We start from the raw sequence: 72,089 nt of genomic DNA on the forward strand, positions 1-72,089 counted from the left end.
ATATGCCAGGCATAGACCCGGAGCTGATTACTCACAAGTTAAACGTGGATCCAAGTAGGAAGACAGTGAAACAAAAGAAAAGAAACTTTGCCCCAGAAAGACAAGAAGCTATAAAGCAGGAAGTAGAGAAGCTCTTAGAGGCTGGTTTCATTGAGGAGATTCAATTTCCGGAATGGTTAGCAAACCCTGTAATGGTGAAGAAGGCTAATGGAAAGTGGATGATGTGTATAGACTTTACTGATCTGAATGATGCATGCCCTAAAGACTATTTCCCGTTGCCAAGGATTGATACTTTGATTGATGCCACTGCTGGGTATGAGATGCTGAGTTTTATGGATGGATTTAGCAGATACAGTCAGATCAAGATGCATAAAGATGACATTCCAAAGGTATCATTCGTCACTGACTTTGGTGTTTATTGTTATCTTGTTATGGCATTTGGTCTTAAGAATGCAGGAGCCACCTATCAAAGGCTGGTAAATAAATTTTTTAAGGATCTTATTGGTAAGACTATGGAAGTCTATGTTGATGACATGTTAGTCAAGAGTCTAGGAAAGACTGATCATATAACCCATTTGAGGGAAGCTTTCGAGGTCCTGAGGTACAACAAGATGATGTTAAATCCTACAAAATGTGCTTTCGGAGTAGGATCTGAAAATTTTTTGGGATTGACGGTCTCCAAGAGAGGGATAGAGGCTAACCCCGACAAAATAAAGGCAATCCTAGACATGGAACCACCAAAAACCGTCAAGGATGTTCAGAAGCTCACAGGAAGGGTTGCTGCGCTAGGACGATTCATCTCCAAGTCAGGAGACAAGTGTTTATCATTCTTCAAGTCACTAAAGAACATGAAGGACTTTGTATGGAATGAGGAAAACCAGAAGGCATTCGAAGAGTTAAAGAAGTATATGGCCCAGGCCCCATTGTTGGCCAAGCCAGTTTTGAGTGAAGTTTTATTCTTGTACTTGGCTCTTTCAGAAAGTGCCTTGAGCGCGGTGTTGGTTAAGGAGGAACTGAAAGTCCAGAAACCCGTATACTATGTCAGCAAAATTCTGCATGGTACTGAGTTGAATTATTCAACTATTGAGAAATTCGCTTTAGCCTTGGTAATGGCTTCGAGAAAGCCGCGTCCTTATTTTCAGGCTCATCAGATTGAGGTGCTAACAAATCAGCCCCTGAGAAATATCATTCACAGTCCCAAGGCAAGTGGGAGATTGATTAAATGGGCAATAGAGCTGGGAGAGTTCGATCTCAAGTATAAGCCAAGTACGACAATAAAAGCCCAGGCACTAGCTGACTTCGTGGTGGAATGTACCATACCCAACCAAAAAGTCGGGGGGCAGGAAGATACCATACCTCAAGATAAGGGAGTCGATAATGGGGACAAAAAGAAGGATGGTAAGGAGAAAGAATATTGGGTTCTCTATTTTGATGGAGCATCAAAAACAAACTCCAGTGGAGCAGGATTGGTTTTACAAAGCCCTGACGGGTTCTTGATTGAGTATGCCATGAAGCTAGACTTCCCAACCACAAACAATGAGGCAGAATATGAGGCTCTGATAGCTGGTCTTGGCCTAGCTGGAACACTTAGAGTCAAAAACTTAAGGGTTCGTGGAGACTCGAAGCTGATCATATCCCAGGTAAAGGGAGAATTTGAGGCAAGGGATGATACAATGGCTAAGTATGTCTGCCTAGTAAGAGCTGTGATGACCCAATTTAATGAATGTCATGTTGAGCACATTCCAAGGGAGGAAAATACTAAGGCAAATGCATTTTCAAAGTTTGCTTCATCCGAGATAGAAGAAAGTTCAGGAAGTGTGTACTTCCGTGTTTTGAAGACACGAAGCATAGATGTTAAGCTTGTGGCTCCTATAGGCCTGGGGACGTCATGGATTGATCCCATTAAGGCTCACATTCAAACCGGTTGGTTGCCAAGCGATGCAACTGAAGCACGGAAGTTAACTGTTCGGGCACTAAGGTACTCTTTGATAGATGGGATTCTGTACAAAAGATCTTTCGTGGTTCCTTATTTAAGGTGTCTCAGGCCCGATGAGGCCCGCTTGGCTCTTGAAGAAGTGCATGGAGGTATTTGTGGACAACACTTGGGGGGCAGGGCTTTGGCTCATAAGATAACTCGTTTAGGCTTTTACTGGCCAGAAATGATGGCTGATGCCAAAGAATATGTGAAGAAGTGTGACCGCTGACAGAAGCATGCACCTGTTGTTAGACAACTCCCCGAGATGCTGACCTCTATCAACTCGCCCATTCCCTTTGCTATGTGGGGAATGGATATTTTAGGGCCTTTCCCCATGGCCACGGCACAAAGGAAGTTTTTGATTGTAGCGATTGATTATTTCACCAAGTGGATTGAAGCCAAACCCTTGGCGAAGATCACAACTAAGCAGGTTGCACAATTCCTGTGGGAAAATATTATGTGCCGATATGGAATTCCCCGTATCCTAGTCACCGACAATGGAACACAATTCAACAACGAGGAATTCAAGAAGTACTGTGAAGAATATGAGATTCAGTTACGGTTCACCTCTGTGGCTCACCCACAAGCCAATGGGCAAGCTGAGGTAGCAAATCGAATAATCCTGGATGGACTAAAAAAGAGGATCGAGAAGTCAAGAAATAATTGGGTGGATGAGATACTTCCAATATTATGGGCCTATAGGACTACTTGTAGGGTCACGACCGGAGCAACTCCCTTCATGTTGGCATATGGGGCAGAGGCAGTAGTTCCCATGGAGATATCACATTCCTCTCCAATGAGGAAAATGAGGAAGGACAAAGGTTAGCTCTGGACTTAATCGACGAAGTGCGAGATGGGGCACATGCAAAGATAGTAGAGTATCAGAAGAAGGCTTCATTCTACTACAACCTAAGGGTTAAAGAAAGATTTTTCAAACAAGGTGACCTGGTCTTGAGGAAGATAGAAGCTTCTGGTGTAGGAAAAAAAAAGGAAGCTTTCCCCGAATTGGGAAGGGCCGTACAGAGTCAAGAGTGTTCAAGGTAGAGGAACCTACAAGCTAGAGACTATGGATGGTTTTGAAGTCCCAAGAACTTGGCATGCACAAAACCTGAAGGTTTACTATGTGTAGGGCAGTTGGATACGATTCTCACTTGCCAAGATGGCGAGTAGGTTGAAAAGCACCTTGAAGCTTTGCTTGCTTAGGATTTATATGTTCTAGTTTTATTTTGAAGTTTATTAAGACTTGTGTAAGGGACTAATCCCAGACAATGTATGGAAATTCATTAGTTCTTCAAAGTATGTTTATGGCCTAACAAGTAAAAACCAAATACATGGATGCAAGCATAAAAGGTGATAAATAAAATAGATCGGATAAATATTACAAGAAGTTCGATAAATAAAGTCTCGAAAATAAGACAAGCCACGCAGGGCTGAAAAAGCTCTAAGGAGCTGAGGTACCCTCGGCATCCATATCATCGTCCTCTCCGCTCTCGCTGGATGTCTCTGTCGTCTCAGAGGAGGAGGAAGAGCTATCGTCCTCAGCAGGTCTGGAAGAAGACTCGGGAGGAGGAAGGAGTGGATCCTGAGGAACATGATCCGAGACAACTACTCGGGTACGAAACCTCTGTAGCAAAGCCTCGTCATCAGGGCAGACATAGTCCGCCGGGTTAATATCAGGACAAGCCTCGTTCACGGTCCCAAGGGCCGTGTCCCAACCAGTCCTAAAAAACTCGGGAAAGACTGAATCATCCATAATCCTCATGGATTGGGCAAACTCCTCCGAGTCCAGATAGTTGTCTATAGCTTTATCCTTCTCCGCCCGAGGTACCACCAGCTCGGCGTTAGACTCTCCGAGTTCTTCCTCCTTGCGCTTGAGCTTCTTCTCCAGGGTAGCATACTTCTTCTGTTGCCTCCTAAGGGCATTATCGGCCTTATCAGAAGCCCGCTTCCATGACTCAGCTTGCCTCACAGCGCCTTGAAAATAAGCGTTAGACTGAAACAAAGCAATCAGCAAAGTATAAGGCAAGAAAATGCTAAAAGAATGAAAGATAAGTTCAAAAAAGAAGAGGCATACCGAAGCCAGAGACTGAGCTCCCATGAGCTTAATCCTCTCAAGGTCAGGGGTGGCCACCACGTCAGTAAAGTCCTTGGGAGTCACGCTATGGTAGGACCAATCCCAAGCATGCTTCGTGGAACCAACCACGGTATCCCCTCGACGGAATCCCCAGAGAGGCTGAAAGACGCCTGTAGCAGCAGCAGCAGGGGGGCAGCAGCAGTGATAGGAGCATTATGGCCCTCAGCTCCTTCAGTTGAAGCCTCCCCCATAGGCTCCTTGTGCTTTCTCAAGAAGATAGGCTCTGTCGCCTTTCCCCGGGTGTCTAGGCCTGCGAGCCGAGCTTTCTTCATCCTAGCAGTCTCTTCAACAGGAGGAACATTGTCCTCGTTAATCTCCTTAGCAGCTGCAAAACAAGGCAAAAAACAAAATAAGTGATGTTAATAATGCATGAAATGAAATAAAGATGATAAGGGAAGAAAAATACCCTGTTGAGAAACGGAGGATAGTCCCATGTGAATGATGGAGAACTCCTCTAAGAGAGTCCAATTGGTAGTAGTGTCGTTGTCCTGAGTAAGCCCATTATAAATAATAGTTTCCTCAGGAGTTAAGTGAATGGATTTGAGGCTACCATCACTGACCTTCCCAAAGGAAGATCGGAAGAGTGTGCCCTAGTCACCATTCTCCCAACGTAACCCAACGAAACTATTCCTCCAATGGTTGTTGTCGGGAATGGAGGCGCTGTTAAAGATATGTTTACTTTTGGGCCTTTACTTAACATAGACCCAACCACAAATACTGGAAGAGCTATTATAGCACTGAAAGACTTTCCTAAAAACAGCTACGGAAAGGGGAAAACCCTCCCTAAGGCAGCAGACCATAAAACATAAAATGTTCCTCCAAGCGTTTGGAGGAAGCTGACACGGGTTGATTTGTAAATCAGCTAAAAGATGAGGAATAAAAGGGTGGAAAGGAAACCTAAGCCCAGCATTAAGGGCATCTGTGTAAATAAAGAGAGTGTCGGGTCTCCAATGGCAAGTACGGTCACCACCAGAGACTGGAACTAATCTAAGAGGAGGAAGGACATTATAACGTGCATTTAGTTTATCAAAATCTATGTTGTGCCAAGTATTACAATGATTAAAAGAATCGAGATGTGCAGTAGAGGGATATTCATCCCCCTAGTCTTAATCATATCGATTAAAGACATATACAAAGAACGGATCTCGATATCCTTACCTCGTTTTCAAGACGAGGCTATCTTTGCCGCCCTCTCGGAACTCTTGTCAGCCATTAGTAAGCTGGAAAAAGCCTGAAGTTGGAAAACTAAGGGAGGGGATTTGAGAGAGGAAAGGTTAGAAGGAAGGGGGAAGGATGAGGAGAAGTTATGAAATGAGTAGAGAGGTGAAATGAGAGGTGTGGAGAAATCAAACTCTCACCCCACCTTTATATAGCCAAGGAAGGGGGATAATGGGCCTTAAAAAAGCCCATTTGGGCCCAAAAACTAGAAGGTTCTGGAATTATCCAGAGAATTCCAGTAAAAAACAAAAGAAAAACTTAAGTTTTTAGGAGATTCTGGAAGAATCTGGAAGAATCCTAGAAGAGTTTGGAATTTGGGCTCAGAAATGAGGCCCAATTCTAGAAAAACCTTGAAAAAGTCAAGCCCAGTTAAGGGCCCAAGTATTTAAAAAGCCCAGGTAAAAAGGCCTCTGTATTAGGCCCAAGTGATTTTAGGGGTGAAAAAGAAAAACCCATTAGAAGGGTTGGCCCAAGAAAATTTAGCCCAGATTTAAGGGCCCAAATCTAAAGTATATGCAAAAAATCATTATGTAAATATTCCTGACCCATTCGACCAGAAAATATAAAGAAATCCTGGTCGAATGGCTTGAGGTCAAAACCCTGTCGATCAAGGCTAAAACATAGCCTTAATTCGACCAGAAAGAAGATCCATTCGACCAAGAAACACGAAGGAATCCTGATCGAAGCTCCTGAGGTCAAAGTTTTGTCGATCAAGGCTGAAAAATAAGCTTAATTCGACCAGAATTTAGACTCATTCGACTAGAAATCAAGAGAAAATCCTGGTCGAACCAATCCTGCTCGAAATAGCTTCGACCAAGGCAAGAAAGATGGTTAATTCGGTCAGAAACACAAGAATCCTGACCGAAAGGGACAAAAATCCTAGTCGAAAAATTCTTAGTCGACAAAGAAGGGGGAAAAATCGTGGCCGAAATTCGACCAGGATTCTTGATCGAATGCATCCTCCTCGAAAAGCCTTCGACCAAGGCACAGCAGAGGTTAATTCGACCAGGATCCTGGTCGAACAGGATTCCTGGTCGAAATCTATATAAAAAAAAGAGAGAAAAAGAAAAAAAGGAAAAAGGGGGAAGAAAAAGAAGGAAAAATTCCTGGAAAATTACAGAAATATAAGGAAATTCCTTAAAATATTTTCTGAAAAATGCTAATATTTTCAGAAATAAGGATAAATCCCAGAAATTAAGGGAAAATCCAGAAAAATAAGGATAAATCCCAGAAATTAAGGGAAAAATCCAGAAAAATAAGGATAAATCCCAAAAATTAAGGGAAAAATCCAGAAAATTAAGGATAAATCCTAGAAATTAAGGGAAAAATCCAGAAAATAAGGGAAAAATCCAGAAAATTAGGAAAAAATCCCGGAATTAAGGGAAAAATTCCTGGAAATTAAGATAATTCCTGAATAAAAGGAACAATCGTTGTAAACGTGTAGGTCGCTCCACACTTTACGCAAAAACGAAACCCTGTAAGGGAATGAATAGACTTAACTTCTGCGAAACCTAATCAATGTTTCCCAAAAGTTTGGGGGAAAATGATAGGGATAAATAAATCCTAATTACATAATTAAATATTACAGTTTGGGCTGCAAGGCCCAATAAGAAGATGTATGACATTCAGACCAGAAAGGTTAACATGTTGATCAGGCCTGATGGACCAGATCAGGCCTGATGGAACAAAGAAGGCCCAAAAACCCTGATTATTTATTAATTTCATAATTAATAAATAAGGGAGAAAAACAACTATTAAGATAAGTCCTAGTGAGGATATAAATCCTTTTAGATTGGCCTCCAAGGGACCTCATGGGATAAGGAATCAGCTTCCTACTCCCTAGGACTCCTAAGTCTATCATAATTCAGAGACTTGACCACCAAGTCTCCTATACCAAGTCCAATTCAAGGACTCCCACATCTATATAAGGGGTCTCACCCCACAAATCAGAACTATATTTTTCGACTTGATCCTTGGCAATCAGCAAGGTACGTAGGCATCTTGTTAAGGCAGATTGAGTCACGAAACACAAGAGCAGTCAAAACGAGCCTTGAAGCTCACGTTCCTCAGTACTAAATACAGCAATTATATATATTAGTTTTTAATCCATAACAATATTCTTGTTTAGATAATTTATAAAAATGATATTTTCTCTTTATAATTATTTTCAGAAAACTTTTTATTTATTTTAAATTTCAAAAATCAATATTTTTAATTATAAAATTATTATTTAATTTGATATAATTATTTCTTTTGATTTAAAATTTCCGAAAATGGTATCGAGCTTTAAAATATTATTTTAAATTATTTTTAAGGCTCGATAATTATTATTAAAAAGTTTTAAAGTCAGATTTGGGTGTTCGAACCCTATTATTTTATTATAAAATAATTCAGAGACTTGTTTTAACTCCGAAAAATGTTCAAAACTTTGTAATAAATATTTGGAAAATCATTTTAACCCCGAATCTTCTTTGAAAAAGTATTTTGATTGAATATATTGCGTGCTATGTGCTGCATTCTATCTGATTGATGTGTTATATGGCTATGTGGTTATTATCTGATGGTTTTTAATGTTACTTTCAATCCGTAAATCAGATTTGGGTAAAACGAAGGGTAGATAAAAGTTTATGACGTCTATGGGACGATTAGAATGATATGAGATTGAGTATTGATAAATATTTATGATGCCTAGCAGAGTACGCGAGGTATAGAAAAGAAAGCCAGTTATCAGTAAATAGAAATCATCTGTGACAAGGTAAGTAGTTCTGAATCTTTCTTCGAGATATATTGAAAATATTCCTGAACTTCTGATAACATGTTGCTAGTATTCAAAATAAATCTTATTTTATATTGCAAGCGCTTTAAACTATTCAACCTTGAACCCTGATCGTATCATTGAACTTGAGCCGTAAGCTTTATTTCTTGTAAATCACCAACGGTTGATTTCCCAAAATTAAACCATACAAATACAATACTACTCCAAAAATAAATACACACCATAAACCAGGTATTTCAACAGAATTTCTTGAGCATGCAGAAACTTATACACCCTGGAATACCCTATCATATCAAAGATCAATACCATATATTATCATTGAACCATTGTTCTTTAGATACTTGATTCTTCATCAGGCTTGAATCCGTTCTTCATATTTACACCTGGATACACCCTGGTGATAGCTGTGAAATGTTTTATGCTTTGAGATAAATATTTTATCAATGTTAATCATGATTCTGTTTTTATTGAATTACAATGGTTATCATATTAAATTGTTTTAGAATTGGATGGTTTTATAAATATGGACCAGATTCATGGTCAGACCAGATTTGTGGTCATATTAGGCCAATGCGTGCCTTGGATCCAGTATATAGAGCAAAGCCGAGAGCCTTGCTCGGGGTTAGTGCGTGACTGATCAGCAGCCTAACCTTGGTTTTTAAAAATGAAAAGAGAATATCCGATTCTATTCATTGCTTTTCCAGAAACTTGATTCTTCTGAATCACTTTAACTGATCATTGTTGAACCTCAGTTACTGCTATTATGACTTGCTGAGCTAGTTAGCTCACTCTTGCAAATCTGTTTATGTTATTTTACAGTTGAAAGAGGAAATTGTTGGTAACGAGGATTCCCAGTCCAGTGTGCAAGTTAGGATTCCAAGATAAGATGGACCGAATTAGCAGGAGCTATATAATGTAGATGAGTTATGTAAGATTGTAAGAATGATATCATTATCAATTATAAGCGGAACTAGTTGGGATTTAGTATGATGTAATAAAATTTAAGTTTATGGCTTGCTTTTATACTTTAACCTGTTGCGATACATGGTTATGGTAAGTAGAGTCTTTACATATATTACTTTCATAAGCAGGTATATATATTGAGAGTGTGTGTGTGTATGTGTTGTGAACTCCAAACTTCTGACCCGGGTTTATAGGGTGTCATAAGTTTGGTATCAGAGCTACTTGTTATAAGTCACTGAAACAAGCCTAGATTGTCGGGAATGGATAGAGGGTTTGGATTAGGATTAGAAAATAGAAAGATAGAATGTCGGGAGGTGGAGTGCGAGTGTATAGTAGGTTTTGGTATGATTCATGATGAGATTCGAGATTCTTATCTAGCGACGCGATTGTCAATTAATGGCGATGGCGGATTCTTTTATCACAGGATCATCTGATCATTCGGAACCTTCAGTCGGAGGACCATCATTTGATTCATGCCTTGCTTTTCCACTGGTGTTAGCTATATCACCTCCTGTTGTAACGGTTGCACCTTTTCAAGCTATTATCCCATACGGATTCTGGTTCTACCGGATATTCAGCTGTGAGTGCATCTTTTCTGTCTCCCCTACACCTTGTTCTATACCATAAGTTTAAAAACCGTCTTATGAAGTAACATCACCTGTGAGGATGGATTCGAGAGCTACAACATATGGTAAGTACACGAGGTATTAAGAAAGGTGAGAAGGAACCTAGAGAGAGGATTTAGGTATTCTGAAGAATAGCTGCTACCAGGTTATATGGAGCTACTAGTGAGTATGCCAGTTATGATTATCATGTGGAATGAGCTAAATGGATTTTAAAGGAGTTTGAGGAGATTGGAGATCGAGAGTTTTCTTGGAATCAGATGATGATGTTATGACCAAACATGATACGTATAGTAGTAATGTGATGTGATATAAGTCGACCTTGTTTTATAAAATAGATCTGTTGACTATTTGATAGACCTGGTGTACTTAGCAATAACAAAAGTGATGATGGGAATATTACCAGGATAGGAGACTAGAAGTGAAATTATGAATAAGATAATATGCAACGATAACTGGAATTTTTGTTGACCAAGAAAGGCAAAATGGACCCAATAAGGAGTAGAGGATATACGGCAATGAATGAGATTTTATCTGATTATTTCCTAATTTGATACTTTATAGTGGTTGAGATGGATGACAACCAAATCATATAGTAATGACGACCATGTGTATGATTTTCAAAATTTTAAACAGTTTTCAAAAGAGATTTTCATAACAATTTTTTTCTAAAAGTCCTTTGAACAAAACAAGTTTTAAAAACTTAATTATCAAACTACTACTTGAGTTTCTTATTTGTTATAAGATTCAGATTATCCAGAAGAATACTTGTTCCAGAAATTAGTACGGTTCATTTAGAAGGCCAAGTAGACCCACTATTATGGAGAAGATTTGATTGTTTCTAACAGAAGAGTATAAATCTTGTTTGATAAGTTTAATGACAAAACCAATATACGGAGAAACTATTCATCCAATTTTTGAGACTATTAGATTTCAAAGAATACGTTGATTTACCAGAAGCCGGGTATGATTAAAGAAGATTGAGAAAATTTCCACACTTTTCTAAAGGAAGAATGTGATTAGAAAATGAATCGATATGTTGAATGATCAGCAGCGTAAGTGAAATTTGAAGTTACGATTGTAAAGCTCGTAAGAGTGCAAATAGGGTCAAATTATAAAAATATTGAACATGAAAGCGCGATGCTAAAGATACAAGACCTAATGAATGGGAATTTATTCTAATGATCGATTTAAGAAGGCATTTCAGAGAACTTTCTAAAGTTAATATATGACTCAGAATGGGATCTATTGATCGAACAAGTGTTGAAGCTATAAACAGATAAAATGTGGATGGTGACCAATGATATCATTCTTTTTTATAATACTATATATACTTATGAATCTTGAATAAAGTATGAACTTCTTTCATGATCAGATCTATCAAGTGATAAGAAAATTATTGTATTCTTTACAAAATCATTTTTCCCCTCAAGTCTTATTTTTTGATTAAGACAAGCAGTGTTATGGTGTGACTCTTTGTCGGAATAACGAAGAGTCTGGTGGGACGCCACCTAATCACGTGCTGTATGTCATATAGTATGAAAGACTGGCCATCTTGAGTACAAATATGGTTGTCTCATTCATATCTAAATCATTATTCATTCTTTCTTCCTCAATTATGATTTATTGATTTATGGATACTTCCGATTATTTCCTTGTACTGTTATCCCTTACAAAAAGTTTCCAACCAGAATCATATACAAATATTCCCTTCTTGTGTAAGGTCTATTCTTTGAATGTTTTAAAAGTAAGTGAAATGAACCCGTGTAGAAGATGGAGTTGTTAGGCCTCAATGATACTATAGAAGGGGGTTGAATATAGTATCTACAATCAATTCGATTATAAACACAAGTATATAACAGAAAACAAGTTTATTCAATATATCAAACTCTGTTACAATAGGTTTAATCTACTCTCTCAGTGATGTATGATATCACTAAGAGCTGCTAGGGTTACAATGAATAATATTCTCGTGAATGATAACATATATAGTGTAAACCCTAATCTGTGTTTATATACTACACAGTTACAAGATATCTCCTAATTGATATGATATGTTCTATTTCCTAAAATACATCAATCAGAGATTATCTACTGTAGTCCTTTAGCTGTACAACTCTCCAAGCATATCTTCTTTTGTTTAATCCAGATCCTCTCCTGTAAATCAGCCGCTTTTCATCCCTGAAGTGTATCCTCACTTAAGTTCTAATGTAAGTCCTGATGGTTTAAGTTCTGATAACTTCCTGTCTTCAGTAAGTTCTGATTTCCAGTTAAGTTCTGATAGTAAGTTCTGAAACTAAACAAATCAGATTAGACATGACATCACAAATATATCTAACAATCTCCCCCAACTTGTAAATTATAAAAATATACAAGTTTATAGATTTGATGATGTCAAAAACATTTAAGTACAAATGCAATGAGAGTTTATATGTACAACTAAATACAACTTATAGTCCATGCAGCTTTTACCAAATTCACTGAATTAGCCTGAATCCATAATGATTCCTTACAAAGTCTGATTCCAGCTTGGTCTCTGCATTTCTTTTAACTTCAAGTAACTAGCTTTGACTTGCTGCAGTTCTTCATTTCCAGTATGACCAATCTGATATATGGCAGCTCTGAGTGCAGAAATTGGATTTCTTTCATGTCCATCTCCCAGTCTGATTACCCTTGGATTTGTAGAATCTTCATTATAGCATAAGCATCTTCCTTTCAGAATTACTTCTACCTTAGCAGAATTCTTTCTCATAGGAATTTCTCTTCCATCATCCTCAGTCATCATTGGAGTATACTCTATCATTCTTGCACCAGAAATTCTGAGTAAATCTCTTATTGTCTTCAGAATATATTCTGACCATTTCCTGGTAACATCAAATTTACCTCCAGTAGATAATGAATATATTGGAGCTCTTTGACAGATTTCTTCAGCATATCAGAGTTAGATAATCTATAAGTTCTGCCATCAATCAGAAATAAGATCAATTTCTCTTTTTTTTCATAATCAATTTCTTTTTTTCTTCATAATCAATTTCTCTCTGTCAGAACCTAATCCAGAAGTGTCTCTAACTTGCTTGGCTTTTAACCCAAATGCTGTAAGTTAATTCAACATCTGATTTGTCTTTGGCTGAACTGGAATAGACTTGTTCCATAGCAGCTTCTTGTCTCCTAATGTTAAGCTGTCTATGTCAACTTGAGCAGTGTCAGAGGTTGATGTCTTGATGAATTTGTCAGGATTTGCAGTTTCATCTATAGCTTGCTGTTCTGAAATATCTTCAGAATTTATTAGATTCTGAACTTCTTCACTCTGAACAACTTGAGCTATGTCAGAGGTTGTCTTAGATTCTTCTGTCATCCTATTTCTCTTCAGAGTTTCAACTGTTTCAACTTCAGCAGCAGCATCATCAAAGACTTGAACCATCTTGCACACATGATCCATCAAAATTTAAGGAATCTTCATCTTCTGTTTCTTGACTGTCTCCCCAACTTTTCCTTTTCCCTTGTCTTTGGGATCAGTAGTAGTTTGAGATCTAGTCCTTGATCTAGGAATCTCTGTGGCCGATCTTTCTCTTATCACAATCCCCTTTTCTTTTGGCCTTGGTGGCTTTTTAGCATCAAAAGCTTTTGACTTGGGTTTGCTCTTCTCAGCATCAAATTTAGCTTCTTCTTCTCTTAATTCCTCTAAATCACCTCCTGGATTATCCTTAAGGAATAGTCTCTTAGCCAATTCTTCATCAACAGATTGAATTTTGGGATCTTTGTAGAAGAATGTTGCTTTCTTTCCTTTAAATTTCAAAGTCTGCAAAAACTTCTGTGACTCTTGGCTTCCAGCTTGGACTATCACATCAGAATTAGTTGTCAGAATTTGATCATCAATATTTGAAGTATCAGCATTTGTGATCAACAAGGGAACATCCTAATATGTTGGCTTCTTTCCTTCCTTATTCCTCCCTTGCATAGCAGATCTATCAGAGTTCTTGCTACCAGACATTCTCTAATGAGAACTTGTCTGTTGAGTGGGAATTCTGCTCAGCTGCTTCCCTTGACTTTGACCTCTACTCTTTTCAGAGTTTCCCTGGTCATCTTCATGATCATCCTTTTTCTTCAGTGTTTGGCTTGGTGAGCATTTGGACTTAACTACCTTCTCCCCCTTTTTTGCATCATCTGTCAGGAGTAGAGAAAGAGGGAGTTCCACGGAAGATTGGATCTCATTTAACTGAGTCTGTTGAGTAGCTTGATTTTGTAATACCTCATCCAGTTGGGTCTGCTGCTTGGATTGAACAAGCTCAATAGCATCCACTTTTTCTTGAATTGGTCTGATAAACCTCTTCTTGTCTAGATCTTGCATCATGGCTAGCTTATCAGCTGTTTCCTGAAGTTTATCAACCTTTGCATGAGTCTTGGAGTGTTGACCTTGTAGAGTTCTTGTACTGAGAGCAGTGACCTTTAGTTAATGCTTGAAGTCAGAATTTGTCAGCAACTCATCAGCTTTTGAAACATATTATGTCAGAACATGTTGGCTGTGAATAAAATCAGTATCATTCCATATATGCATCCATTCAGCCCCTCTAAAGGTTTCCTCCCATGGAACTGGAGCAGCCTCTTCCTCAAACTGGAATAATGCCTCCTTTCCTGTAGTCACTGGAGTGTATACTGGAGCTGACTCTCCAGAACTTTCTAGAATCTCCTCATCCTCAGATAACACCAAGGTGTGTGTGGCTGTAAGAGACTCTGAAGCAGTTGCAGCTTTATCTAAATTCTGATCTTCAGTTCCAAGATCAAGAATTGGTGTTGTTGGTATCACGGCCTGTAAAATTGGAGAAGTAACAGGATTTGGCTGTTTCGTAGTTGTTTGGGACAAACTTAGCTCCATTAAAAATAACTTTCTGTTGAAAAATCAAGTGAAAATTTTGTGTTTGCAAAGTGTTTGATAAAATGCCTGTAAGAGAACGTCAGAAAATAAGAGAGTAAGAAAATAAGAGAGAGAGAGAGAGAATAGAGTAAAAGAGTGGGTAAAAAATTGTATAATCTTTTATCTCTGACATTTATACTCTGCACATGGTAACGTCTCTTTTGAATTAGAACCGACAGTTTTTATACTTTGCAGCGTGTAATAGTCAAAACATAAATAGTGGGCATGGTAATCATGCAGTAATTATTACACACATGCACATACCAAAAACAACACGCAACCCACTAACAAATGATTATGACTATTTATATCTCACCTAATTATTTTTCTGTGAAATATAACCATTACAGTAAATACTAAAAATAAGTCAAGTATATAATTAATGCCACGTAAGCATCGGGATTTGCATCAGAACTTGACTATTATCAGAATTTAACGGTCAGCAGAACATGGCTTGTGTACTCAAAAGGTGAATGATTGTTTCTGTGTTTCTTCACACAAATACTGACTAGTTTCTTCAGAGTGTAGTCATTAGAACATAATCAGAACTTGTCCTCAGAAATTATGCAAATGATACTTAACTGTTTATCAGAAACAACTTAACACCACAGTAATTTTCATCATTCATATGAAGTGAGAGTGTATGTATTTGCAAATGATCAGATAAAGATTAAAGTCTGATAAACTTCAGTATATCTTAGAAATAAAGCATAAGAAAAATGCTTAAAATTAGTCTTTAATTGTGAAGTCTACTGTAGAATAAAGTTATGCAAGAATCCACCTCAACTGTTTGTGCTTATTTTATGCATCTTTTGAAATTCTTTTGACAAGGGCTTCTCAGTGTAAATGAGTTACAACTGCCATCATAATTAGTGTTGTTATCAGAATATTTCTCCAGTAATCAGAGAATGTGAAAAGTCACCAAGAAAAATTAATTTGCTTTTCTAATGCATATTACTTAATACCAACAATGCACTTGGATCTTCCCTTTCACATATTTACTCTAGATCTCAAAGGAGTACCTGATTTCAAATTTTCTTTTCTTTTATTTTCTTCAGATAAGTGAGGCTTATCAAACATGTAGTTCATCCTTAAGATTTACTGACATCAGAATTTGACAGATAAGAAGCAATAATCTAGTTTGTGACTTAGTAATAAGATACAGGAAGTAAGTTTGACTAAGATCAAAATCAGAATTTGCTTGTGTTAGTGATTTCCACATAAATAACTAATTCAAACATGGGATACATAGTTTGTTAAAGATTACTAAGTCAGCATCTAACAAAATAATCCTCATTAGATTGAACAGTCACAGAACATTCAAAACACTTTGAGAGTTTATAAAATCACATCAGATAATAAGCAGTGTTTAATATGTTACAATTTAAGCACAAATTACATTGAGATAAGAAAATCTGTAAACACTGATCATAAAGTCTGATGTATGAGAACAAAAACTAAACAGATTTTGATAAAGAACAAGAAACCATTCCAAGTTCATTTACCAGTCTTGTAAAAGTAGCTTCACATAGTGGTTTTGTGAAGATATCTGCTAGTTGTTGATCTGTTGGAACAAAATACAATTCCACTGTACCTTCCATCACATGTTCCCTTATGAAATGGTACCTTATGCTGATGTGCTTTGTCATTGAGTATTGAACTGGATTTCCTGTCATAGCAATAGCACTTTGATTATCACAATAAATAGGTATTTTAGAAAATTCTAACCCATAGTTTAGTAACTGATTCTTCATCCAAAGAATCTGTGTATAACAGCTTCCTGCAATAATATATTCTGCTTCTGCAGTTGATGTGGAAATTGATTTATGTTTCTTGCTAAACCAAGAAACCAATCTGTCTCCAAGAAATTGGCAGATTCCACTAGTGTTTTTCCTGTTTATTTCGCATCCTGCAAAATCTGCATCTGAGTAACCTATTAGCTTAAAATCTGATTCCCTAGGATACCACAATCCTAGATCAGCTATACCCTTTAGATACTTGAAAATTCTTTTCACAACTATTAGATGAGGTTCTCTTGGATCAGCCTGAAATCTTGCACAGAGACAGGTAGCATACATGATATCTGGTCTACTTGCAGTATAATAGAGTAAAGATCCAATCATACCTTTGTAGTTACTAATATCTACTGATGCTCCAGTATCTTTATCTAACTTAGTGGCAGTGGCCATGGGAGTTGATGCAGTAGAACTGTCTTGCATTCTAAATTTCTTGAGTAAGTTTCTAGTGTACTTGGATTGATTGATAAAAGTATTTTCTTCAATTTGTTTGTCTTGAAGTCACAGAAAATTACTCAACTCTCCCATCATACTCATTTGATATCTTGACTGTATTAACTTGGAAAATCTTTCACAAAGTTTTGCATTTGTAGAGCCAAAGATGATATCATCAACATATATCTGTACCAAAAGTAAGTCATTTCCATGGTTGAGATAAAATAAAGTCTTGTCAATTGTGCCTCTGTGAAATCCACTTTCCAGAAGAAATTGAGCTAAAGTCTCATACCATGCTCTTGGAGCTTGCTTAAGGCCATAAAGTGCTTTGTCAAGCCTGTAGACATGATTTGGAAATTTTGAATCTACAAAGCCTTGAGGTTGTTCAACATATACCTCTTCTTCCAATTCTCATTGAGAAAAGCACTTTTCACATCCATTTAAAAGACTTTAAACTTCTTGTGAGCAGCATAAGCCAAAAAGATTCTTATGGCTTCCAATCTAGCAACTGGAGCAAATGTTTCATCATAGTCAATACCCTCCTGTTCAGAGTAACCTTTAGCAACCATCCTTGCTTTGTTTCTTGTAATTATGCCATCACTGCCAGTTTTATTTCTGAACACCCATTTTGTACCAACAATTGATCCGTCCTTTGGTCTTGGTACTAGGGTCCAGACTTTATTTCTTTCAAATTCATTTAACTCTTCTTGCATTGCTTGCACCCAATCAGCATCTTGAAGAGCTTCTTCCACTTTCTTTGTTCAGTCTGAGATAGAAAGGAATGATAGAGACATTCATTTGTTATTGCTGTTCTAGTTCTGACACCTGCTTCAGGATCACCAATTATCAAGTCAGGTGTGTGTGATTTAGTCCACTTCCTTGCAGATGGAAGTTGATCTCTAGGACTGGATCTTCCCCCATGATCCATGCTATCTCCATCAGCATTTTCTGATGCTCCCCCTGAAGTTATGCTCTTTGAGACTTCATAATTTGAGTTGGATCCTTCAAGAATTGAAGAATCAGAGTTTCCAGAATTGTCAGAATTTGGCTCATCAGAACTTGATGAATCAGAATTTGAAGAGCCAGTGACTGGTTCTGATGCTTCTTGAGAATCTTGAGATGTGGTATGATCATCAGCTTGCTCCCCCTGAATAATTGCATTTTCCTTTGGAGCAGTTACCACAGTTTCAATAACATCAGAATTTAACCCGTCAGAACTTACAGGATCGGGATTTAGGTCATCAGAATTTACAGAATCAGAATTTACATCTTCATTTTCAAATCTCAGCGGATCATGATCATTGAAATCTTAAAGTCCAGTAATCTTTTTATTATCAAAAGATATATTGATAGATTCCATGACAACCCTTGTTCTTAAATTATAGATTCTGAAGGCTTTTGTGGAAAATGGATATCCAACAAAAATTCCTTCATCAGCTTTTAGATCAAATTTTGACAGTTGTTCAGGATGAGTCTAAAAAAAAACACTTGCATCCAAATACATGAAAATACTTCAGATTTGGCTTCTTTTTCTTCACCATCTCATATGGTGTCTTTCCATGCTTGTTAATGAGTGTTGCATTCTGAGTAAAATAAGCAGTCTACACAGCTTCAACCCAAAAATAGGTTGGTAGCTTTGCTTCATCAAGCATAGTTCGTGCAGCTTCAATAAGAGTTCTATTCTTTCTTTCAACAACTCCATTTTGCTGTGGAGTTCTAGGAGCTGAAAATTCCTGCTTGATTCCATGGTCTTTGCAGAACTCTTCCATTGTCAAATTCTTAAACTCAGTGCCATTATCACTTCTTATTATTTTAACAGAATCTTTGACTAACTTATCCAGCTATCTGACATGATCAGTTAGAGTAGATGCAGTTTCATTCTTCTTGTGCAAGAAATACACCCAATTGTATCTTGTGAACTCATCCACTATAGACATGACATTGACTGTACCAAATAGATCAACATGCAGTAAGTGATAAGGCTCAAGAATTGAGGATTCAGTTTTGCTCTTGAATGAAGATTTTCTTTATTTTGCCTTTTGACATGAGTCACAAAGACCATCAGGAGCAAATATTGATTTTGGCAGTCCTCTCACAAGATCTTTCTTTACTAGCTCATTTATGTTGTTGAAATTTAAATGAGAGAGTCTCTTGTGCCAATTCCAGCTTTCTTCAATTGATGCTCTGCTTAATAGACAGATTGTAGAACCATCAAAATTTATTGAAAGTCTGGCATCATATATGTTACCATGTCTGTAACCTTTCAGAACCACTTTGCATGTATAATTACTTACAACTTCACAGTATTCTTCAAAGAAATCCACATGATAACCTCTGTCACAGATTTGACTCACACTTAGCAGATTGTGTTTAAGTCCTGAGACAAGAGCTACTGTTTTAATTATGACATTCCCAAGATTGATATTGCCATATCCCAGAGTCTTTCCCGTGTTGCCATCTCCATAAGAAATTCCTGGGCCAGCTTTCTCCACAAAGTCTGATAGCATGGCTTTATTTCCAGTCATATGTCCTGAACATCCACTGTCCAAAACCAGGATGTTTTTCCTGTTGCCCTGCAATCACAAAGACCACTATTGATTAGTTTTAAGGACCCGGACTTGCTTGGATCCTTTGGCCTTGTTAAGTTTGTTAGCATTTGCAGCGGATTTAGTTTCCGAGTTTATGCTAACATGCTTTTTATTAGACTTTATATCAGACTTTGCATCAGAATTTACACTAGAAGGAATTACACTAATTTTCTTTAAAGAAGGTTTTATTTCATAATAATCATAGTATAAACTATGATATTCCTTACAAGTATAAATAGAATGCCATAAACTACCACAATAAAAAAAAAGGATTTTGTGGTTTAAACCTAACAGACTGACTCTTAACTCCTTATCTAGGAGGTAAAGAGTTGATATCTTTATTTTTCCTGCAAAAAGAAGAAAGATGGTTAGAGTTTCCACAATTATGGCATTTCTTTCTAGGAGCATTAGCAACAGGCATATAATTATTACTTTTATTCACACCTTCCTTTCCATTCCTATTTTTCCTAGCTTCCTTTACCTTGTTCACATTTTTAATCTCTTTCAGCTTATACTTAAGCTGCTTCTTTGTTATTAAGCCAATGTTTACCAAAGCTGGTTTATCCTGTTTTAATTTGTCAGAAGTTGACTTTTCTTTGACTTCTGTTTTAGAGTCTTTCATCTCTTCAGAATTAGACACAACAGTTTTTAAAACAAATTTAACAGGATTTTCCTTTGGCTTTTCAGTTTGTTTGATAGCAATTGGCTTAATTGGCAAAGTCCCTTTCTCACTTTTACCATCTTTATAACCTAACCCCTCTTTCTAGTTTCCACTACTTAGAATATTCTGATTTGTTCAGCCTGAGTTAGTCCAAGTCCTGATGATTTCTCTTTCTTTTTCTAATTCAGTTTTTAGATAATCATTCTGTTTAAGCAATTCATTCTTAACATACACAACATTATCTCTCTCTGTCTGAATAATGTTCATCTTGACTAACTCTTCTTCAAGATAGTTATTTCTGTTTTTGTACTTTAGATTTTCAGATTTTAATCTTTCATTCTCTAAAGTCTGATCTCTATAGCTAATATAAATGTTTTTCAGAAATAATCTCAACTCAGTAATATCTTTTGTGTCAAAAGCAAGAGTTGATAGAGGTACCTTTAGTTTAGCAGCATCAGAACTGCTATCAGCATTTGCCATTAAGGTATAGTTCACCTCTTCTTCAGATTCTGAAGTGTCTACCCAAATTTTCTTCTTTGTGATAAGTGCCTGGCCTTTATCACCTTTTCCTTTCTTGCAATCAGGAGAGATGTGGCCTCTTTCACCATAATTGCAACATTTGACATTTGAGTTGTCTCCTCTGTCAGACTTTCCTCCTTTGCCTTCAGTCTTTCTGAATCCTTTCTTGTCAGAACTTCCACCTTTCCTGGAAAACTTCTTACCCTTTCTGAATTTCTTGTAGGCTATCTTTGTGATACCCTTCACCATAAGAGCACACAGTTGCATCATCTCTGCATCAACATCCACTTCAGATAAATTTTCAGGTTCTGAATCATCATCATCAGAATCTGATGACTCTGAATCAGACTGTATGATGAGAGCCTTTCCTTTTACCTTCCTAGAGACAATTGGCTTTTCTTCAGTCTTTAAAGCAACTGTCTTAGACTTCCCTCCATGCCTCTTCTTTCTTTGCTCCATCTCAAGTTCATGAGTCTTGAGCATCCCATAGATTTCATCAAGAGACATATCAGCAAGTTCATAGTTGTCACTTATTATAGTAGCTTTTAAATCCCACTTTTCAGGAAGAGCTAGTAGGAATTTCAGATTTGAATTTTCTGGATCATATTCCTTATCCACTAGTGACAGATCATTCAACAGCTTTGTGAATCTGTCATATGTATCAGTTAGTGACTCATCAGATTTTGAGTCAAAGTGCTCATACTCCTGTGTGAGTACTGTCTTCCTGTTCTTTTTGATGGCATTGGTTCCTTGACATCTCACTTCCAATGCATCCAGATTTCTTTTGCAGTCTTGCATCTAATCACCCTGTTTGATGACATTATCAAGTGCACTATGAAGCAAGTGTCTTACTTTTGCATCCTTGCCTAGTGAAGAGATGTCTTCAGTGGTGAGTTCTCTCTTTTCTTTGGGAATCATCTTCTGTGGCTCATTCCCAACTGCAACAGAAAGCTTTGTGGGCTTATGTGGACCATCATAAATTCTGTCTAAATATTCTGGATCTGTAGCTTCCAGAAACATGGCCATCTTCACACTCCATACAGGGTACTCAGACACCCTGAGCATAGGAACCCTGATGGTTTCATATCTACTGGTGTTTTGAATGGGTTGAACCTTTGCAGGTTCTTGAGGGTCTTGTGTTTTTGATTGATCAAACATGATTGATTGTTTGTTTGGATCTTAAGTGTTTGTAAGCTTAACAAATTGGCTTTGATACCACTTGTCAGGCCTCAATGATACTATAAAAGGGGGTTGAATATAGTATCTACAATCAATTCTATTATAAACACAAGTATGTAACAGAAAACAAGTTTATTTAATATATCAAACTCTGTTACAGTAGGTTTAATCTACTCTCTCAGTGATGTATGATATCACTAAGAGCTGCTAGGGTTACAATGAATAATATTCTAGTGAATGATAATACATATAGTGTAAACTCTAATCTGTGTTTATATACTACACAGTTACAAGATATCTCCTAATTGACATGATATGTTCTGTTTCCTAAAATACATCAATCAGAGATTATCTACTGTAGTCCTTTAGCTGTACAACTCTCCAAGCATATCTTCTTTTGTTTAATCCAAATCCTCTCCTGTAAATCAGCCGCTTTTCATCCCTGAAGTGTATCCGCACTTAAGTTCTTATATAAGTCCTGATGGCTTAAGTTCTGATAACTTCCTGTCTTCAGTAAGTTCTGATTTCCGGTTAAGTTCTGATCGTAAGTTCTGAAACTAAACAAATCAGATTAGACATGACATCACAAATATATCTAATAGGAGTTATATGATGAGTGTGGATAATTGAAAGCCAATAAATGGTGGATAATTGAAAGCCAATAAATGGTGGATAATTGAAAGCCAATTTGTATACATTATACGTTGCAAGTATGAGATTTTGGCATGAATTGGAGTAGTTAGCAAATCGTATGAGGTAAATTAACTAGAGGAAGAAGAAAGTAAAGCTGCGTATATTGGATAAGGTAAATAATTGATTGGACAGCAGAAGCAAATGAAGAAATTCTAAATAATAACCAGATAATCGATTAATACATTGTGAAGATGAAGAATGCCTAAAAAATGAGGGAGATACTTGTCCTGAAAATTCAAGATCGAAGAAGTTCTAGTTACGAATAAACTTCAAAGGTGTTCTTCAAGGAATGGTTGGGTTTTCCCACTTAAGTAAAGGAGTTATGGAAAATTTGATGCTCATAACTGAACCGGTGAAGGAAGTTCAGTATGATTAGGCATAAGTGGAGAGAAGGTATGGTGGTTTAACTACAACAATTTTTAAGAAATGATGCTTTAAAACCAAAGGAATTCTTTCACAAGATTATGAGAGTGTTGGTTGAGACCATGTGTGGGTTATCAGAAGTTGAACAAGTTAACTAATAAGAACAAGTGTATATTGTCAAGGATAGACGAATTGCTAATAAGAGATCTTGAATTGAAACATGGATTAGAAGAAGTTTAGAATAATTTGTAATTGTACTCAGTAGTGATATTCTGCTATAATCAGAAGATATGAGAAAAGGTATGGTATAATAAAAATTGTTCCCTATAATCTTAAGTAGAACTAAAAATATGGGTTTACTGGTTAGTATTATATGTAATGGTGAAATGGTGAGTTAGAAGGTGGCAGTTGATTGGTACACTTATGGATTGATTGCTGGTTGTTTGATTGATTGTTGGTGTCGGCTTGAGTCCGACTTGTAATCAATAATATAAAGGAGATGCTACCCAAATTTTTGAAAAATACCCTATTCTTAAAGATAGAAAGTATACTTCCATGTTTTATTGATATTCCTATTGATACTCCAAATAGTTGTGATCTCGATTCTTGAAAGAGGTTGTTACAGCCATTCCGACTATATTTAATTGGTCTTTGATTTCATTTAGCTAGTCATCACTTGGTGCAATTGATCAATTAAGTGAGTTAATTGGTGAATTTTACCAATTAATGGTCATTTAGATGAAAATTGATTCCAATTAGATTAAGTCAAATTTTGATGTGACTTCCAAATCTGAAATCAAAGCAATGAGGAATTTGGAGAAGGTAAGGACAACAGTAGAATTCAGAAATTGCTGCAAGTGTGTGAGGCTTTACTTGGATGTATATGCCCTTTATAATGGACAAGAGCAATAAAAAGTTATTTGTATGGACAAGTGAGAAGAATGTTTTCAAGAACTAAAGATTTAAGATAGAGCAAAGAGAAGGAAGGAAGGAAAGGAAGAATGGAGGTGAAATAAAGAAGAGATTAATAACTACACCAATAAGGAATTTATTAGACAATCAAAGAGATTGATACAGTTTTAATTCAGTTTCTGATTGATGTTGATACTTAGGTTGTTGTTAAATATCAAAAGTGGTATCATCATAGATGATTGATGTTTACTTCAGTATGGGATGTTGTGTGCATCAAAGTTCATATTGATATCTAATTTGATATGACATCAAAATAAATATTAATATCAAGAGTTATGTTTTGAATGAGCTATGAGAATGAAGAACGGAAATAAGAAAGGAAGTGGAATCAAAAGGATGATAAAGAAACTTTATAAAATGTCAGGATATAGGTAAGATATGGGTATTATGTGGGGCAGAAGTAAGGTGAAAAATTTAGGAAATATTTTAATAAATTGAGATAAGGAATGCATCCCGGGAGTACGATTAAGTATCGAAGGCTAAAAGAAAATATCTAGTGACCAGACATGAAGAGAAAATGGGGGAAACATGTAAATAAATATTATACCTACCCAAGAATTAAGGCGGGACATCAAAGACTAGATGGATACATTTCACCAGGAGACGTCGTAGTGAAGTCACCTGAGAACCAAAGGTAAGGAAAGCTTTAATTGCATCATTATTGATAGGTTATCCAAACCTAATCATTCTCTTTTATTAATAAACAGTTGTCCAATTAGTGGGTTAGTTGCTGCTTGAAGAAATGGTGGTACGTCATCAGATCCAGAAATTGATTGTAAATTATCAATATTGTTTGATTTGAGATTTGACAGGAGTATTCAGAATACGATGAATTACGTCGAACCAGAATGATATATACCACTCCTAGATGAATGGGCATTAAGTAAGGCGGAACTAAAAGATAGGAATTTGGCTAAACATCGATAACTCAAGAGATTCAAGCTACTCCGAGAATATGGTACAAGACATAGATGTCAAAGAAAATTTTCTGATAATATGACATAAAGAAAGAATAAACGTTATATGTGACTAGACGTCAAGGAAAGCATTGTAGTCAGTTTCGTATGAAAACTTCTTAGAACCAAAATAAATGATAATATGGGTTAAAATATGCTGGTGATGCCTCCAGGTTAGTGTATTTTCTTCAAAGTAGTAAGATATTTTCGCTCAACAAATATACTCGATTGTGATTCAAGGAAAATAAGATATGATGATAAGTTTGTGCGTTAATCATATCCAGTCAAGATTTTCTCATTGGTTCTTAATTCTAAAATAATTTTGAGAACGTCAGAAATCGAATACGACATGATCTCAGTATATCATTCGCAAATGGATAAGAAGATTAATGGAACGATTAAAGAGCCTCGAATGCGATTGGGAGCGATTACAAATTAGGTTAATTGAACAGAGAAATGTGTAGGAAGGAGGGAATTAGGAAGAAAAGAGAATTAATAGGCATTATGTTGGTCCTTTTGAAACAGTATAATAGGCAAAATAAGTGTAAGCGAGTTGGCTTCACCGCCACACGTATAGCTGGTTCATAGGATGTTTATATGTGTATATTCAGGAAAAGTAATTAAGCTCTATTACATATATAAAATGGAGACTTGAATTGAGTTATATGAGCAACTAATAGAATATGATGTCAGCGAGAGGATGTTAAGTAATGAGCGATGCTGTGAGTAAAAGTTTATGAAAAGTTATAAGGTTGGGGGATCAACCTGAGAAAATAGAAGTGAGATACTTGAATGTATCATTATCTGATCCTTAGTGTGATTCTGAGGACATAATCCTTTTAATGGAGGAAGGATGTAATATATGGGACATAACATGTAATTATTTTTATTAATAAATAATTATTATGTGATTATATTGTGATTTTTGGTGAATTATCTGAAGATTGGTGTTGTTATGTGAATCTTTATATGTGGTAAAGTAGTTAATTTCATTATGTCCAGAATAAAATCTAAATAATTAAGGTATTTTTTAGTAATTTTTGGAGTGTTATATGATTTTATATTGATTTATGAATTTATTAATTATTTTCTGAATAATTATAAAACTATTTTCTAAAGCCGGGAATCGTTCAACCTCAACCGTTTTTACATTTTTACAACCCGAAACTCTTCAGAAAACTCCTTCCTATCCTAATCTGGTAATTTCGAACATTTTCCATGTTTTGACTTTTTCGATCCGGATTACGGTTTGACCCGTGCGCGACCCGGTGCAAAATTTTCGATACGATAACCCTTTTCAATAACATTATCTTCGTACAAAGCGTTTTATAAAATCCCATTTTTGATAATTATCCAAAACCTTTGATGTTTATCCAAAACAGGATAATGCTTATCCATAACAGGATAATGTTTATCCAAAACGTTATCCGATCGGATCATTTTTCAGTTACTTAGCGGCTAAGCAACGTATTTTTCAATCCAAAGTGATCCAACACGTATTAATATTCCATAAATATAAATAGCCAATACAGGATTGTATTTTGTACAGATAATCATTTGCAAACAGTAAAACTATATAATTTCCAGAGAAAAACTTTAAAATTCATCGCGTTCTTCATAATCAAACGAGGATTCGAAGGTGTTATCGAACTCCGATCCGAGCGTGTTATATATCAAATCAAAGCTCCCGAAAAGTTCTTTCATAATCAATCATCCATTTCAGTGCAAAAATCAAGGTGATTTTTTTATTCAATTATTTTAATTCAAATAATTTAGTAACTAAAATATGAATTTTTGTTCTTGATGTTGTTTGTTTGATTTGATGCAAGAATCATGTAGATCTTTTATACCTGGTCATTTTAATATATTATATGTCAAGTTTGGAGTTCAATAACATGTAGAAAAATTGATTTGATCTTTGAGTTTAAATGTTCTTGATGTTCTTGAAGAAATTCACCGGAAAATTCATATTTTTGGCCGGATTTTTGATCTTTTAAATCTGGACATGTTTGAATACTTTAGAAAGGTAGACTGTGTCATCAGAAATTGAACCATGCAAAAAGCTTGTCTGTTGGATGTTGTTTGAGGGTCTTCGGAAAATTCGACACCGCCGGCGGCGGTTTCTTTGACCACCATTTATGGCCGTTTGGCCACGCCTTTGCCAGAAACAGAGCTGTTAACGAGTTTCTGGAGTAAAGATGGTCCAGCTCCGTCAGTTTGGCAGAGTTCTGGGCAGGAGGAGTGTCACCGGAAAGCTTTTAGACGGCGGCCATGGCATCGCCGACGACTGTCGGGGAAGAAAGGGGGGGGGACTATAAAAATTACAGTTTAACCCCCGAGATTTTGCAAAGTTTACGTTTCCGAGACTCTAGTTTAAAATTGTGTGTAAATCATATTCCTGTTTAGATAATTTATAAAAATGATATTTTCTCTTTATAATTATTTTCAGAAAATGTTTTTATTTATTTGAAATTTCAAAAATCAATATTTTTAACTCTAAAAATTATTTTTAATTTGAAATTAAATCTAAATTATTTAATTAATTGATTTTAGTAGAAAATCAATTATTTCATTAGTTAATTGATTTAAATATTAATTGATTTAAATAATTATTAATTTATTTTAATTAATTATTTAATTTGATTTAATTATTTCTTTTGATTTAAAAATTCCGAAAAATGGTATCGAGCTTTAAAATATTATTTTAAATTATTTTCAAGGCTCGATAATTATTATTAAAAAGTTTTAAAGCCAGATTCAGGTGTTCGAACCCTATTATTTTATTATAGAATGATTCAGAGACCTGTTTTAACTCCGAAAAATGTTCAAAAATTCATAATAAATATCTGGAAAATCATTTTGACCCCGAATCTTTTTTGAAAAATTATTTTGATTGAATATCTTGCATGCTATGTTCTATGTGCTATCTGATTGATGTGTTATATGCCTATGTGATTATTGTCTGACGGTTTTTGCTGTAACTTTTAATCCGTAAATCGGATTTGGGTAAAATGAAGGGTAGATAAAAGCTTATGATATCTATGTGATGATTAGAATGATATGAGATTGAGTATTGATAGATACTTGTGATGCCTTGTAGAGTAAGTGAAGCATAGAAAAGAAAGCCAATGATCAGTAAATAGAACTGAAGTATAGAAAAAGAAAGCAAGTGATTGATGAATAGAAGCAAGACATAGAAAAAGAAGGAAAGTGATTGAAAAGTAAAACTGTTAGATGAGTACAAGTAAAGTTGGAAATCATCTGTGACAAGGCAAGTATTTTGAATCTTTGTTCGAGATATATTGCAAATATTCCTGAACTTCTCATAACATGTTGCTAATATTCAAAATAAATCTTGTTTTATATTGCAAGTGCTTTAAATTATTCAACCTTGAACCCTGATCGTATCATTGAACTTGAGCCGTAAGCTTTATTTCTTATAAATCACCAACGGTTGATTTCCCAAATATTAAACCATACAACTACAATACTATTCCACAAATACATACACACCATAACCAAGTATTTCAACAGAATTTCTTGAGCATACAGAAACTTATACACCCTGGAATACCCTATCACATCAAAGATCAATACCCTGTATTATCATTGAACCATTATTCTTCAGATACTTGATTCTTCATCAGGCTTGAAGCCGTTCTTCATATTTATACCTGGATACACCCTGGTGATACCCGTGAAATGTTTTATGCTCTGAGATAAATGCTTTATCAATGTTAATCATGATTCTGTTTTTATTGAATTGTAATGGTTATCATATTAAATTGTTTTAGAATTGGATGGTTGTTATTCTCTAACAATAAAATAAAAATTACAGAACGGGGGTTGAATGTAATTCTGGATTCTTTTCTTGATTTTAAAAATATTCTTACTCAATACATATAACAGTGTTTAATTTGCTAAAGTGCGGAATAGAAAGATAATTGAAATCAAAACACCAAGTAATAAAACACAAGGCTTTAAAACTTTCTGATGGATTTAAATGTATCCACCATATATATATATAAGAATGAGAACTCTGTAAATCTTTGAAAAGCTCATAGCTCCTTTAAAAGTTGAACAAACAAACTACAGAGAAATTCTTGCAGAATACAGCTTGATATGTTTCTATGAAAAATAAACTTGCTTAGTTAAGTGTTCTACTTGCTACTCTTGGTTTATATATCACCAAGTTATATGATAGTAAGACAAGATAATAAAATAAAATATATCTAGCCTAACTCCATGCTGCTTCACTACTCTATTCCAACATCTTTGAATATCTTCACATTTGCATAGAAATAGTAATGCTTTTTTGTTATCAAAATCCTGTCTAACAGGCTGCCACATTCCTTTTGTAAACACCCAACACATGTGACTGTATTGTCACTATCAACAACTATTTTGAATTTGATCATCCATCGGGACTATATTGGTCATCCGTCGGGAACTTTGTTGATCATCTGTCGGGAGTCTTGTAGATCATCTGTCGGGAATCTATCTACCACTTGACTCTATTTCACTTATACAGAATTACAAGACATCTCATATTTACAATTAGTCAACATATTCCGCATATCAATCTAGTAGTCAATATGATTCAGAGAACCCTACACAATCTACCAGACTAAAACATGTTGTTTGCAAAAATGTGCTACAGTATTGATTTGTTACATAAGCTACACTCTTGATGGATGTCAAAATATCATCCGTCGGGACTATAAAGTTCATCCGTGGGGACTATATTAGATCATCCTTCGAGAGCTACAAGTTTCACTAAGTTAAATCTACTAAGGTGTTTTATTTGACTTATCATCAAGTTCACAACATATTCCTAACCATCTCCCCCAATTTATGTCTACTGGAATTGTAACCATAAATTAAGAGAAACTTGATGATAACAAAACACCCTAAAAATATAGATTAAAATGTAGTAGATAAAACTGATAAGTGCTACAACTTTATTGAAAATAGAACACATCAAAGTGTACAAAGAGTTCTTACAATCATAATCAAGATGCTCCTCTAGTCTGAGCAGATGATTCTATTTCCTTGATTGTCTGGATTTCTTCCCAAGCTTCCTGTTATTTTCTCCTATTTGATTCTGGAGTTATCTGTAGAATTCAAGTTCATCAGCTTCAGATAGATCCAGCTTTTCTTGCATTTCTAATAGAGTCTCATTGGTAGAGATACTCAATTGGTCATCCAATATGAAGAATCTTCTAACACCCTTATCATCCATGAATTTCATCAGCCAATAAGGCCTCAAATGCTCTCTTTTTCCTATGAAAGGAATTGATAGAGTTTTTGGGAGTGCATCTTTGGCTCTATTGCTCCTTAGATCTTCTATTTTCTTTAGGACTAATCTCCTTGCATTCACATTAAATCCAAAGTTCTTCTTGAAGGATGAGTAGAACTTTATCAGTACAGATTGTCTTTCATGAAGAATCCTGTGAAGTGGCCATGTGATTTCTTTCCCTCCCTTGTACTTGAACACCAGCCTTTCAGGAAGCTGTCTATGAGCATCAATTCCTCTTACTTCTTCCAATTCATCCAAGTAGAGGGTTATTTCAGAAAACTCCTTGATGTCACAGATATATAAGAGATCTCCCTTGTTGACTGTAGGTTAAGATTTGGTTAGGGTCTTTGACCTGAAAGTCACAGGCTTTACTTTTTTGGTTGCTTTAATCTTTATCTTCTTTGGCTTGTTGAAGATATGTTAATTGAATTCAGGAATTGGCAAGCTTTCCCAATCTATTGGCTCATCCTTGGGAATTATAGGTTCACCATGAAAGTTCTTTGTTGGATCTACCTTGAATTCCTCATGTACCACTAAGGGCTGGGATGGTTGAGTTGAAGTTGTAGACTGTTTGGGAATGTAGTCTTCCATTTCCTCATCACTAAAGTCCAATTTTCTTTTGGAGTAAAGCTTGTATCTGAATTTTCTTTTCTGTGGAGGTTCATTTTGCATTTGTTGATCTCGAGCTTCAGTAATTACAAGTGGTTTTTAAGAAATCTCAATTGTAGATTTGATAGCTTGAAGTTTGGCTAAGATAGCAGCTTGCTTCTTCTTTTGTTGAGCTTCTTAGCATCTAAGAAGCCTGCTTCTTTTCTTGCTTGATCCTTTCTTTTTCTTCCTTCTTAGCTTCTACAAACAGAGGGTGTCCAGCCACCACACAGATCTCTTTTCTATACCTGTAAATTTTGGCAATTCTCTTCTTTTGAACTGAATCAGATGGATCTTTGTAAAATGCAATTGACCTTGCCAATAGCTTTTTTTCATCTGGCTTAGGTGTCTCAAACATAAGATCCACAGGGTTTTTGTCTGAGAACTTCGAATAGTTCCTTTTCGGCTTCAGAATTAGATGGGCTTTTGGAGATTTGATGCATGAAGATTGGCCTTTTTCCAAGTTACCAAGACTCATTTCATTCACTGGGATTTGTGTGACTTGTGAGTGGTGATGAAAAGTCTTGTTTGGTTTCTATATCTGAACAAATTTCTTTTAAATATATGTATCAATCTTCTTCCGTTTATTATCTAGCTCCTTCTCAGTAGCTGCTACATCAATCTTTGTCAGTTTGTCATTTGATTCCAGTTTTGATGTTGCTAGATTGATGAGATCAATGCTATCCATAGCTGGTGGCTTAGTGAAAGCAATTGCTGGCACAATTACTTTGCTGACTTAAATTTTGAGCAGTTTCTCCCCCTCACTTGATGAGCCTTTCTCCCCCTTTTTGTTAGCATCAAGTTGTTGAGAAGAAGGGAGTTGTGCAACCACCAACTGTTGGAGCAGAGTAGTCTGAGCTTCCTGATTTGCAAGTATGTTAGCCATTGACTTCTCCACATTAGAAACCTAGAGTCCAAGGCCTCAACCTTTCTGTTTAGATCAACTTCTTTCCTTAGCTTTTGAGCTATCTCAGTCATGGTGGTTCCCGGAAGTCTGACATCCAACCTTGCCACAAAATCTTGTTTGACTTCAGAAATTTCTTGCTTCATTTTATCCACACTTTGACTGTGTTGGAGAGCTTGGATCTTGTGCAGTTGTAGAGCTTCAAGATGTGCTGTGAGTAATCTTTTAGTGCTGGCACTTGTGGATGCCTGAATTGCTATTTGGGTGTTATGAATTAGCTTGAATAAGGTAGATCGGAGATGTGAATATGAACACTCTTTAGTCATCATCCGGGAAGGAATATCCGCATCTCCCCTATGCTCATGCTGTCATTCTCCACACCTTCACCATCATCCCCAAAAGAGTCTTCAGCCAATTCAGGATCACTACCAGTTGTAGATGGCATAACACTGATTGCATCCTTTGCCCTTTGTAATGAAGCAGTTGTATGCACTAGGTTGAGCATCCTCTCAGCATCCTCATTGCCCTGTCCAGCTAGAGTTTGATAAGCTGGAACATGATGAGTATATGTCTCAGCATCCAGGGAGATAGAATCTATGACAGCTTGATATTCTTGTTGAAATAGTCTCTCCCTTTCTGCATCACTGACATTCACTGACTCACTAGCAATGGTTTCCATCCTTATAACTCTTGTACCTGCATTTCTCTCATTTTCTCTTTTTTGTTGCATCAAGGGCTCCCCTTGGCTCACCACCCTCACACTCTCACCTTTACATTCTAAGGCGGGACTCCTCTCACTCTCTTTTGCCAGGCTGGAAGAAATAGCCTGCATGAGTTCACTCTTTTCCTCTCCTTTTGCCTGGGAGCAACCCAACCTCTCACTCATTTCACTCCCTTCCCTCAGTTCTAAGAGTGATTGTACAACTACTAACTCATCTACACTTGTAACAATTGTTGAAATTTCACTGTGTATAGAGAGTACCGATGGATGAGAAACATCCATGGGGATAGTAGTTAGGATAGCCGACGGATGACTGCTGCTAGTCACATCCGTCGGGATACAATCACAAACCGATGGATGAACAATATCCATCGGAATAGAAGAAATGAATGAGTTTGGAATGGAAACTATTGTGGACTCTGTGCAGATTGATGAAAATTTGGGCATAGATGTTTCAACAGTTCCTGAAAGAATTGGCAAGTGAGCCAACAAATCATCCAAAAGATGATGCTCACTTACACTAGATTTTGGCTTCCCCAACATAGTTAAAGAAGGGGAATCAGGAATTGATGTGTTGATCATATCCATATCCAGAGAATTTGTGGGAGAGTTTGGTGTTTGTGGTGCTTCTATTACTAAAGATTTTGGCCGTGACTCCACATTTATTGGAGCCACATCAAACTGACTTTGAGATGGTATAGTGACTGAGTATTTAGCTTTAGTTTACACTGTGTGTGTTCCCTGTTCATCCCCAAGAGTTTTAGATCTCTTCTTTCTGGAATAGGTTTGAGGTGAACTAGTGTCCCTTACCCTTTTGGCCTGTGCTCCTGGTTGGGAGCTTGTTTCAATAGTAACATCCTTTTGAGAAGATGAAACTAGAGTTGTGCTAATTTCCTTATTAACTACCACAGTTTGTTGGGAAACTGTGGTATGGCTAGGTTTGGGTACACTTACCTCACCAACCTTATCCTTAGGGTTTCTTTGATTTTCACCCTATCCATCACCTATCTCACCATCCTTCACACTCTCCTCTTTAGGTTTGGTAGATTTTGCAACTGGTTTCTTTTGAGAGAACTAGAGGGGGCTTTCTTTTGTTTTGAATTTTGAAGTTTTTGTTTTGGTAGCTTGGGTAGGCATTTGTTGGGTCATTGACACAGATGCCATAGCTACACTTAAAGGCAAAGAAATTTGTGAGGTTGGAAGAGTAGTGACGATGGTTGCTTACCTCACTTACCTAAGGGCCCTCCATGATTGGAAAGTAGAAGAGGGGCACCTCTTTGTAGTGACTTTCTCTGTTCAGATCTGCAATAATTCTCCTTTCTTGAACCCAACAATCCAGTTTGTTGGTTGGGTTCTCAATAACAATATTCTCAATAAGATGGTTAGCAAGAATCATAAAGAATATAGCATAATAGACACTTTTACCTCTCTTATTAACTTCCCCTAACTTATAGCCTAATTCAAACATAACCATGTCACTGAAATTATGATAATTATCAGTAACTAGCATATAAAGCATGTTAAGCATGACAGTATTGACAGAATCAAAATTACTTATTTTTTCAGAAAACACCTTGATAACTATATCACAAAAATAACTCCATTCCTTTCTAAGACCTAGCCTTCTAATCTCATTTAACTTAGAAGTAGGAAGTGCATAGCCAATAGAATTAAACATGGTAACTAAATTAGCATCTGTGTGTGGAACAGTAGTAGTGTTTTCAGGAATATTAAAGCATGCTTGAATTATGTCACTGTTAATGCAGCATTGCTTACCTTTGAGTGTGAAATTTATGGTTTTGTCTATAGACTGGTACACATCAGTTTTCCATATTTCCTCCACAACTTCACAGTAGATTGTGGGTGATTCCAGCATCGCATAACAGAGTTTGCAACTTTTCACAAAATCCATCATTTTGTGAAAATCTTCAGACACCGGAATTTCCTTGTTCACAAGAGCTACAAAGTTGTTCTTCTCATAGATAAATCCAGACTGAGACATGATTTTGACTACTGGTGCCATTGTTAGAGTAAGGGAATTTGCAGAGAGAAAGAGAGTATTTGCTTTGGAGAATAAGAGAGTTAGAGCAATTGATTTGAGAATGATAAAAGAAAAGAATGAAAATGAATTTTGCTTTTATACTATCTCAGAAATAAACTGTCAAAAGTAATAAAGTGAAATAAAGTAACCAATAAAAATAGCCCAAAATAGCCATTTAAAATAAATAAACTGTCAAAATTCTGTCAATTATCCGTCGTGATATACTCACAGACTGTAAGTATATCCGATGGATAATGTTTAGGGTTCCAACGGCCAAGATGAAAGCAATTCGACGGATGAGAATAAAACAATTATCCGTCGGGTATAAAATAATCCAGAAAAGTAATTGATTTTTATTAAGCTATTCTATTCCGACGGATGATCAAACTCGATGGATAATGAGCATTCGTCAGGATGTAAATTTTGACTTTGCCAAAATTTCATCTAAAACAGAAAAATCAATTAAGTTTCTGGCTGCATTACAACTTGCAAAAATGTCTGTAATGATTTAAGAGTAATTAAGCATGCCTAACTCACTTACCAACCTGGAAAAGGTGAATTCATCAAGTGGCTTGGTAAAGATATCTGCAAGCTGCTTTTCACTTGGAACAAAATGAATTTCTACAGTACCATTCATCACATGTTCCCTAATGAAGTGGTAAAAAAATTGATGTCTATGTGCTTTGTTCTTGAATGCTGTATTGGATTTTCAGTGATGGCAATTGCACTTGTGTAATCACAGAAAATATGAATTATGTCCACTTGCAGACCATAGTCCAACAATTGGTTTCTCATCCATAAAATCTGTGCATAGCAACTACCAGCAGCAATATATTCAGCTTCAGCTGTAGAAGTAGAAACTTAATTTTGCTTTTTACTGAACAAGGACACAAGCTTATTTCCTAAAAATTGACAGGTTCCTGTTGTACTTTTTCTATCAATTTTACAACCTGCATAATCTGCATCTGAATAACCAGTTAGATCAAAACCAGAATCTCTAGGGTACCAAATGCCAAGTTTTGGTGTTCTCTTGAGATATCTGAAAATTCTCTTAATAGCTACTAAATGAGATTCTATAGGACCAGCCTAAAATCTAGCACAAAGACAGGTAGCAAACATTATATCTGGCCTACTAGTTGTTAAGTACATAAGTGAGCCAACCATGCCCCTATAGTTTGAAATATCCACAGACTTTTCAGTAGTGTTTAATTCAAGTTTAGTTGCAGTGGCCATGGGAATTTTTGCAGATGCAATCCATTAGATCAAACTTCTTTAAAAGATCAAAAATATATTTGGTTTGACTAATGAATATTCCATCACTAACTTGCTTAACTTGTAAACCAAGAAAGTAAGTTAGTTCTCCCATCATGCTCATTTCATACTTACTTTGCATCAATTTGGCAAACTTTTTGCAAAGTTTTTCTAAAGAATAAAGTTTTATCAACAGTACCTCTTGTGAAGTGATTTTCCAAAAGAAACTTTGATAAAGTGTCATACCAGGCTCTAGGTGCTTGTTTCATTCCATAAAGTGCTTTCAGAAGATAGTAGACATATTCTGGAAAATTTGGATCTTCAAAATCAGGAGGCTGACTAACATAGACTTCCTCCTCCAAATCTCCATTAGAAAGGTACTTTTGACATCCATTTGATAGACTTTGAAATTTGCATGGGTTGCATAGGGTAAAAAATTTCTGATGGCTTCAAGTCTTGCAACAGGAGCAAATATTTCATCAAAATCTATTCCTTTTTGTTGACAGTAGCCCTTAGCAACCAGTCTAGCTTTGTTCCTGATCACTATGCCATTTTTATCCATCCTGTTTCTGAATACCCACTTGGTGTCTATTGGATTCTTTCCTTTAGGTTTGGGTACCAGCTTCCATACCTTGTTCCTTTCAAATTAGTTTAGCTCCTCCTGCATAGCTAAAATCCAATCAGGATCCAACAGAGCTTCTTCTACCTTCTTTGGTTCTTCCTTAGAAAGGAAGCTGCTATTCAGACACTCTTCTTGAGTTGCTTTCCTTGTTTGAAGTCTAGCAGATGCATCACCAATAATGAGCTCAAAAGGGTGATCTTTAGTCCATTTTCTCTGTTGAGGTAGATTAGCTCTAGATGAAGAGGCCTCATTGTTGTCTTGATGTGTGACTGAGTTTTGATTATGAGAAACTTCCCCTGAGTTTGTGAATATTTGATTTGAGGAAGAGGTTCTATCTATAGGTGATCTGTTTTGACTCTCAGCTTCTCTCATTGTTCCGACGGATGATACACTTTGTATCTCGACGGATGAAGCTGATTGTCTACCGACGGATGAGGCATATTGTCTACTGACAGATGAAGCATTTTGTAACTCGATGGATGTTGAATTATGTGTTTCATTAGTTATAGATTTTTCTGCATTATCCTTAGTCATTATTTATGATAAGTGGCATTTCATACCACTTAGAACGTCTTATAATGGCTTGAATTGATATCTTAAAATTAAGTATTTTATGTATTTGATGCGTTTTTCTAGTGTTTGTGCATTTAAGGGTATTACTTGCATTTGTGGAGATATTTCATCAGGACTAGGCCTTAGTATGTGCTTGGCATTGCAAGTGGGAAGTTAGGAGCAGAACGCATCAGAGAACAGGAGCAAAATAATTAATTTTCCAGAAAGGTGCTGGGCGGCCGCTCAGCCTGGCTGGGCGGCCGCTCAGGATTGCTGGGCGGCCGCTCAGGGGCGCGAATTAAAAATCTATTTTTTAGAGTTCTTGTTCTGCTGGACTTCCGGCTTCTTAGATGTATGGGTTTTATGGGGCTTATATATAAGTAGTTTTCAGAGACGTTTCACGTGTGTTGAATCGTGGTACTAATCAAGGAGCAAGGAGATAAGGAAGAAGAACGTTTTAGCACATCGCAACGAAGATGAAGCATAGTTCTTGTGATTCTTTTATTCGTTGTATCAGTGGATGCTAGTTTTCTTTAATTTGAACCTTATTACTCTTTTGACGTACTCTGGTTTAATATAAATAGTTTTATTAATTATTCTCGCGTATTAATATCATGCTTTCATATGAACCCATGGTGATGATGAGTTCTATCATGGGCTAATCGTGATCATGGGGTCGTAACGGATTTGCTATGAAATTCTTTAGTTAGATGTTTAATACCTTAGTGTGTGATGATTGTATGATATCTAGTATTGGTTGTGCTTATTCGTCTTATGTGCGTCGCGAACATATAAGATAGGGTGTTAATCACTTATGAAGCGATGGTGGATCTTGAGATTTCGAACTTGCCATGCTAGCATAGGTTCATGTATGTGTATGCATTATTAGTGGGTAACTCTAACCGTTTTACTTGCCCTGTGTAATCATAAGGAATAACTTGTGCTTAAATCGTTATGTTGTCAAATTCTATAGACATATAGGGTCTCAACATAATTGATACCTATTCAACTTCTATCTCAATTGTGGATGTTTGGTAGAATGGTATTAGTACAACAAAAGTTGGCTTTTATCGGTTTAGTGTTGTTCGATTAATATCATCACCGTTACATGCTAAGGGTAATAACGATAACTATTGAAGGAAATAGTAATCAAGTTATGATCTCATGTGTGTTTAATATTGTTAATTCAAGTGTCTGTTAAGTGTTTAATTCTCGTAGTTAATAATTAGTTAATCAATCTAAGTGTTATTGCCTTGACATTGAGAAGTGATCATACGTTGGTGAGTAAGTGTTAATTGAGCATAATTAATCCGAGTCTCTGTGGGAACGAACTAGAAATTATTCTATATTACTTGCGAACGTGTATACTTGCATGTATTATTAGCGCGTGTATACTTGCATGTATTATTATCCGCTGCCGGGGACTCGGCGTATTTGTTTAGTTTATGTACTTACCATCAGTGGTCATTAGGACTCGGTGATTAAGACGTGTTACTTATCGCTTCCGGTTGTGTTTCAGGTACTTTAGCGAGCGTTTATGCAAACACGTTCTCGTACTCGCAAGAGGACTTTAGATACGGCTGAGGAGACAGACTATGTTCTTGATATTCTGGGGAAGATAGAATTTGAAGATTCGGATAACGAGAGTGAGCAGAAAGAACCAGTAATCATGGGTGATCGTATAGTTCCGGCATATCCAGCTCTTATGGACTTTTCTCGGCCTAAAATTGATGACATTCAGTCAAGCATCATGCATCTGGCTATTGAGGCCAATAACTTTGAAATCAAGCCGGGCACCATTCAGATGGTGGAGAATTTCATTTCTTTCGGAGGTGCTGCGACTGAAGACCCCAACATGCACATCAGGAATTTTGTCGAGATTTGTAGTACTTTCAAATATAATGGTGTTACTGATGAGGCTATCAAGCTGAGGCTTTTCCCATTCTCTTTGAGGGATAAAGCTAAGGACTGGTTACATTCTGAACCAGCTGGGTCCATCACTACTTGGCAAGATCTTGCACAAAAGTTTTTGGTAAAGTTCTATCCACTGGCAAAGACTGCAGCTATGAGGAGTGCTCTTACTCAGTTTGCGCAGCAACCAGCGGAATCTATGTGCGAAGCTTGGGAGCGCTACAAGGAGATGTTGAGGAAGTGTCCACATCATGGTATGCTTGACTGGATGGTGATCACTGGTTTCTATAATGGTTTTGGGGCCCAATATCGGCCCATGCTCGATGCAGCAGCTGGAGGTGCCTTGTGGGCCCAAAGCTATACTGAAGCTTATAATCTTATTGAAACTATGCTTGCGAATGAGCATCAAAACCTAACTCAAAGGATGATGTCTGGGAAGGTAGCAGGTATTCTGGAAGTTGATGCAGCTACAGCTATTGCAGCACAGTTCTAAGCACTGTCTTTGAAGGTCGATTCTCTAGCCACCTATGGAGTAAATCAAATAGCTATGGTCTGTGAGCTTTGTGCAGGTTCTCATGCTACAGATCAGTGTTCTCTTGTCAATGAATCTGTTCAGTATGTGAACAATTATCAGCGACCGCAGTAGCCTGTGCCAGCTACTTATCATCCTAACAACAGAAATCATCCTAATTTCAGCTGGAGCAATACTCAGAATACTGTTCAGCAACCATATAAGTTGCCTATAAGTAAGCAGTTTAATCCACCTGGATTTCAGCAACCACAACATTATGCTCAAAGGCAATCATATCCTCAACAAGGTGGTGCTGCTCCATCCTCTAGTGCTGATTTCGAGGAACTCAAGCTGTTGTACAAAAGTCAGGTTGTTTCTATCAAGACCTTAGAAAATCAAATCGGTCAAATAGCCAATGCCTTGCTCAATCGTCAACCTGGCACACTTCCCAGCGATACTGAAGTGCCGGGCAGGAAGGAATCTAAGGATCAAGTAAAGGTTGTTACCTTAAGGTCTGGAAAAGTTGCTGATGCTGAAAAAACAAAGGACGGAGAAGCTGAAGTTATGGATGAAGAAGAGAAGCAAAAGGAGAAAGTGGCGGAACCAAGGAAGATTACTGTTGAACACACTCTGCCTGAGGGTAATACAGGGGAGAAACAACTCTATCCTCCACCACCTTTCCCTAAGAGATTACAACAACAAAAGCTGGATAAGCAGTTCGGTAAGTTTCTGGAGGTGTTTAAGAAACTTCACATCAACATACCTTTCGCTGAGGCTCTGGAGCAAATGCCTAGTTATGCAAAATTCATGAAGAGTATTCTTTCAAGGAAGGTGAAACTGGATGACCTTGAGACCGTTGCTCTAACAGAAGAGTGCAGTGCTGTACTGCAATAGAAATTACCTCTAAAGCTTAAAGATCCAGGTAGCTTCACCATTCCTTTCACCATTGGCAAGTTGTCTTTTGATAAATGCCTGTGCAATTTGGGAGTAAGCATCAATCTGATGCCGTTGTCTATCTTCAAAAAATTAAATTTGCCTGATCCAAAGCCCGCCTACATGTCTCTATAATTGGCTGATCGTTCTATTACATATCCACGAGGCATAATGGAGGACGTGTTAGTAAAGGTGGATAAGCTATTCTTCCCGGAAGACTTTGTTATTTTGGATTTCGAGGAAGATAAGAAGATTCCCATAATCTTGGAAAGACCTTTCTTGGCTACAGGTCGCACCTTGATTGATGTGCATAAAGGTGAACTTACTATGAGGGTGCAGGATCGGGATGTGACATTCAATGTATTCAAAGCGATGAAATTCCCTACAGAAGACGAGGAGTGATTAAAGATGGATTTGATTGATTCTGCGGTAACTTTAGAACTTGATCATATGCTAATGTCTGACGCATTAGAGAAAGCCTTAGTGGGGGAGTTTGACAGTGATGATGAGGATGGCAATGAGCAACCACAATATCTAAATACTTCTCCTTGGAGGCAAAAGCTAGACATGCCATTTGAATCTCTTTGTACTTCTGATCTCAAGAATGCTGAAGGAAAGCTCAAATCATCTATTGAGGAAGCACCTACTTTGAAGCTTAAACCATTGCCTGAACACTTGAGGTATGCTTTTTTAGGTGATGCATCTGCTTTACCTATTATTATTGCATCTGACCTTTCAGGTAGCGGGGAAGACAAGCTCTTGAGGATCTTAAGAGAATTCAAATCGGCTATCAGATGGACTATAGCGGATATTAAAGGGATCAGCCCTTCGTATTGCATGCATAAAATTCTGCAAGAGGAAGGTAGTAAGCCGACTATTGAGCAACATCGACGACTTAATCCTATCATGAAAGAAGTGGTGAAGAATGAAATTCTGAAGTGGTTGGATGCAGGAATCATATATCCTATTTCTGACAGTTCTTGGGTGAGCCCCGTGCAATGTGTACCAAAGAAAGGAGGTATAAATATGGTAGCAAATGAGAAGAACGAGCTCATCCGCACTCAAACAGTCACAGGATGGAGGATATGCACGGATTACAGAAAGTTGAATAAGGCCATGAGAAAGGATCACTTCCCTCTTCCATTTATTGATCAGATGCTTGACAGGTTGACCGGCCATGAGTATTATTGTCTTCTATATGGCTACTCGGGGTATAATCAGGTTTGCATTGCACCAGAGGATCAAGAAAAGACTACCTTCACGTGTCCATTTGGCACGTTCACTTTTCGCAGAGTTTCGCTTGGCTTATGTGGCACACCTGCCACTTTTCAGAGATGTATGATGGCTATATTCTCTGATATGATTGGAAATAATGTCAAAGTGTTCATGGACGACTTCTCCGTCTTTGGACATTCATATGATGAATGTTTGAATAATCTTCGTGCGATGCTCAAAAGGTGTGTGGAAACTAATTTGGTGCTCAATTGGGAAAAATGTCACTTTATGGTGCGTGAATGCATTATTCTTGGGCATAAGGTCTCTAACAAGGGTCTTAAGGTGGATAAAGCCAAGGTGGGAGTCATTGAAAATCTTCCACCACCTGTTTCTGTGAAAGGAATCCGTAGTTTTCTTGGCCATGCGGGTTTTTATCGGCGTTTCATTAAGGACTTCTCGAAGATATCTAAGCCGTTGTGCAACTTGCTCAAGAAGGATGTGCCTTTCAAATTTGATGATGAATGCTTGGCAACATTCGAGACTCTCAAGAAGAGTTTGATAACAGCACCGATTATTACAACACCTGATTGGACAGAGCCTTTTGAGATGATGTGTGATGCGAGTGATTATGCGGTGGGAGCAGTTCTTGGGTAGCGTAAGAATAATCTTTTTCATGTGGTCTACTATGCTAGTAAGACTCTAAATGGAGCTCAAATGAACTACACCACTACTGAGAAGGAGGTCTTGGCTATAGTCTTTGGTTTCGAAAAATTTCGATCTTATCTGCTTGGGATGAAGGTGACAGTATTCACTGATCATGCGGCCATTCGCTATTTGGTTTCCATGAAGGATTCGAAGCCTAGACTTATTCGTGGGTGCTCTTGCTACAGGAATTTGAGTTAGAAATCAAGGATTGAAAAGGTACTGAGAATCAAGTAGCTGACCATCTCTCTAGATTGGAGAATCTCGATTCTACTTCACATGATAAGACATTGATCAACGAATCTTTTCTGGATGAGCAGTTGTTCGCAGTTCAGGAGGAAGAGCCATGGTTCGCAGATATTGTGAACTATCTTGTCAGCAATATAATGCCTCATAATATGAATACAGCTCAAAAGAAGAAGTTTCTGCATGAGGTGAAGTGGTACATGTGGGATGAACCGTATTTATTTAGATAAGGAGTTGACCAGATCATCAGGAGATGTATCCCATTCTGTGAGACGAAGGGGATATTACGAGACTGCCACTCCACAGTTTATGATGGACATTATGGTGGTGAAAAGATAGCAGCTCGTATTCTGAAAGCAGGTTTTTTTTGGCCTACTTTGTTTAAGGATGCACATCAGTTCGGTTTAAGGTGTGATCGTTGCCAAAGAGTGGGGAATCTTACAAGGAAGGATGAGATGTCGTTAAATGTGATGCTTGAAGTCGAGGTCTTTGATGTTTGGGGAATCGATTTCATGGGACCATTTGTCTCATCCTGTAATAATCAGTACATCTTGCTGGCAGTCGATTATATCTTAAAATGGGTAGAAGTCAAGGCTCTACCGATGAATGATGCAAAGGTAGTGTTGAATTTTCTTCATAAGCATATTTTCACAAGGTTTGGAATGCCACGAGTAATCATAAGTGATGAGGGGTCGCATTTCTGCAACCGTAAGTTCACTTCTATGATGCAGCGCTACAATGTGAATCATCGTGTTGCTACTGCCTATCATCCACAAACGAATGGTCAAGCAAAAGTGTCTAATAGAGAGATCAAGCGCATTCTAGAGAAAGTTATTTGTCCGTCAAGGAAAGATTGGTCTTTAAAGCTTGATGAAGCTGTTTGGGCTTATAGAACAGCATACAAGACTCCACTTGGGATGTCCCCGTTTCAACTTGTTTATGGTAAGGGATGTCATTTACCTGTGGAGCTTGAGCATAAGGCTTATTGGGCGTTGAAGAAGTTGAACCTTGATCTAGATGCAGCTGGGAAAAAGCGAATGATTCAGTTAAATGAACTTGATAAATTTCAACTCCAAGCGTACGAGAATAACAAAATATACAAGGAAAAAGTGAAAAGGTGGCACGACAGGAAGCTACATCCTAAGTCATTTATGCCGGGGCAGCAAGTTCTTTTATTCAACTCTCATCTCCGACTTTTTCCTGGAAAGTTGAAATCAAGGTGGTTTGGACCTTTTATTGTCAAAACTGTGTTTCCACATAGAGCGGTGGAGATTTTTGAGAATGATCCGGGCCAAGCATTCAAGGTTAATGGTCAGCGTTTGAAGCAATACTATGGGGACACGGCAAACCAGGAAGTGGTTAGTGTCATTTTATTGTCAACTTGAGCGAGGTACCCTACGTTAAGCTAATGAAGAAAAAGAAGCGCTTCTTGGGAGGCAACCCATGATTTGTGACTATAGGAACCCTTAGAAGTTAGTAACCTATCCAAAACCACAAAAAAATCAGAAAAACCAGGGCACAAAATTTTTTCCCAGAAGGCCCCTGGGCGCCCACTCAGCTCTGCTGAGCAACCGCACAGGACCCGTCTGCCTGAAATTTTTTTAGCCTAATAAAAATAAAAAAAAATCATAAAACACAAAAAATAAAAACAAAACCCACTACCCACGAATCCTTATCCCATAAACCCACGTTTTTAACCCTCAACCCCACTCCTAATCAAATTTTAACCCTAATCTTTACCCTATATATATATACAACTATTCCATATTCTCCCCCATACACTTTCAACTTTAAAACTTTCCCCCATATTCAAAAACACAAATCTTAAACACTTTTTCTCAGTTTCAATGGCACCAAGAGATCCAGGACTATTGATAGCAGCAGCACTGTTCCTACTGCTGATTCTTCGAGGGGTACTGCTGCGAGACCTCGGTTGTTTGATAGGGCTGCCCAGGAGGAGTATACTAGGCTTCTGCGTAAGCCAATTTTGAAGGAGAGGGGATTCTTACCATCGGGGAGGGATGGTGAGTTGTTGACGATGATTGCTGAAAATGGTTGGATTTCTTTTTGTGAGTCACCAGAGGCGGTTCCGATGAGCGTGGTTCACGAGTTCTATACGAACGCGAAGGCTGAAAAGAATGGGTTTTTTGTTGTGCGTGGGCTAACGGCGGATTATCATCCTGAGGCGATTCTCCGTATGATTGGGCATCGACAACGGAAGCCCACAAAGGAGAATTGGAATGAGAAGACTGCCGAAGATTTTGACCTGGATTTGATTTGTGCTACTCTCTGTCGGCCAGGAACGGTATGGAAGTTCAAGACTGGAACTAATGAGTATCGTTCTTTTCCGGTGATTGCGATGAATAGGTATGCCCGTGCATGGAATGCCTTTATTTGTGCTAATATTCTACCTACTTCACATGCACATGAGATTACAGTTGAGCGAGCACAGTTGTTATGGAGTATTTTGAATGAGGAGTATTATGTGAACCTTGGTGAGTTCATCTACCAAGAAATTCTGAAGTTTTTGAGGGGAGCGAAACACATGAACATCCCTTATGCATCTACTGTCACGAAGCTATGTCGAGCAGTGGGAGTTCATTGGCCTTCTCACGAGCAGTTGCAGATGCAGGAGTGGACGGGTGGAGAGCCCGAGGAGCATGGGCTGGGTTATCGTCTTCCAGGAGGACGTCCAATAGCTGGTGCTACCATGGCTAGGCCGAGTCGTGATGAGGCGGGTTCTTCTAGAGCTCAGGAGGGAGCTGGGATGGTTGATGCCCAGTATAGGAGGCTGTCGAGGAGGATGGATGCTATGTATGAGACACAGAGTAGGTTTGGTCAGGATCTCACCCTTACACTTGGGACTGCTTTTAGAGGCCTTGGAGCTGACATCCAGTGGCCCGTTTTTGGTGAGGACTCTGCTTATCCGCCTCCTGATACTCCACCCTCTAAGGGTGATGATGATGATTTCTCCGAGTAGGTATACCCTGTGTTCCTTTCTACTACCTTCACTGGGGACAGTGAAGATTTTAAGTTTGGGGGTGGTAGTTAAGGAATATTTTTGTGTGTGTGTCATATAGTTGCATATGCATGGTAGTTTAGTTTATATAATTGCATATTTTTGCCATATAGTTTTTTTTAATTATCATGTCATTTAGCTCATGCATTTACCATGATCCCTTTTGCATTGCTTTACCAATTGATTTGTGATATTGATGCGAGTGTAGTGATAGCGTTAGAGTGATGTTGAGTCTTGTAGGATGACATGCATGCTAGAAACACTTGTAATTTCACTAAGTCTTAGAGTATGCTGAAGGGCTAGATTGTTGTCATGGTTTGATGGTTTTCGAGGATAATCTATTGATTATGCTTAGAATTTATAATAGGTTCTTAATGATAAAAGGCATAAAAAGAAAAAAAATTGAAGTAAAAATTGGAACTCATTGTTAATTATGGCTAGGCGTCAAATGGCTAGTAGCCGGCTCGTATTTTTATGCGAGTAGTCTAGGGTTGAGCAAGATGGAGCAAAATGCACTTACTCAAAAATTTGAAAAAAGGAAAAAAAAAGAAGAAAAAAAAATATAGTTAATGCATAATTGATCACGAGTGGGCTCTTTGGTATTCGAGTTATTAAGTTCTTAGGGGACCTTGTGCCTAGTGAACAAAGGCTTTTACAGTCTGGGATCCGCTAACCTAATGCTCGCTAAATGGATGCCATTGTATAAGTCTTTTGTGGACCTCACTCATTGCACGGTCAAATAAGCATTGTTGTTGTGTTGAATAAAAAACATGATTCCGCAATAAGCTCCAGTAATCTTGAAGTGTTTAAGTCATTTTGTGCCTAGAATTTATTCTTCGTATAATCATGTAATTATCTTGAAAATAGTTGAGTTATGATAATTGATCTAGTTTCGAAGCATATCTGTTAAGCATCAGCACACACCACGTTTCTGGTTGTATGTTAGTTTGCATGATTTGACTGATCTTTATTCGCTTAATTGCATTTGTTGAGATGTCATAAGTTGGTTGGTTTAGTCGTAGTGAGGGGGATCGCTGCATTTCATAGAGATTGCATTCATGCATGTTTTTGTTTTGAGTCTGTGAAGCTTGAGGACAAGCATCGATTTAAGTGTGGGGGTAAAATGCCACTTAGAACGTCTTATAATGACTTGAATTGATGTCTTGAAATCAAGTATTTTGTGTATTTGATACGTTTTTCTAGTGTTTGTACATTTCAGGGTATTACTTGTATTTGTGGAGAGATTTCATCAGGAATAGGCCTTAGTATGTGCTTGGCATTGTAAGTGGGAAGTTAGGAGCAGAAGACAGCAGAGAACGGGAGCAAAATAATTAAGTTTCCAGAAAGGTGCTGGGCGCCCGCTTAGGCTGGCTGGACGGCCGCTCAGGATTGCTGGGCAGCCGCTCAGGGGCGCGAATTAAAAATCTGTTTTTTAGAGTTCTTGTTCAGCTGGACTTCCGAATTCTTAGATGGTTGGGTTTTGTGGGGCTTCTATATAAGTAGTTTTCAGAGACGTTTCACGTGTGTTGAATCATGGTATTAATCAAAGAGCAAGGAGATAAGGAAGAAGACCGTTTTAGCACATTGCAATGAAGAGGAAGCGTAGTTCTTGTGATTCTTTTATTCGTTGTATCAGTGGATGCTAGTTTTCTTTACTTTGAACCTTATTACTCTTATGACGTACTCTGGTTTAATATAAGTAGTTTTATTAATTATTTTCGTGTGTTAATATCATGCTTTCATTTGAACCCATGGTGATGATGAGTTCTATCATGGGCTAATCGTGATCATGGGGTCGTAACGAATTTGCTATTGAATTCTTTAGTTAGATTTTTAATACCTTAGTGTGTGATGATTGTATGATATCTAGTATTGGTTGTGCTTATTCATCTTATGTGCGTCGTGAACATATAAGATAGGGTGTTAATCTCTTGTGAAGTGACGGTGGATCTGAAAGGAATATGTCCTAAGTCCAATCATGTATTAGGATTTAGGAATAACTTTTATGTAATCTGTTTTGATTTCATTGATATTAATAAAGACTTGTTTTGCTTTTATTACGGGCTTTATCTATTTAAGTGTTTAAATAAGATATACCATAGTTTAGAGTAAAGCTTTTTATGGATTATGATGAGATCATAATAGTTTGACCTAAAAAGATGATAACTCTAAACTTAAATAGTTCCTGGTCGTAGGATTACTAACTGGTAATTAATAATCCGCAAAGATCGGTACATACTATGCTTGCTTCATTATGAAGGATGTCTGTTCTCATGGACATTTGTGTGGTGACACTATAGCTAGTATGTAGGTGCTTATTATAGAATAAGTTCACTGAACATGACTCGCCCAGCTGAACAACTGATGGAGTTCACTCACGTGTCAGCAGTTGTTCGCTTAGTGATAGTTGTACAAGTATCCTTAGACTTGAGGTCATCATAGTCATCTTGTGTACACTGAACTATGCTTTGGTTTAGTTCTTAGTCTCCAGGGACAATTATTAGGGCTCTTCTGGGTATAGGAATTTGTACACGAAGATAGTGTATGATCAATAAAGGATCTACCCCTTCCAGTGAAGGAAGCGAATGTTCAAGGCTGATTCACTTATGCTAGTTCAGGAATCTCTGGCCAGAGTGAATGAAATTAGAAAGGAGTTTCTAATTTGCATAGAACTACGCATAGTAAATGGTAAGCAAGTGATTGAATTAGATAGGCTTGACACGAGATCCATGCCTTGTATTTAATCGCAACATTGTAGGGTAGAAGGAGTTTATTGTACGGTAACTATTCACTGACAGGTTCTTGGTATTCTAAGCAGTGAATTCATATTATCCGGATAGTCGCGATATGTTGAGAAGCATCACTCACGATGTAGAATAAATGTGATTAATTAATTAATCATATTTAATAAATTAGAGAATTTATATAAATAATGATAAAATAGTTTTATTATTATTTATTTCTACTACCGGCTTAATATTGAACCTAAAGGGTTACAGCATAAAAAGAGAATAATTTAATGGTGGAGGAATTAATTAATAATGGCTAAATAATTATTTATTTGTGAAATAAATAATTAATTGGCAAATTTAATAATTGATTAAATGAGATTTAATTGATTATAAATTAATTAAGAAAAGTTCTTAATATTATTAATTAAGGATTTAATTTTTGGAAATTAAATCAAGAGAGAGAATTATTTCTAAAGTGTTTAGAAAAAGGATTAATGATTAAAAGGTGTTTTAATTATTAATGAGAATAATAAATGGGATAATAATAATAATATTTATGGGAAAATTTCAGCTGAAAATTTTGCCTATAAATACACTATTATAGACCCTAATTTTATTCCAACCTCAAAACCCGAAAACCCAAAAAGTTTGGAAAACCCAATTCTCTCCACCTCCTTCCTCCTCCTTAACATCGTTTTCTTGGTGGATACCGGTGGAGTGCTTCACACTTGAGGAGCAACTGCTAAGGATCTCTGATCGTTGTCTCCGAATTATTTTTAAAGGTTAGATTCGATCCCTCAAATTTTTATTCACGATTTATATGCTTTTATTTGGATTTTATATGTGTAAAAGTGTTTTGCCATGCCCCCGCCGCGTTAAAAATCCAACAATGGTATCAGAGCATAGGTTGTATGCATATAGATCTGTGGTAAAAATTTCAGAATTTTATGTGCTTGTATGAATTAATTATGATTTTTACAAGTTATATTATGGATTAATTTTGTCTGATGAGAAATCGTTTCTTATAATAATTTTGAATGTTGATCTGGGTTCTACAAGTGTTGTAGATCGTCTGGGTATTTTTTCATAATTTTAGGATGTATAGATTTTTTATTATGAATTTTTGAAGTTCTTATAATTAAATTCATAATTAAATAAATCATATATATATATATATAAATTGTTTATAAGTATGTATATATATATCTGTACAACATCTGTATGTTGTCTGTGTTTATCTGCTGTTGTCTGCTGTTGATGCTGCACGGAGAAGGTCAGATGTCAGGCACGTTTTCCGAGAGGCGGCGGCTGCAAAAACAAAAAAAAATATAGGGGTGTAACACATTCTGGGAATGCGTTACACACCTGTGGCGCATTCACGGAATGCGTTACACCAATTAATGGCTTAAAAGGGGTGTAACGCATCACCGAAATGCGTTCAGGTCTTGTAACGCGTTCCTGTAATGCGTTATAGCCCGTTTGTTGATCTTAAAATTGATTTTCTGGGAGTTTCGTAACTCCGTTTTGGGCGTGCAATATACTGTTGGATTTGTTTTTCCGAGATGGATCTAATGGAGTGATCAATTTTAGTTTATATAAAAGTTTTGAACTGTTTATATTCCATGAAGTGTTTTAAAGCTATTTTTGATCGTTTGAATTGCTTTTAAATGCTTCATGTGATACATAGAGATGTATAATGCTTAGACTAATGTGCTAGATGATATAACATGCCTACCTTGATGTTTATTCATGTTGATATATGTGATATATGCTTAGTTTATCATGCGATGATAGATTTAGGTGAACTTAAATAAACATAAGGCGTTTGTTAGACAACCTAGTATAGTGAAATTGTTTCATAACCTTAAAAATAATATTATGAATACAATCATGAGATTCTTGTGTTTGTGAAACACATAATTGAATATGAATTTTTGATATGAGAGAAAGGATGATTCTGTCAACAACAGATTTCTATCTGTAAGAAAGGGTTATTAAGTGACGCCTCTTGACAATGCTCCACCCGATCTGGGAATCATCTGATTATTGATTATTGATTTGAAATATTTAATTTAAAAGGAAGAATTTCTTTATAATATGATTATGATTGTAACGTAATATAATCCATCTAAAATTAAATAATATCAAGTAGTAATTGGCCAATGATACAACGGGCTTGTGTTGGTCATAGCCTTCCAACATGATAGAAAAGTAGTTCCTATTTTTGAATCATTGTCGGTTCGTGCTACAGCCGAGGGCTTTGATTTCGAAATAAGAAATACTTGTCTATTACATAGAGATATGTACATTGAATAAGAATCTAAAGGTTGGTACGTGCTACAGCCGTGGGCCTTTGGGGACTGATTCAACTGTACGGAATGTTGGGTTAGACTAGACTTAGAATATTGAGTTTGTCATGCTACAGCCGAGACTCAATTATTCAAGAGGCTAAAGTTTGATTAGGGAATAACATGAGATGTAATTGACAAGAGTTGTCTGCCTATTGAACATTACATGGCGGTTCGTGCTACAGCCGGGGTCGTGTAATGGAATGTAGGATCCCTATTCTCACTAGCATTATGAATGCTTAATTTTTCACGTAGGGGATTGAATAAATTAGGAAAACTAGTGGGAGCCACTTATGAATAAAGACCCGATTCATATAGTGTATTGAAATGAAATTGAATATTTGCTAAGTGTTGTTATGTGTTTATCATTTACAGATTTACAATATACATTATGTCTTCTGCACTATCACTCAGGGGCATACTGGATGCTCACAAATTGAATGGTCCTAATTATGCTGACTGGCTTCGAAACTTGAGAATTGTTCTCAGGATTGAGAAGCTGGAATACGTGATTGACTCACCTAAGCCTACTGAACCTGCTAGTGATGCACATAATGATGAACATGTTGTGTATCGTAGGTGGATAGATGATGCAAATATTGCTCAATGCATCATGCTAGCTTCCATGAACATTGAGCTACAGAAGCAACATGAGCATATGGATGCTCACACTATCCTCATGCATCTATAAGAGTTGTATGATGTGGCGGGGATGACAGCTCGATATGAGATATCGAAGGAGCTGTTCGGTTGTAGGATGTCTGAGGGATCATCTGTGAATGACCATGTACTTAAGATAATCAATTTGATTGAACGTCTTGGACAACTTGGTTTTGCCATGGATGGGGAGCTGAGCCAATACTTGGTCTTGCAATCGCTTCCGAGTTCGTTCTCGCAGTTTGTTGTGAACTTTCACATGAATAAGTTGGATGTCAGCCTGCCTGAACTCCACAACATGTTGAAGACTGCGGAATCGAATTTTTCCCCTAAGAAGAGTTCTGTTCTTCTAATTGGTGAAGGTTCCAATCCTAAGAAAAGGAAGAGGAACTCTTCCAAGAAGAAGAAAATAGGTGAAGAAAAGCCGGTTCCACCAAAAGCTGAAGACCCCAAAAGCAAAGTTGTTTGCTTTCACTGTAATAAGGTGGGGCACTGGAAGAGGAACTGCAAGGTTTACCTTGCAGAATTGAAGAAGAAGGGTAGTGAGACTACCGCTTCTGATTCAGGTATGTTCATGATAGAAGTGAATGTCATTTCTACTTGGGTATTAGATACCGCCTGTGGTTCTCAAATCTGCAATTTGTTGCAGGGACCAAGGAGAAGTAGGACTCTTGAGGAAGAGGAGGTGATTCTACTGATGGAAATGGAGCAAGAGTTGCTGCTGTAGATGTAGAATCATTTCATTTACATAGGCCTACGGGCAAGACTATTGTTTGAAATAATTGTTATTTTGTTCCCTCGATTGTGAGGAATATTATTCCTATGTTATACTTGGCTGGATTTTTATTTATTATTGAGAATAATGAATGTTCTATTCTTAGAGATAATATTCTTTATGGACGTGGTGCTTTAAATAATGGTCTGTATATATGTGACATAATTTACTTCAGATTGAACAAACTAATAAAAGAAAAGGGATGATGAAAATCTCACTTTATTGTGGCACTGCAGTCTCCATTTAGTGGACATGGAGAGAGGGCTGCAGATTTGCTAGGATTGGTACACACAAATGTATGTGGACCAATGTCTACGCAAGCCATGGGTGGATTTTCATACTTCATTACTTTCATAGACGATAGATCTGGATTCAGATATGTGTTTGATGAAACACAAGTCTGAGGCCTTTAAAAAGTTCAAAGAATATAAGTATGAAGTGGAGAAACAACCAAACATAGTATTATAACTCTTTGATTAGATCGAGGTGGTGAATACTTGAATGGAGAGTTTCTAGATTATCTCAAAGTAAATGGTATAGTCTTCTAGTGGACTCCTCCAGATTGGTATCTGAAAGGAGAAATCAAACTTTGTTAGACATAGTTCGGTCCATGATGAGCTATGCAAATCTTCCAGTATTCCTATGGGGTTATGCATTGGAAACCTCAGCATATTTACTGAATAAGGTGCCTTCCAAATCAGTTCCTTAAACTCCGTATGAGATATGGAAAGAAAGGAAACCGAGTCTTAAACACGTTAAGATTTGGGGATGTCCAGCTTATGTCAAGTAAGTTGACCCAGATAAGCTGGAATATCGATCCGTAAAATGTAGTTTTGTGGGATATCCTAAAAAGACTTTAGGGTATTACTTTTATACTGATCATCGGGTGTTTGTCTCCAGACATGCTACCTTCTTGGAAAAGGAGTTTATCCTTGAAGGAAACAGTGGGAGCAAAATTGAACTTGGTGAAGTTCAAGAAGTACAAACTACTACGGATCAAATGGAAACACCTGTTCTGACTGAACAACCTTTTGTGGAACAGCTCATTCATAGGTCAGGGAGAGTGTCTCGCCAACCTGAGAGGGAATATGGCCTTGTCATTGAGAATGACAATGAGTTGTCAATCATTTGATGATGACGACCCTGTGACCTATAATGAAGCTATGAATAGTGTTGACTCAGAGAAATGGCAAAGTGCCATGAAATCCGGAATGGAATCTATATATACGGTATATGAAAGAATGATTAGAGCAGATGGCCAGGTGGAGACCTTTAAGTCCAGGCTTGTGGCAAAAGGATTCAAACAAAGGCAATGGATTGACTTTAATGAAACCTTTTACCTATAGCCCTGTTATAATCAGTTCGGATTTTGCTTGCGATTGCTGCTTACTACGACTATGAGATCTGGCAAATAGCCAGATGGTTTTCTTTCCAAGAGAAATGAAAACCTAGTATGTAAGATACTGCGAACCAAATATAGTTTAAAGCAAGCTTCTCGAAAGATGGAACATTCATTTTGATGAGACAATCAAAGAGTTTGATTTTATCAAAAACGAAGATGAACCATGCATCTATAAAAGGGTTAGTGGGAGCGCGGTAACATTTCTTGTATTGTATTGAATTAGATTTGACACACATAACAACATAGCAGACCCACTCACAAAGCTACTTTATGAAAGTCACTTTGATCGTCATAAAGACAAGATGGGTATTAGATACCAGAGTGATTGGCTTTAGTACAAGTGGGAGATTGAAAGGAATATGTCCTAAGTCCAATCATGTATTAGGATTTAGGAATAACTTTTATGTAATCTGTTTTGATTTCATTGATATTAATAAAGACTTGTTTTGCTTTTATTACGGGCTTTATCTATTTAAGTGTTTAAATAAGATATACCATAGTTTAGAGTAAAGCTTTTTATGAATTATGATGAGATCATAATAGTGAGACCTAAAAAGATGATAACTCTAAACTTAAATAGTTCCTGGTCGTAGGATTACTAACTGGTAATTAATAATCCGCAAAGATCGGTACATACTATACTTGCTTCATTATGAAGGATGTCTGTTCTCATGGACATTTGTGTGGTGACACTATAGCTAGTATGTAGGTGCTTATTATAGAATAAGTTCACTGAACATGACTCGCCCAGCTGAACAACTGATGGAGTTCACTCACGTGTCAGCAGTTGTTCGCTTAGTGATAGTTGTACAAGTATCCTTAGACTTGAGGTCATCATAGTCATCTTGTGTACACTGAACTATGCTTTGGTTTAGTTCTTAGTCTCCAGGGACAATTATTAGGGCTCTTCTGGGTATAGGAATTTGTACACGAAGATAGTGTATGATCAATAAAGGATCTACCCCTTCCAGTGAAAGAAGCGAATGTTCAAGGCTGATCCACTTATGCTAGTTCAGGAATCTCTGGCCAGAGTGAATGAAATTAGAAAGGAGTTTCTAATTTGCATAGAACTACACATAGTAAATGGTAAGCAAGTGATTGAATTAGATAGGCTTGACACGAGATCCATGCCTTGTATTTAATCGGAACATTGTAGGGTAGAAGGAGTTTATTGTACGGTAACTATTCACTGACAGGTTCTTGGTATTCTAAGTAGTGAATTCATATTATCCGGATAGTCGCGATATGTTGAGAAGCATCACTCACGATGTAGAATAAATGTGATTAATTAATTAATCATATTTAATAAATTAGAGAATTTATATAAATAATGATAAAATAGTTTTATTATTATTTATTTCTACTACCGGCTTAATATTGAACCTACAGGGTCACACCAGAAAAAGAGAATGATTTAATGGTGGAGGAATTAATTAATAATGGCTAAATAATTATTTATTTGTGAAATAAATAATTAATTGGCAAATTTAATAATTGATTAAATGAGATTTAATTATTGATTAAATGAGATTTAATTAATTATAAATTAATTAAGAAAAGTTCTTAATATTATTAATTAAGGATTTAATTTTTGGAAATTAAATCAAGAGAGAGAATTATTTCTAAAGTGTTTAGAAAAAGGATTAATGATTAAAAGGTGTTTTAATTATTAATGAGAATAATAAATGGGATAATAATAATAATATTTATGGGAAAATTTTAGCTGAAAATTTTGCCTATAAATACACTATTATAGACCCTAATTTTATTCCAACCTCGAAACCCGAAAACCCAAAAAGTTTGGAAAACCCAATTCTCTCCACCTCCTTCCTCCTCCTTAACATTGTTTTCTTGGTGGATACGGGTGGAGTGCTTCACACTTGAGGAGCAACTGCTAAGGATCTCTGATCGTTGTCTCCGAATTATTTTTAAAGGTTAGATTCGATCCCTCGAATTTTTATTCATGATTTATATGCTTTTATTTGGATTTTATATGTGTAAAAGTGTTTTGCCATGCCCCCGCTGCGTTAAAAATCCAACAGGATCTTGAGATTTAGAACTTGCCATGCTAGCATAGGTTCATGTATGTGTATGAATGATTAGTGGGTAACTTTAACTGTTTTACTTGCCCTGTATAATCATAAGGAATGACTTGTGCTTAAATAGTTATGTTGTCAAATTCTGTAGACATATAGGGTCTCAACATAATTGATGCCTATTCAACTTCTATCTCAATTGTGGATGTTTGGTAGAATGGTATTAGTACAACGAAAGTTGGCTTTTATCAGTTTAGTGTTGTTCGATTAATATCATCACCGTTACATGCTAAGGGTAATAATGATAACTATTGAAGGAAGTAGTAATGAAGTTATGATCTCATGTGTGTTTAATATTGTTAATTCATGTGTCTGTTAAGTGGTTAATTCTCGTAGTTAATTATAGTTAATAATTAGTTAATCAATCTAAGTGTTATTGCCTTGACATTGAGAAGTGATCATACATTGGTGAGTAAGTGTTAATTGAGCATAATTAATCCGAGTCTCTGTGGGAACGAACTAAAAAGTATTCTATATTACTTGCGAATGCGTATACTTGCGTGTATTATTAGCGCGTGTTGCTGCCCTAACAATTTCTTGATCACTTTCATCACTAACCATCTCAACATTATCAAACTTGAGGCTTTCATGGAAATCTCCATCTTGCAGTCCTTCAATCTTTTTATCATCAAACACAACATGTAATGATTCCATAACAATGTTGGTTCTTAGATTGTAGACTCTTCATGCATTTCCAACATCATATCCAACAAAAATTCCTTCATTTGCTTTGGCATAAAACTTCCCATGTTGATCAGTTTGATTCCATAAGATATAACATTTGCAGTCAAAGACATGAAGAAAATTTAGAGTTTGCTTCCTATTCTTGAACAACTGATAAGGAGTCATGCATTTGGCTTGATTAACCAAAGAAATATTCTGAGTGTAGCATGCAGTATTCACAGCTTTAGCCCAAAAATATGTTGGGAACTTTGATTCTTCAAGCATTATCCTTGTAGCTTCAATTAGAGATCTGTTTTTCCTTTCCACCACTCCATTTTGTTGAGGAGTTCTAGCTACAGAAAACTCATGCATAATTCCATTTTCTTCACAAAATTATCTCATCCAAGAGTTCTTGAACTTGGTTCCATTCTCATTCCTGATTCTTCTCACTTTGAAATCAGGATGATTGTTGACTTACCTTATGTGATTGATGATGATTTCACTAGCTTCATCTTTGGACTTTAGAAAATATGTCCAAGAGAACTTTGAGAAATCATCTATAATTACTAGGCAATATCTTTTCCTTGAGATAGACAACACATTGATTTGTCCAAACGAATCCATGTGCAACAGTTGCAAAGGTTCTTTAATCGTTGAATCAAGCTTCTTTCTGAATTATGCTTTGATCTACTTTCCTTTCTGGCAGGCATCACACAATCCATCCTTAGTGAACTCCACTTGAGGAATATCTCTAACCAATTCTTTTTTGACAAGCTCATTCATGGTCTTGAAGTTTAGATGGGACAGCTTCTTGTGCCATAGCCAACTTTCATCTTGACTTGCTTTACTAAGAAGACAAGTGACTAATTCTGCATTTGATGAGTTGAAGTCAACTAGGTACATATTTCCTTTTCTCACTCTAGTGAGAACCACTTTGTTGCTCTTTTTGTTTGTCACAACACAGGCTTCTGAATTGAAAGTAACTGAATTGCCCTTATCACAAAGCTGGCAACAAATTATGCTTGAGACCATCCACTAGGGCAACCTCTTCAATTATGACATTGTCTTTTGAAATCAAGCCATATCCCACAGTATAACCCTTGCTGTCATCTCTAAAAGTAATACTTGGGCCAACTCTTTCCTTGAACTCGGTGAGCAGGGTAGAATCTTCAGTCATGTGCCTTGAGCAACCACTATCCAGATACCAGAGATTCTTTCTGTTTCCCTGCACATATCAAAATCAAATCAAGTTGATTTTGGTTCCCAAGTTTCCTTGGGTCCTGCCTTGTTAGCTTTCTTCTTTGGTTTCTTAGGTTTGATCTCATTTGATTTGAGAATTTCAGATTCATCCTTAGTCATTTGAGTTGAACCTTTGGAACCAGACATTAAAACATAATTATCATGCACATTTTGGTTTACATAAAAAGGCATGCTATTTGGAAACATGTTATTCCAGTAAGGCATGATAAATGGCATTTGAGGCATACTAAATGCAGCATAATAAGGATTATGCGCAAATGGCATATTAGAAAATTGTGCATTCATATTCTGAGACATAGCATTCACGGGCATGGTAGGCATGGCAGTCATGTTGGGAAAAGAAGAGGGTGCAGACATGGGAGTAGGCATGGCAAGCTAGCAATTAACAGACAAATGATTAACACTACCACACTTAACATAGATTTTTCTTGGTGCATATTTATCAGGTGTGTAGTTGTTATGTTTGTTAATTCCTACTTTCCCATTTCTATTGTTTTTCTTTTTATCTTTTGTTTTAACCTCAATCTTTTCTAATATGTCATTCAATTGCTTGATAGACAGATGCCCAACATTAACTCTATTTTCTTTTCTAACTTGACTCGATTCTCCTGTAATAAAGTTTGTAGAAGCTGATCCATATTTCTCATTTAACTTAGCTAGCTTAGCTTTGCTAACTAGTTTACTCACAACCGACGAATGTGGCTCCTTGTCTCTCAACGTATAATCCTTTTGATTATCCGACAGATGATTTTCATCATCCGTCGAGTCCACATCTGTCAACAATCCTTCAACCAAATTGGACTCAAACTTCTCTTTACTCTTCTTCCAGGCTGCATCACAAAAGGACTCAATACCTGGAACTTTAGTGATTTGAGCATGAACATCTCTAGATGATTTCCATGCCTTAATCACTTTCCTGTTCTCGTTCAAGTTGCTTCTTTAAAAAAATTTCTTTTGTCAAGGACTCAGTTAATTCATCCTTAGCAATCTTACAATCAATTCTCAATTTTTCAAATTCAATAAACTGAGACTCTAGCACATTATTCCTCTCACTTAAAAACAGACTGTTTTCTTTAATTTTAGCATTTTCCTTAGTGAGGTACTTAAGTGTAACACGCAGGTGATATAATTCTGTAGACATGTCATTTATTGCATCATTACACTCATCTTTAGATAAATGTGCTAGGTTAGTGGTGATTACCTGATTGCTTGACAAACTGGTCTCTGTTTCATCTGATTTTTCCATCAGGGCTAGGTTGACATAGCTTGTATCTTCATCTTCATCCATTCTATCTACAACCCATTCATTCTCCTGCGTGATGAAAGCCCTTTCCTTTTGCTTGAGCAACTCAAAGTATTTATGATTAAAATCAATAGGCTCAAACTTCTTTTTGCTAGAGTCATACTTTCTACATTCATTGGCAAAATGACCCGCCAAACCACATTTGAAACACTTAAATTTTGACTTATCAACCATGTTTCTGTTTGGCTTGGCTGCTCCAAAATTCTTCTTGAATTTGAGCTTGGTAAATCTCCTGGATAAAAATTCTAGGTGTTCATCAATATCATCCATGATATCTTGGCTCAACTGATCTTCATTCTCAGCTACCAGCCCTTTACCCTTACTTTCACAGACTTTTGATGTAGACTTAACAGCTTCCACCTTCATCTCTTTCTTTTTCCAACTCAGAAATCAGTGCTATGGATCCTTCTTTCTTCCTTCCCTTCTCCATCCTTTCATTTTGCTCTATTTCAAGCTCATAAGTTTTTAGGATGCCATACAGTCTCTTCAAGGTGAACTCCTTGTAATCCTGTGAATTTCTCAATGTGACTGTCATTGGCTTCCACTCTTTTGGGAGATATCTAAGGAACTTGAGGTTAGAGTCTTTTGTCTGATAGACTCTTTCATGCAGCTTCAGAGCATTTAGTAGCTTTTGAAATCTACTAAATATATCAGTGAGTGACTCACTTTCTTCATAGTGGAAATGCTCCTATTGCTGAATCAGGAGCTGCATCTTGTTCTCCCTTACTTGCTCAGTACCATCACAGATAATCTGTATTGTGTCCCAAACCTCTTTGGCTGTTTTACAGTTAATGATGTTGTCAAACATATCACCATCAATACCATTGAACAAAATGTTCATGGGCTTCTTATCCTTCCTGACTTGCTCAATATTAGGGTCTAAACCATTCATTCCTAGGTTTTGGAACAGATGGTTCATTGCCAGTTGCAGCTCTCATAGGTACATGAGGACCTCTCTCTATGCAGTCCACATAGGCCTCATCTTGGGAAAGAAGATGTAGGTGCATCTTCACCTTCCAATGGTGATATTTGTGTTTGTCCAGAAATGGGATTTTCACTCCAGCATCATTTTTGTTCATCTTGTTGTTTGTTGTGATCTTTACACTCTTTGTGCTTCAAGATCTAGCTCTGATACCAATTGTTATTTCCTAACAATAAAACAAGAATTACAGAAGGGGGGGGGGGTTGAATGTAATTCTAGCTCCTTTTCTTGATTTTAAAAATGTTCTTACTCAATATATATAACAGTGTTTGATTTGCTGAAGTGCGGAATAGAAAGATAATTGAAATCAAAACACCAAGTAATAAAACACAAGACTTTAAAATTTTATGGTGGATTTGAATGTATCCACAAGATATATATATATATATATACATATCAGAATGAGAACTCTGTGAAGCTTTGAATAGCTCACAGCTGCTTTACAAGTTGAACAAACAAACTACAGAGAAATTCTTGCAGAATACAGCTTGATATGTTTCTCTGAAAAATACACTTGCTTAGTTAAGTGTTTTACTTGCTACTCTTGGTTTATATATCACCAAGTTACATGATAGTAAGACAAGATAATAAAACAAAATATATCTAGCCTAACTCCATACTGCTTCACTACTCTATTCCAGCATCTTTGAATATCTTCACATTTGCATGGAAATGGTAATACTTCTTTGTTCTCAAAATCCTGCTTAACAGGCTGCCACATTCCTTTTGCAAACACCCAACGCATGTGACTGTGTTGTCACTGTCAACAACTATTTTGAATTTGATCATCTGTCGGGATTATGTTGGTCATCTATCGGGAACTTGTTGATCATCCATCGGGAGTCTTGTAGATCATCTGTCGGGAGTCTATCTGCCACATGGCTCTATTTCACTTATACATAATTACAAGATATCTCATATTTACAATTAGTCAACCTATTCTGCATATCAATCTAGTAGTCAATATGACTCAGAGAATCCTACACAATCTACTAGACTAAAATATGTTGTTTGCAGAAATGTGCTACATTACTTATTTGTTACATAAGCTACACTCTCGATGGATGTCAAAATGTCATCCGTCGGGACTATAAAGTTCATCCTTCGGGACTATATTAGATCATCTGTCGAGAGCTACAAGTTTCACTAAGTTAAATCTACTAAGGTGTTTTGTTTGACTTATCATCAAGTTCACAACATATTTCTAACAATGGTTTTATAAATATGGACCAGATTCATGGTCAGATCAGATTCGTTGTCATATTAGGCCAATGCGTGCCTTGGATCCAGTATATAGAGCAAATATGGGAGCCTTGCTCGGGGTTAGTGCATGACTGATCAGCAGCCTAACCTTGGTTTTTAAAAATGAAAAGAGAATATCCAATTCTATTCATTGCTTATCCAGAAACTTGATTCTTCTGAATCATTTCAACTAATCATTGTTGAACCTCGGAACTGCTATTATGACTTGCTGAGCTAGTTAGCTCACTCTTGTAAATCTGTTTATGTTATTTTACAGTTGAAAAGCAAATTGTTGGTAACGAGGATTCCCAGTCCAGTGTGCAAGCTAGGATTCCAGGATAAGATGGACCGAATTAGCAAGAGCTTTATAATGTAGATGAGTTATGTAAGATTGTAAGAATGATATCATTATTAGTTGTAAGCGGAACTAGTTGGGATTTAGTACGATGTAATAAAAGTTAAGTTTATGGCTTGCTTTCATACTTTAACCTGTTGCGATCCATGGTTATGGTAAGTAAGGTCTTTACATATATTAGTTTCATAAGCAGGTATATATATTGACAGTGTGTGTGTGTGTTGTGAACCCAAAACTTTTGACCCGGGTTTGGAGGGCGTCACATATACCTTGAGTAGTCATTCACATCACAAGTGCATACTTCTTTCTTGAAATAGAAAAGACATTTACTGGTCCAAATAGATCCATGTGAATACATTGTAGAGGCACACTTATAGGATTTCACAGTTTTACTTTTGTGACTTGATCTTTTCATTTTGCCTTTCTGACAAGATTCACAAATTTCATTTTGAGAAAACTCCAGTGGTGCCTTGAAGTTCAGGTGAGAGAGTTACTTGTGCCACAACCTACTTTGCTAAACAGATGCCTTGGTGTAGAAGCAACATATACCATGCTTGTTTGCTGAGTAGAGATCTATAACAAACAAGCTTCCTTTTCTTGCTCCTTTCAAAGCAATTTCACTAGTCTTTTTGCTGATTATTGAGCAGTCTCCCTTGTCAAATATAATATTGAATCCTTTATCTGTGAATTGACTAACACTCAGGAGATTAACTTCTAAACCAGCAACCAAAGCTACATCATCTATGACAATATTTCCAGAAATCAGTTTTCCATATATCATTGTGAATCCCTTGCTGTTGTCTCCAAAGGTTACCAATGGGCCAACCATCTCCTCAAATTATGATAACAGGGCCTTATCACCTGTCATATGTCTTGAGCATCCACTATCGATGATCCATATGACCTTCTTCACTTTGCCCTACACACAATGAGGATTAAGTGTGTTTAGCAACCCAAGTAATGTTGGGTACTTTCTTCTTGTTTACAGATTTAGTAGAAGTAGAGTTTGAATATTCAGAAAGAATAATGTTCATTGATTATCGTGCATTCTCCCTTTTAGCTGCAGACCTAATACTAACTTCCTTGAGGTCTACTCTCAGCTTATGACAACTTTTCATCACTTTTAAGTTACAAGGAATGCAGTCAAATTTGTCACAGAATGAGTAGATATCATTAGCCTTGGCTTCATTATACTTACAGGCTCTCACTTCTGGCTTGCTAACAGCCTTTTTGCAAAGGTGAGTTAGATGATTCACAGAGCCACATTATTGTCATTGTTTCCTTGGAGCATCTGCAACAAATGCAAAATTATTGCTTTTGTTTATCCCAATATTCTCATTCTCATTCCTTCTCTTCTTTTCAGCTTTCTCAGTTTTGATTTCCTTGACTGGGGTCTTGAAATCTTGATTAACCATGGGCTTCTTGTTAATTTCAGCAATATGAGTGTTTTCTTCATTTCTCTTTCCAGCATCCTCATCTGCTATCTCCTGTTTAATCACCAGCTCATTTTCACTGAAATTAACTTCACATGCTTTGAACATGGGTAACTCAACTTTCCTCAGCATAACTTTGACATCTTCATTTGTAATAGTTTTTCATCTGTCACTTGCAACTTTCTTGTTGTTGTTGTTATTTAAAGTATTATATTCAAGACCAAGGGCTATGTTAACACATGGTTTACTCTTCTCATGGTACAAACCAACAACTCAGATGCATTCCTGAAAGACTTCAACTTCACTTCATTCTTCTCTAGCTTTTCCCTCAACACAGCTTCAACTTCAGTAGCACACCTCAGCTTGTTCTTTAGATATTCATTTTTTGCTTGATAGTTTCAAGTTTAACAAGCTGTAGTTCCATATCCTGTTTCTCAATCTCAAGATTTTCATTTACTTTTAACATCCTACTCACTTCCTCAATAGCTGCCACCATGCTTGTGTGTATATGAAACATCTCTACACCCATCTTTTCAACAGTCTCCTTATATTTACTATCATTTAAATCAATAGTAGTAAGAGTTGGTACCTCTGTTTTTTATGAGGATGACTCTGCTTGCTTCAAGGCTATGAGTGCATAGTTTCCAAACTCCTCATCTTCATCATTATCAGAATAATCCCAACTTTTGCCTTCTGCAATATAAGCTTTACCCTGTTGCTTCTTCAATAGAGCTTCATACTTTGTCTTCAACTCAAGATATGCATTATCTTTCTTTACCTTTTTAGGCTTCCTACATTTAGTAGCAAAATGGCCCAATTCATCACAATTGAAGCACCTTATTTTTGACCTATCAACAAATCCAGTCTTGTAGCCACATTTACCACCAGGAGTCTACTGAGGTTTTCCTTTCCAGGTGCTGTCCTTGTTGGATGTCTATCCTTTACTCTTGAAGAACTTTGGCTTTTTCACTCTAATATTAGAGAATTTCCTTGCTAGCTAAGCCATGGATTGATCCAACTCATCCAGTTCATCCAAGGTATAGAACTCATCTTCTTCAAGTTCCAAAATGACTTGCTTCATTGGTTCCTTGTTCTTTTTCTCAAACTTGAGGTAGTTAGAGTCTGGATTTCTTGTTCATCATCAGATGAATTTTTGTCATTGACAACCAGTGCACTTGATCCATCAACAATGTGCCCTTGACCAGCTCTTAAGGATTTTCTTTGAATCATTTTGAGTTCATATGTTTTCAAAATCCCATATAACACCTCCAGTGTTATCTTGATCAAGTCTCTTCCTTCTCTTATGGATGATATTTTTTTTCAAGATGGTCAGGAAGGGTGAGCCAAAATTTCAAGTTAAGCTCCTCAGCTTCATAGTACTTGTCATGAAGCTTCAAATCATTAATCAGCTTATTGAATCTTTCAAACACATCAGTAATACTCTCCTTTGGTTTTTCCATAAAACCCTCATACTGAGACACCAGTATTCTTCTATGCTTTGACCTAACTTCCACTGTACCTTCATACAATATCTCAATCTTCTCCCATATTTGCTTGGTTGTGTCATAGTTGACAATATTGTTGTACATAACAGTGTCAAGTGACTCTATCAGAATTAATTGTAAACCACTGTCAAGAGAGACTTTTTCTTTCTCAGTTTTTGTGTATTTTGAAGGATGTTTAGGACCATAATGAGATGGGATGACCATGTCTCCATTGTAGACTCTTCAATCCTTTTCATAGGAGTAAAAGGTCCATTCTTCAGAATCTGAATGTACAAGGGATTGCCATCCTTAGAAACAACATCATCTTCATTTTCCATAATGTATAGTTAGTCTTATCAAAGGCTGGTATTTTGATACTGCTTATCTTTTGTGTATTCATTCTTCAAAGATCTTGATCTGTTAACTTTCATATTTTGCTCTAATAGCACTTGTTGGGTAATGAATATAACACAGGGGGTGAATGTGTTTTCTTGATTTTTGGACTTTTTAAAACTATTTTGGATATGGTGAACAAAGCAGTCTAATTTGTAGAGATATTGTGTTTAAACAGAATTAATAAAACATGCACAACAAACACAGTATTTTCAAAACTCACTTAACTTTGTATTAAAATTAAGTATGTCTTGCTATAAATTTCTAGGTTCTTTGTAAGTAAAGAACTCAGCTTCTATCTTGAGAAAGTATAAGAAAAACTAGATATGTTTGTTACTACTAAAACAAAGGACCGGTATTTACTTTATAGATTAGTAAACACATGTTTAAACATCATATAATAAGATGTACTAAACCCTTTTCTAAGATGTCACTAATACTTTCCATTTCCGGCTTATCAAATCTTTCCATATCTTGTAGATCTGTGACCTTCCTTTGTCAGTTAATCTTTGCCCTTGATCTTGTATTCTTCAAGCTGCTTTTGTAGACTTTTCAATTCAGTGATTCAATTATTTGTTGATTGATATTCTTGGATCTTTAACTTGTCTGCATTTTGTACTTGAAAAGTATATCGAGATCTCCAATTTGATCTATAGAGCGGTGAGATCTCGATAAGTATGATGACTTATCGAGATCTTTGAGTTTTCTATAGGTATACTTGACTTTTCGAGGTCTCTAAATACTTGCACTTGAATTGACTTATCGATATGTCTAAGATCTCTACATGTGGAGCTGACTTGTTCATATCTCAGAGATCTCTATATACATTTTGACTTGTCGATATCTCTGAGATCTCTATGTGAGAAATTGACTTGTCGATATCTCCAATCTTCATGTCTTCATTTTAACTTGTCGATATCTCCTAGTTCTCGATATGTAGAAATAGCTTGTCGATATCTCCAATCTTCATGTCTTCATTTGACTTGTCAATATCTCTTAGACTTCTCGATAATCCATTCAAGACTTCTCGATAAGTCATTATGGACTTCTCGATAAGTTATTCTGGACTTCTCGAATGACTTCTCTATATGACTTGATCTGTGACTTGTCGATATCTTGACTTAGAATATTTTCCATAAAACAGTTTTATTCAACTCCAAGCTTCTGTTTCATTTTTCTGAGGCATGATCAGTCTTGGTCTTCTTATAGAGTTTATTCCTTAGGCTTGAACTGTTTACATAAAATACTCTAGTCTGATCTTTTAACCATTTACAAACTCAAGTAATACAATACATAATACAAATTTAATTATCAATACAATTGAATCTTAGGACTATCAATTTGACTTAGTCTTTTTATTGTATAGGCATGTCTTGCACACCAATAATCTAGAAAGGATTTAACCCTCCTAATTTAGAGTGATATTATTGGCCTCTTGTGTAAGCTAGACTATGAAATGCATGGCGCCGCTCTCAAATGTTGATTTGAAATGATAGTCTACCCATTGATCAAGAAAATCTGAATTAAATCATGAAGTCGATGACACATTACATGCCTTGAGTTTAATCTATAATATATGGTTAATGGGATTATATTACATTGTACATTATTCACGAAAGGTTTAATCGATCAATGATTTCATTATTACTTGGGTAACAACGATGTATTACTAGATGCTGCTCATTATTTATAATTTTAATATAAGATATTTAAATTATTTCCAACAAAATAATAACCTATAGAGTCACACAAAGAAATCTTAGAGAAATATTTAATTTAAAAATTGAATTTGAATTAAATAGGAAATTCGAATTATTTATTATTAATTAAGTTGGACTTAATTAATGTTATAAATGAATTTCAAATTTGTATATTATTAAATTCAAAATTAAGTTGTCATTTGATAATTGAGTTAGACTTAATTATTAAATAAATTAGATTTTAGATTTTAATATACTCTAACTTGTATTAGGGTTTGGACTGTTTTTGGCCTCTCTATATCAACATCCTTAAGGCTAAAATTAGAGTTACGTTTTTATTAGATTAAAACACAAAACCCTAACATCTAACGGTGAGAGATAGAGAGAGATAGATAGAGAGAGAGAAAGAAGAAGAAGAAGAAGAAAACAGGTCCATTATGGGTGCTAGTACATGCCAATTCCATACCGGCTTTCGTGCGGATACCTCTACGGCGTAGACTGCACAAGTGGGATACGTGGTAATCGTTTTAAGCAAGGACCTCTGTTAGAAAACCGTGATCGTAAAGCTCTGTAAGGTAAATATATATTCCATGAATTAAATATCATTTTTCACATGGATCATGTTGTGGGTTTCAGATTATTCTGGTTTTTACGGTTTTTAATTTTGTTTTCGATGTGTTTTATCACTCAAAACCCAACACTTGTCGTATTCTAGTATTAAGTTATCATGTTTACTATTCATATAGCTTCACAATCTCATCAACATAACTATCAACGACTATCCATCCTAAGGGATAGTCGTTGATATGATAGGTTATCAATGTATAAGTTTTATAAAATTTTCTATGAGTTTTAGGAATAGCCATTGATGGAATAGTTCATGAGAAGTCATGTAATCTCTATGGATAAATAAAATAGGATGGTTAATTCTAAATATGAATTTCCTTGTAAATTTTTGTAAGTCAAAGAGAGCTTCAATGGCTACTGGACTACACTATTGACGGCTAAACTACTCAACTCAACGACCAAGGGATAAAACACTATCAACAACTCAAGATGTCAAATAGTCATTAAAAGTAACCTGGCCTAACACTCTATCTGAATAAGCACATTAGTTGATATGAATCTCAGGTGAAAATGGAAGTTAAGACAAAGTTCTTTGACTTAAATAATTTCAAATAAATTAGAATCATTCAATTTCCATACAAGGAAATTGGAGAGTTTAATAAAGAATCTGTTCAAGGGAAAATTATCCAATTTTATCAAGTAACCTATTAAGGAATGAAAAATATTTTACTGGAACTAGATTCTTGTATTATTTTGTTATCTCATAAAATTTGACTTGGTAGTATATAAACCAAATGTAACAGTGTTCAAGTTAATTAAGAGCATTGTAGTGAGATATTCTTGAGAGCACAAACACGGTTGTGAACTTACATTATAATTTATACAAAGTAATCTTCATATATATATATAATGCACACAGATGGGGGGTGAATGTATGTTTCTTGATTTTTACTTAAAAACTTTATAAATTGTTTTCAAGGGATCAAGTTTAGTGTTTAGGCTTGCTTGAAATTAACAGCTAAAGTACTTTGTAGTAATAATATAATAATTGTAAAAGACATAGAAAAATAATTATCAAAATTCACTTGATCTTTATTCAAAATCAATTGGGTTGTATTATAAATCTAAGTTCTTGATATTGAAGAACTTACTTTCTACTTAAAAGAATATAAGAAAATCTAGGTTGTTTTGTTACGATTGGAACAAGGGACCCATGACATGCTTTATAGAATATCATGCACAGTTTACAGAGATTACACTAAAATAGACTAACATATTTTCTAAACCTCTTTTGTCTATTTCTATTTCAAGTGCTGCATATCTACATATAATCTTCCAGGTCTGATACACTCCTTTGTCCAGTTCATCTCGGCCTTTGATCTTGCAGTCCTCAAGCTACATTTGTAGACTTTCCATTTTAATGCTAAAATGGTTTGTTGACTGATAACTTGAAATTTTCATGATAGCTTTATTCTAACTATTGTCGAGATACAAAGAGCCTTGTCGAGATCTCCACATCTCTACATGTATTTGACTTGTCGGCATATCCACATCTCTACATGCATTTGACTTATCTATATCACTACATCTATATATGTATTTGACTTGTCAATATATCCACGTCTCTACATGTATTTGACTTGTCCATATCTCCACATCTCTACATGTATTTAACTTGTCGACATGCAAATTGACTTCTCTATAGAAAAATGACTTCTCTACAGGCCAAATGACTTCTCTGTAGAAAAATGACTTCTCTACATGCCAAATGACTTATTTATAGGAAAATGACTTCTCTACAGGCTTTGATAGTTCACATTATACTTCTCGCTATTCCTTGATATGTGAATTCTTGACATTTGACTTGGAACATTTTTCAATCCATGATATTGTTCTTCTTCAAGCTATGTATCTTCATTCTAAGGCATGATCTTCTTCTAAAGATTTATTCCTTAGCTTGTTGGCTGCTCATTGAAAAAAACTTCAGTCTAGTCTTCTAAACATTTTTACAGACTCAAGGAACATATTTATATATTATACAAATTAGTACAAGTCAACTATTCTTAGGATTGTCAATGTGACTTAGTCTTGTTATGATGATGCATGTCTTGCACAACAATTTCTCCTAAATTGTGAGAAGATTACTTGTCATAAATTCATGCCTTATAATAAGAATAATCCTAGGCTAAAATGAGAAAATAGAAAGATATACATGATACACTTCTTTTTATACATAGTTGTCACATAGCTGTTACAATGAAAATTGAATTACAGAACTAGCTAAAGTTTTTGGATTCTTGGTGTTTTCTTGACATCTTCCTCATTTTTCATTGTTGTTTCTTCTTTTCTCCATCCTTATCACTCCTTTTCTTAACATCACCCTTATCATTCCCTTTTTTCTCATCCTTGTTGCTTTTTCCATCCTTATGACTCCCAATATTTTTGCTAGAGTGACCAGGATTTAAGCCAAAAGATTTATGTTCATCCTTCTTTTGCTCATCATCATACTTGTCCTCAACCTGAGTATTGATAGCAGTCTTGGGCAACATGCTCTCAGCATTATCAATATATCTCCTTAGAATCTTGATCACTTCAACATCCTCCATAGATTTGTTCTTTTTCAGCTTCAATCCTGACTCAAGAGTCATCATTAACTTTTTATTTGCCATCGTAAAATGCTTGGGAATTTGGAAGTGTTTGCATTTCCTGATGGTTGGGCATATGTAAGCCACCCCTTTGCTAGTTGTAGATAGGCTTCAGAAAAAACTCTTTCTCGCCATGATTTGAGTTTCTTTAGCAAACCGGTGTCTTCTGGACTTATCACCTTGACCTTGTTGATGAAGATTTCCAGTTCTAAGGCTCTCCTTGATTTTAGAAATGATAAGGAGACCTGCATACACCTATCAACCTCGGAATCTTTAATTTTTTCCACAATCCTCCTTTCCTTCATCATTTCCTTGGTGACCAGCAAAACCCTCAGGAAGTTCACATTCCTGTCAATAGCTTTTCTGAAAGTGTGGTAGTTATCGTTCATTGAAACTCTTAGGAACTTTATAGGTTCACCAAATTCCTTGTCCAAGCAAGATCCTTCAGCTACCATCTTGAGTCTCTTTTCCATACCAACCTTTTCATGATTAATAGCTTTTTGCTTAGACTCTCTCTCCATCTCCCCTTAGGCTTGTTAGCAGCCTAAATGGAATGTGCAGAGAGTTGAGCACTGACATTGTGCATTGTTTCCTGAGGTAGAATATTCAAGGCCCCCTGATAGCTTCTAGTGAGACATTAGTCTGCATTTAAAAATAATTCTTGGAGTCTATCATTGACTTGATATCATTTTGTTCACTTTAAACATGAGCTGTGAGATGAGTGACTTGAGAAACCAGGCCTGTGTTGGATAAGTGAAGTTCATTGATCTAATTTTGAAGATTTTCGATTTGGGGAATTGAAGATCTAGAAGCTGAACTAGGGAATACTCCACTGCCAATGTTGTCCTGGACCACTCTTCTTATTTCTTCAGCCATTAGAGCAAAAGGTTCATAACTAGCTTTATATAGTTGATCTAGCTTGACCTGTGTGCCATTATTCAGAGAAATTTGATTCTGCAAAATGTCATGCAAATCTAGAAAGGACTCCCTCAGTTTCTTGAAGCTTGCTTCCACACTTGAGAGATTAAGAGTGCTAGTTTGTCTGAAAATTTATTGAGTTGTTATTTGACCTCTAGCAGCTAGGGTAGGAGTTCATTTTGTTAGTGTTTGTGCCCCAAAGAAAACACTATAATGTTTTGATTTAAGACATTTGAATTATTAATGTTTATGTTCTATCGATTATTCCATTTATAATTTATTATGCCTTAATTTACTGTGATATACATGTTGGATTAATAAATGTCCTTGGAATATGATATGCAATTTATATCTCTAAGTACGTGACTTAAAAATGAGATTATGAGAATAGTATCAGTATTCATAAAGGTCCCTGGTCAAGTATTATTATTAAGGGACAATAATAATACATCAAGACTAGTGTGTTTGTTGACTGATGATTACATCTCATTAATCATAGGTATAGTGATACTGAAGTAAAAAACACAGGCAAATGTAAACGTACATGGTGTTGGACATACCCAATGTGAGATTCTACATGTCTATTATATCATAAGTAATTATCACAATGATAATGATTTAATGCTCCTTAGACTTGAAATCATTATATTTCTATACGATAATTAATGTACTTTGATTATATTACAAAATTACCTTTGACCGGGTAATGATAAAAATTTATTTAGGGTACATTATGAATTGTATTAGAAATATGAATGATCTAAAACAGATTTAACCCTCCTATTTTAGGAATGATATTATTGGCCTGTTCAGTTGGCTAGACTACAAAATGATTGGCCACGCTCAAATGTTGATTTGATAAGATAGTCTACTCAATGATCAAGGAAACCTGGATTTCCAATGTAGTTAAATGCTTTGAGTTGGGCCTTGTAGACTTCTGTGATGGTATCATACACTTCCTGAGGAGTTAGCACCTTAGCATTGCTACCTAAGATGGTGACATACTCCTTCCTAAACCTTGATAGAGCCTCCTTTATGTGTATTGAGAAATATTTTGATAACCAGGCATCAACATTGCCATCATGTTGAACTTCATCCACTATCTTATCATGTTTGGCTATAACATCCTCTTTGTGAGCCAAGAGAATGGCTTGATAGTCTTGATTTGTCATATTAGAAGTCAGCAACTGTTGAAAAATGTTGGCAAGGCCTTTTATTTGATCCAAAAGCATGTCATCTACAAGTATTGGTTGGACTTGGGTATCTGGAGGCCAGTTGGTTAGGAGACTTGGAGGTGGTTGTGTGGAGGTAGATGTTAGATTAGTGTTTAGAGTTGTAGTATTTGGGGTGATAGGGTTTGAAACTCCTGTGACTATAGTCACAGTTTGGCTCACAGTTGGAACTGTGGTTATGACAGTGTATTGTTCACCCCAAGAGTGAACCTCCATTGGAACATGAAGGTGCAGTAACATGCTTAGGGTCTTCAGTTAAAACTGATGAAACTCATGTGTTTGTGATGGTGTCATCAAGGCCTACCTCAGCATGTAGCCTCTCACCATCTAATTATTGGTTCTGAGTGGTGATCACAGTTCCAGGAACTATGTCACTTGATTTAGGCAGATCTTGAGAAGTAGATTCAAGCCCTTCATAGAATGAATAATAAATTTGAGAGATAAGGGAGGTGATGGTGGTATTGATTGTTGGCAAATCCCCCTGAGTAGAAGAGGGAGTTTCAATTGATGTGCTCTTATTGTATGTGCCATCCACATGACTTCTTTTACCCTCTTGAGTGTTCT

General features: G+C 36.4%; 1 non-coding gene across 1 annotated transcript; it reads right to left on the minus strand.

Annotated features, from left to right (window-relative positions):
* Window positions 1–38,863: 38,863 nt before the first annotated feature.
* LOC141688103 (small nucleolar RNA R71) lies at window positions 38,864–38,970 on the minus strand. Its single transcript, XR_012561568.1, has one exon. It is a non-coding gene; the product is annotated as a small nucleolar RNA R71 (small nucleolar RNA).
* Between the last annotated feature and the right edge of the window lie 33,119 nt (window positions 38,971–72,089).

Source organism: Apium graveolens, chromosome 9 (genome assembly GCF_009905375.1).
Source record: "Apium graveolens cultivar Ventura chromosome 9, ASM990537v1, whole genome shotgun sequence".
Lineage (NCBI taxonomy): Eukaryota > Viridiplantae > Streptophyta > Magnoliopsida > Apiales > Apiaceae > Apium > Apium graveolens.